The sequence below is a fragment of the Lepus europaeus genome, chromosome 3, assembly GCF_033115175.1.
Source record: "Lepus europaeus isolate LE1 chromosome 3, mLepTim1.pri, whole genome shotgun sequence".
Classification (NCBI taxonomy): domain Eukaryota; kingdom Metazoa; phylum Chordata; class Mammalia; order Lagomorpha; family Leporidae; genus Lepus; species Lepus europaeus.
Genome location: NC_084829.1, coordinates 133,211,471 through 133,283,559, shown reverse-complemented (window position 1 = coordinate 133,283,559; position 72,089 = coordinate 133,211,471). Strand labels below are relative to the sequence as shown.

The window sequence follows — 72,089 nt, the reverse complement described above, 5'->3', positions numbered from 1 at the left end:
TATTGATACTCATTTTTGAAATTAAAATTCCTTATTGACATTGTTGTAATTCAAGGAAAAATGTTATAACAACCATATTTTATCCAATACACATATTTTAAGGTACATTTGAATGCATACTAACCAAATCAGTAGCACTGTTTTTCAGGTTAGTGGGCATATTATGTTTATTCAGCAGCAAAAAAATCACTTGCAATATTATTCAGGAGAGTCACCAGAAATGTTTTAGGGCAATAGAGAATTGTCAGAGGATCAGTTCTAGCACACACATGAACTTTCTTTTGTCCCAGTTTCAACCTCATTATATTAATTATATGATAATTAACTCATACTTTCTCTTGGTCAAATGTCACCCACATATACCCAACCTCCCACACAGCTATTTTCACATATATATACTTGCATATTGACCCCAACCTATCATTTCGTACCAGGACAGTCCTTCTGTGCAGCCCCTCAGTCCCCACTTCCTACAATCCTATTGCTCTTTTGTCCATTTATCATTGTTTCTTTTTTTATTTTGTCTTCAATTCTCTCTGTGGTTCCAGTGTTTTCCTGTTCCAACAGTAAGCCCCACTTCTCAAAGCCAAGAGAGGAAGGATAAAGCAGTTGGACTTTGAAAGATGTAAATGGGACTCTTGGTTTAAAGTCTTAACGAAGATCTGTTGTTTTTACTCAAAGCAAAACCATCCCAGATTTATAAAAATGAAAGAGTTACATGCAGATCAAGAGATATTTAACTTTGTCTCTATCTCAACTTGATTACTAGGTAATTTTGAATAGAGAAAAAATAATATCGAACTGAAAAGATCATTATGAGGATTAAACAAGATTTTATTTGTCAATGTGATTATACTCTAATCAAGGTGATGTATTATTTTGATTTAACTGAGCTTTTCCATAACAATCAACCTCTTGTCTAGGGATGAAATGGCATAAGTTTAAAATCATTTACAGAATTCTTGTCCAACATTTGTAAGTACTTACATGTAATCAGAATGCAGTTTCCATATAAAAGAGTCATCCATTGGTTTAGTGACTGGCTTCATGCCATGTTCAGAAAAAAAATTAATTATAATTATAAACATAGAAATTACTGTTTTAATGTAATATATCTCACTAGGATAGCAACTAATGGATCAAATTCACAATCTCCAAAGAGAAAGGCAAATTAAATATTTGGAGTAGTGCTCTTCTTATGCACAAACTTCTTGCAATAAAATTAACTCTCTGGGAGAGTTAGTTAGTTATCTTTTTTTTTTTTTTGTACGGCTGTTAAGGCACTGCTTGAAATGCCTACATTCCATGTCAGAGTACCTGGGTTCAAGTCCCAGATCTTCTTCTTTTTTTTTTTTTTTTTTTTTTGGCAGGCAGAGTGGACAGTGAGAGAGAGAGACAGAGAGAAAGGTCTTCCTTTTTGCCATTGGTTCATCCTGCAATGGCCGCCGTGGCTGGCGCGCTGCGGCTGGCGCCCCACGCTGATCCGAAGCCAGGAGCCAGGTGCTTCTCCTGGTCTCCCAGGGGTGCAGAGCCCAAGCACTTGGGTCATCCTCCACTGCGCTCCTGGGCCACAGCAAAGAGCTGGCCTGGAAGAAGGGCAGCCAGGACAGAATCCGGCGCCCCAACCGGGACTAGAACCCGGGGTGCCAGCGCTGCCTAATGAGCTGCAGTGCCAGCGAGTTAGTTATCTTTATTTGAATTTGATACTATTTTCCAAATAGAAAGTTCAAAAGTAAGAACTTAAAAACAAGTAAACTATTTATGACAGCTCTGTTAGTAAAATTATGAAAATTAGATCAATGGTTTTTGTAAATATTTCATAGCAATGGTTTCATTTGGAAAAACTGTTTACAAAAAGATTCCACTCAAAATGTCAGCCTTGAAATTTAAAAGCAGTGCAACAAAAACTTTGAAGCTGAATCGACAACAAAAACTAAGAGAGTGTAGAAAGGGAAACAATGTGAAAAGGAGGAGGAGAACTAGAAAGAAGTAGAAGGAAGATGCATAGAGCTAATGTTTTAAGGGCTTAAACTTCAATTTTATCTTGCACAGTGATTAGGAAAAAATTTACAAAAAGAGAAAATAATTTTACTGGCTATCAGAGTACCCTGTAAGACTATGTTAACTAAAATTCTGTTAATGATACAGGGACAGAGAAATAACAGGATAAAACAAAAGCAGCAGTCAACTCTCTGCTTATACAAGAGTTTAGTATATTTAAACAATGATATTTCAAATCCCAGGAGGAAATAGATCAGGTACTAAATTATATTATTAAAGTAACCTTCCATTTAGGGAAAAAAGAAAATGCCCCCACTCATACTATAAGCAAGGAATACTTTCCAGATAGATTAAACATCCTAGCATGAATATGAAAATACGTAACAGAAGATAACATAGTAAAATTACACGGCAACTTCAACAAGTTCATAGGAAAACAAAATCAGAAACAAGTTTATATGGGTTAAAAATGTTTGAAATCCAAGCATAATTTTTCATAATGTGTATTTTCTGTGTACATTTTGAAGACTCTTGCTATTTCTACCATCTCCCTAATCAAGACAAAAATCCTAAATCATAGTATAAAAGAATGAGAGGATTTTTTTAAACTTTGTTTTTAAGCAAGAGACTGATGTGTCAGACACAAGTGTGGGTAGATCCTAAACATATATGTTGCATTATTAATTCTAGCAGGTGAAAAGTACAGAAAATGTAAAATTCATGCATCAGTACTATAAAATATCCTCTGGCATTAAAAGAGTAAAGTACAGGTTCATGTATCTCATAAACTAATATATCTCATAAACCAATATAATATGCTGTTAAATAAGAATAGAAAATTACTAATTATGTCTCAAAATAATTCCATGTTTGGCACAGCAGTTAAGATGCCACTTGGACCTCGTCTAAATAAGATCGGAGTTGGCGAACTCAAAAGGCTTCCATAGCCTTGGCAACTCATGACAAGAGCCTCGGGTGATTACTGACGTCATAAATAAGAGTGTCAATTGTTAAATCAACAACAGGAGTCACTGTGCACCTACTCTCCATGGAGGATCTCTGTCCTTAATGTGTTGTACTATGTGAATGAACGGTATAACTAGGACTCAAACAGTATTCTATACTTTGTGTTTCTGTGTGGGTGAAAACTGTTGAAATCTTTACTTAGTATATACTAAATAGATCTTCTGTATATGAAGATAATTGAAAAGGAATCTTGATGTGAATGGGATGGGAGAGGGAGCAGGAGATGGGATGGTTGTGGGTGGGAGGGAGGTTATGGGGGGAAAAAGCCTCTCTAATCCAAAAGTTGTACTTTGGAAATTTATATTTATTAAATAAAAGTTTAAAAAAATGCCACTTGGGATTCCCACATCCTATTTTAGAATGCCTGGAAAAAGCTCTAGCTCCTTCACTTCCTATCCAGCTTCCTGCTAATGTGTACCCTGCAAAGTAGTAGTGCTAACTCAAGAAGTAATTTTCCTCACACCCACATGGGTGACCCAGATTGGGTTCCTGTCACTTGGCACCCGTGTCTGAGCAGTTGCAGGCATTTGGATAGTGAATCAGTGGATGTAAGATCTCTGTCTGTCTCTCCACCTTCCAAATAAAAATGAAAACAAGTAAAAAAAAATTAAGTTCTATTCTGAAAACATCCTATTTCTGCAAGAAAGGAAACACACACAGAGATACTCTTGTAAGTTCCCAGAAACTTTTTAGAAAAGTATATAGGACAAAGTAACTAAATTTTTATCATTGCTATTACTAGCAATGAAAGCTGGAAGAGAGGGAGGGTAGGGTGGAAAGAATCACTATGTTCCTAAATTTGTATGTATGAAATGCATGAAGTTTACATACCTTAAGTAAAATTGAAAAAAAAAAAAGTAAAAAAGAGAGAGAGAGAAGCTGAGGAGCCTTTGTTTTATACTTTCAGGCTTCTCATGTACATGAGCTTATTTTTTCATAGAAGCATAAGCTCTACATGTAGTTTTCTTTTAACAGACTGTTTTTTTGGAATGGTTTTAGATTTACAGAAAAAAATGTAAAATAGTAACATTCTTATAACTCCATAGCCAGTATCCCTTTACATAGATAGTGTTGTACATTTGCAGTTTTTAATAAATCATTATTAATAGATTGTTATTAGGTAAAGTATATAGTTTATCAAAATTTCATTTTCTTTTTGTTATGGTTTGAATGCTTGTTCTCTCCAAAGGCCATGAGATGTTTTTGCCATTGTAAAAAATATTAAAGAAGTAGGTTTTTTGAGAGATAATTAGGACACAAGAGCCTTTTCCTCATGAGTGGGATTATTATCTTGATGAAGGGGCCTTTAGGAGTGGCCTCTCTCTCTCTCAGCCCTTCCACTTTCTCAAGGGAGCAGGATGGCTTTTCTGAGATTCTGTCACCCTGATGTTGGACGGACAAACCTCTGGAACTGTAAGACAGGATTTGAAGTTCTTCTTACAGATTTGCCTATTCTTCCACATTTATTAATGTAGTAAACCATTTATTTATGTAAGTGTGGATTCATGAACGTTTCTTTCATACTTTGGATCATAACACAATACTCCTTTATTGCTCAAATTTCAGCAGCTTTGGCCCTTAGAAGCTCTTTCCATTGGCTCCTGCACTTCTTTGACATACCTTCATTAAGGTTATTTAGTTTTGTTTTTGAATAATTCCCTATTTTCTGGCATTGAAAGGTGTTCCAGGCTCACTTTGTGAATTTCTTTCCCCACTCCTAGAATCAACCATTTCTCCTAGGAGTCCTAATACCTTGTACTGGAGGGTAGTATTAGAAACCAAGATGTGGGGCCGGCGCCGTGGCTTAATAGGCTAATCCTCCGCCTTGTGGCGCCAGCACACCGGGTTCTAGTCCCAGTTGGGGCGCCGGATTCTATCCTGGTTGCCCCTCTTCCAGGCCAGCTCTCTGCTATGGCCCGGGAAGGCAGTGGAGGATGGCCCAAGTGCTTGGGCCCTGCACCCGCATGGGAGACCAGGAGAAGCACCTGGCTCCTGGCTTCGGATCAGCGTGGCGTGCTGGGCACGGCGGCCATTGGAGGGTGAACCAACGGCAAAAAGGAAGACCTTTCTCTCTGTCTCTCTCTCTCTCACTATCCACTCTGCCTGTCAAAAAAAAAAAAAAGAAAAAAAGAAAAAAAAAAAAAGAAACCAAGATGTGGGAATTCGGTATGTTCTTGATCCTTGGGATATTTTTGTTTCTGAGTGCTCTGGGTTGGCAGAGCAAATAAATGTGTGCATATTTACTAATCTATGTATTCTATATATGACCACTTGTATATATATTAAGCTAATCATGAGTTTATGCCGACTATTTCCAATTCTAAGACATGGCCACCTCATTCTGACATCCTCTTTCTATGAATCTGCAGTTTCAATCCCGGAGTGAGAAATCTGGCTCCCATCATCTACTATTTGTGTACTCAAGTTTTCAATTCCATTTTACATGTATATCAGTATCAGTTATTTACTTCTACCTCCATGAGAACCAACTTATCAACTAGAGTATGGTGCTTATATGCAATTCATTTCACCTTAGTCTTACAGACTCTACCCATTCAAAATTGCTTAGGTCATAACCTTTTCTGCTTGTCCCTGCAGTGATAGTTTGATACATCTGTAATACAGTGATATTATCTGGTAGTGATCAACATTCCCTCCTGGAATCCCTCAAGCTTCTAAAATAAATTTCAAAATTTTACATGTATTAAAATCCACTGAAAATATTTTTCAGCCTTTAAAGTTCACTATCCAGAAGAGTTCTACTATTCTTAAAATTTCCTTTACTGCACCAATCCATTCCTTTCCTCCAAAACTCCTGAAACCACTGTTGAGCATGCTATCTGCATAGTTTTACCTTTCCCAAAATGACATACAACTGTACTCACACAATAGGTGGCCTTTTCAGATTAGTTTTTCCGACTTAGAAAAAAATCTGAAGCACATAATTATAATATAATTGATTTAACTGATTTAAAATTTAGAAAATGGGATGTAAGTACTTAGTGTGAGTTGAAATTTGTAAGCACTAAATTTAAAATACCTAGTCTTATTAGAACTCAGAAGGCACTAGGATGTGATGCTAAATATTCAACAAACATCCTTCCAGTAAAAGCCCTACACTCAAAATCTTCAAATCAAAGGAGGAACTGTCAGCAAGAATGCACTGAGTATTCATTACTGAGGATGGCTAATCTCATGAGTAGAGGTAACCGTAAAAGGAACCAGAATTTATCCTCACTAGCATTCAAACCATTTTTGGTATATGGTTAAGAGAGTAATTTCATTCTAAATTTGTTTTCCCAACACCAGACCTTTTGAGACATCATATTATGTTTAAAAACCAAATACCCATAGGTATGATACAGTCAAAAATATGCTCCACATGTCTTAATAGTGTACTATTTAAAGTGCAAAAATTATACCACACAGAGGCATGAAAAAGAAATGTAATGATAAAGCGGTTAAAAAGTATGTCTTCTACTTAAGGATAAACAATTGTTTAGACAAAGTGCAAGTAAAAGCATATTTAAGACTTTGTGAATTTGTATTGTTAAATTAAAATCATTAAGTAGTAAAATGTTATTTAAATATTACACTGGCCTATATGCAGATAAAAATAAGTCATCATGAATTATTCAAATAGAAGATGCTAACAGTATTTTGATTTTAGGCTTTAAGGTACTTTTCATAGTCCAATTCTGAGTCAACTACTTGTAGTATTGTGGTGTCCTTGTTTCATGCCAAAGCCAGGAAGTTCTGAACCAGAAATCTTCCAAGAAAGCCTATTCTTATGTGTTATTTAATCTGATCTTTTTTGGCAAGTAAAACTAAGAATAATTTTGGATTGGGCTTCTGAACTTTTTGGCTGCTTATCTAAACTAAATTGAACAAAACTACTCAAGGCTTTTGTGCTTTTTAAAAACCATTTTCTGCAGGAAAATAAGATCATTAAATCAGTGCTTTAAAAAACTAACTTAAAGAGTTTTATAGGTTTGATTTATGCCTTTTAGATTTTTGCCAGAAAACTCAATTTTTTCTCCATAACCCAAGTATAATGAGAAATAAATATCAATTGGCTCCAATCAGAACAAGCATAGCTTTTCCAAATTCTTCAAGATGCTGACTGAAACTGTATCACTTTAATAACGACACTCCCAAGAATTATTTAAGCTTTAGAAAACTTAAAATGGAAGAACACAGGAAAGATTGTCAAATTATGCAAGATTTTGTTTATTTGAGAATTTTAGAAATGATTTAGCCAATGGAATAGGGGATGCTTCTTCAGAAATTCACATTTTCCACCTTCAGGTTACAAATATTTTTAAAAACTGTAATTCAATAAATGTAAGAATATAAACAATTGACACCAATACATTATTGGTAGGAAAAGAAATACTTCTCAGAATCTTTAATAGAGAAATAAAAACCATTGGTCTGGATTCAAGATGGTTGAATAGAGATGGCTTGAACTCACCTGTACCACAGAGAAAAACCATGGCAACAAAGGAAAGAATGTAGTTAAAGAAAAGTGACTTAACAAGAACTCTGGAACTCAACAAGAGGATGACAGGAACACTAGAAATCACCAAGATTTAGAATTGCAAGAGAGAGTGAAGTACAATACACTGCAGCTACGACTCTAGCTTGCTACCCAAGGGAACCACATTGCTGGGAAGAGGTAAGCAGGAAAGCCCTAGTGACCCCCATTGTTGTTGTGGACTGGCAATTTTAACTACACAAGAATTCCATAGTCCTCAAAGGCTTTAAATCCAGTTTGGGGAGCTGCCAAGTTTCCGTGTAACTACTTAGCTACAGAGAAAAAACTCACATTGAGCCTCCTTCCAAATCCCCAAACCCAAGCTACTGCAGCACAGTACCACTGACAGAATGGAGTCATTGCTAGCCTCATTCCTGTCGTGTGGGTAGTGGTTGATGCTAACATCTTGCTGTGGGGCTAGCATATGTTTCATTGAATGGAGGACACAAGTCCTTGTGCCATCAGTGATCAACTCAGCAGGAATTGAGGATAAATACTTTTGGAAGCCTTTGTCCAGTGCAAAGTTTTATCAAGGCATCCATGAACTGCTGTCATTGAGACTATTTTGGTAAATAGCAGTGACAATCATTACAGCTGAGGAAATCTCATGGGCTTTGTTTCTCTGGCTAAAGCACCTACCCAACCAACGGGCTATATCTCATTTAATTTTTTTTAAAGATTTATTTATTTTACTTGAAAGTCAGAGTTACACAGAGAGAGAAGGAGAGGCAGAGAGAGAGAGAAAGAGAGAGGTCTTCCATCTGCTGGTTCATTCCCCAGATGGCCACAAAGACTGGGGCTGTGCCGATCTGAAACTAGGAGCCAGGAGCTTCTCCTGGGTCTCCCAGGTGGGTGTAGGGGCCCAAAGACCTGTGCCATCTTCTACTGCTTTCCCAGGCCATAGCAGAGAGCTGAATTGGAAGTGGAGCAGCCAGGTCTTGAACCAGCACCCATATGGGATACCGGCACTGCAGGCAGCATAGCTTTACCCACTAGGCCACAGTGCTGGCCTCCAGGCCGCATCTCATTTAAATGAAAAGGTATTTTCCAATAAAAACTAATCTAAAAAAATGGAAGTGATAGCTGTTGCACCAGATATGCAGACAGCAATATAGGGATGCAAGAAATATCAAGAAGCAAGGAAGAGTAACAGCTCCAAAGGATCAGAATAATTCCACAGAAAGAGATTCCAATGTGAAGAGAATTTGAAATACTTGAAAAAGAATTCAAAATAATGATAAGGAAACTCAAATGCAAGAGAATATAAATAAAAAATTCAACAAAATGAAAAAAGTTGTGAGAAATTTAACAAGATAGGAATCGTTTTTAAAAAACCAGGAATCTTGGAGTTGAAAACCACAGGCAATGAAATAAAACATACAGTTGAGAACTAGACCAAGCAGAGGAATATCCGAACTTGAAGGCATTTTTTTAATAAAGCAATCAGAACAACAACAAAAAAAAGGGAACTAAAAAAATGAAAAAGGCCTATGAAATATATAAGACATCATTACGTGAAAAAAAAATTGCTCTATGGGAATACTAGAAGAAAAAGAGAAGACATCCCTCACTGAAGATCTATTTAGTGAAATGATAGCTGAAAATTCCAAAATTCTTCAAAGTGATATGAATAATCAGACTCAGGGAACTACATGGACCCCAAGTGGCACAACCAAAAAAGATCTTTAAAACATATTGTAGACAAACTCAAAAGTCAAAATAAAGAAATAATTCTAGGAACAGTGAAAGAAAATTATCAGATCACATATAATGGAATCTCCATCAGAATAATAGCAGGTTTTCCAGCAGAAACCATACAGGCCAGAAAAGAATGGAATGATTTCTGAAAGAAAAGCTAACTACCAACCCAAATACTACATCCAGCAAAGCAATCCTTCAGAAATGAAGGAAAAATAAAGTCTTTCCAGACAAACCAAAACTAAGGAAATTTACCACTTTATACTAGCCTTACAAGAAATCCTTAAGGAATTTCTAAAACTGGGAGCAAATGGACAATAAAAACGATCATAAAAGTAAATGAAAGAATAAAATTCATTGGTAATGCAGATACACAAATGAAAAAGGAAACAGAATCAAACTTATGATGACAGAAATCTGTCAAAACACAAACACAAACAATAAAAGAGGTTAAAAGCAAAGAATAAATGAAAACAATCAGGAGACAAAATTGCAGGATTAAGTTCTTACATACTAATGTTAACTTTGAGTGTAAATGAATTAAATTGTATTTATGAATAAAAAATAAGATTCAGCTACATGCTATCTACAAGAAACTTACTTCACACATAGACTGAAAGTGAGTTTTCATGAAGATCTCCCATACAAATCAAAAGTGAGCAGGGGTAGCTATGTTTATACAAATAATAAAACAGATTTTAAGTCAAAAACTGCAAAGAAAAATAAGGTGATTGGGTTTTCATAGAAGTTTTAATTCAGTATGAAATTATAAGAATTGTAAATATATATGCACTCAACACTGGATGACCTACATATGTAAATGAAACATTGTTAGATTTAAAAGGATTGATAGACTTCAATACTGTAATAGTTGAGGACTTCAACCATTTTCTCAATAGACAGATCATCCAAACAAAATGTCAGCAAAAACATGTCATAGTTGAACTGAACTATAGAGTAAATGGACCTAGCAAACATTTATAGAAAATGTTTTCAAAGGTTACAAAATACACATTATTCTCATAAGCATATAGAATATTTTCCAGGCTATACCATATGTTAGGCCAAAAATCAAGTCTCAATAAAGTTTTGAAAATTGAAATTATAACACAAATCTCTGACCACATGGAAAAAATACAAATACCTGGAAATGGAGCAACACCCTCTTGAGCAATCAGTAAATTGAAATAATTAAAAAAATTTAAAAAAATTTAAAACGAATGAAAATGAAAACACAACGTATCAAAAATCTGTAGGATACACTAAATGCATTACTAACCAGGATGTTTGTAGCAGTAAATGCATATATTTTAAGCACAAAGTTTTCAAGGAAAAAATCTAACAATGCATCTGAAGAACTTAGTAAAGCAAGTATAAACCAAATCCAGATGAAAAGAAGAAAGAAAATAGATAAATGAAAAAGAAGAAAATAGATAATATAAGAAATAAAGAAAGCTCAAGAAAATAGTTTTTTTAAAAGATAAACAAAATGGAGATTAGTCAAACTAAAAAAGAAAAAATGAGAAAACATAAATAAAATTAAAGCTAAAAAGGAGACATTATAATGTATATAACAGAATGTAAGGGGCTACAGCTGTGGCATAGAGGGTAAAGCCGCTGCCTGCAGTGCTGGCATCCCATTTGGGTGCCAGCTCCAGACCAGGCTGCTCCACTTCTGATCCAGCTCTCTGCTATGGCCTGGGAAATCCGTGGAAGATGGCCCAAGTGCTTGGGCCCCAGAACTTGTGTGGGAGACCCGGAGGAAGCTCCTGGCTCCTGGCTTCAGATCAGCAAGGCTCCGGCTGTTGCGGCCATCTGGGGAGTGAACCAGTGAATGGAAGACCTCTCTCTCTCTCTTTCTCTCTCTGCCTCTGCCTCTCTGTAACTCTGCCTTTCAAATAAATAAATCAAAAAAAAAAAAAACCAATATATGGTATAATAAAAATCCCCATAAACAATGATATACCAATAAATTGGAAAACCAAGAAGAAATGGATAGATTCCTGAACACATACAATGCACCAAGATAGAGGCAAAAAGAAATACAGAAATCTTAATGGACCAATAACAAGTAATGAGATTTAAGTAGTAATTAAAATCTTCCATCAAAGAAAAGTCTAGGATCTGATTACTTTACAGCTGAATTCTACGAAACATTTAAGAAACTAATGCCAGTTATCCTCAAGCCGTCCTTAAAAAGTTGAAAAGTAGCCTTGCCAAACTCCTGCAACAAGGCTAGCATTACTCTGAAACCAAAACCAGACAAGACACAACAAAAAAGAAAACTACAGACCAATATCACTTAAGAAGACAGATGCAAAACTTTCTAAACAAATACCAGCAAACTGTATCCAACAGCACATCAAAAAGATCACACACCATGACTGAGTGAGATTTAACCCAGGGATGCAATGATAATTCAACCACATTTGTAGATCAATAAATGTAACACATCATATCAATAGAATGAAGACTAAAAGCCTTATGATCATCTCCGTAGATGCAGAGAAAGCATTTGCTAAGATTTAACATTCTTGCTCCATAAAAGTATGGATCACCACATGTTAATCAAAATTTTCAAAAGATAAAAAATAAAAGAATCTCAAAAAGTATATACCAGCCCTTCATGATAAAAACTACTAATAGACTAGGTATGAATGAAGGAATATATGTCAACACAATAAAGTCTGCATATGACAAACCCTCAGCCAATATCATACTGAACAAGAGAAAATTGAACGTGTTTCTTCTAAAATCTAGAGCAAGATAAGAAAATCCATTTCTACCACTCACATTTGAGTGAAGTCTTAACAAGAGTAAATATGTAAAAGAAAAAATAAAAGACATCCAAATTGGAAAAGAGGAAGTCAAATTCTTTCTGCTCTCTGTTGACCTGATTTTTTACTTAGAAACACCAAAAGACCCCATCAAAAATTGTTAGAATTGATAAGTGAGTTAAATAGTTGCAGGATACAAAATCAATATACAAAATATTGTAGCATTTTATGCACCAATAGCAAACTTTCTGATATGTAAATTTTAAAAAAACAATTAATAATAGTGATAAATAAGTGATAGATAATGAATGATAGATGTGAGAGAGAGAAAGAAATGATAGCTAAAGGGATAAACTTGACCAAGGAAATGAAGATTCTCTATAATTAAAAAAATTTAAAAATTGATCAAGGAAATTCAAGGGGATATAAGAAATGGAAAGATACTTAATGTTCATTGATTGCTGTTAAAATGACCACATTACCCAAAGAAATCTACAAATCCAACTGGAGGGGAGATTTGTATAGACTTAAGTGCCCTTCTTGATTAATTTCAAAGTCATTTCCTTGAACAGACGTTTTCTGTAGACTCTGTTTTAAAGCAGTGGCCTTCTTCGGGTTTCACTGAAGATTAGAGCAAAGGGCCTTAATTTTTATTCGTATCATTATGTTTCAGCTAGGCAAATGGAATGAATTGCTTTATATTCTGTGCTTTGCTAGTTACAATCTGAATATCACCTTATTTAAATAGGAAAATTAATTTTGAAAAGCTTTGTCTTCTTTTTAAAGATAATGTACCTGCAAGAAGTAAAGACCTTCTTTAAGTCAGTAAACGAAACTCCTTCCCAGGGTGGGGTGCATAATACATTCATGTGACCATTAGTCATGCCTGCAATTGCTTATAGGATTGCATTCAATAATTTACTATTGTGCTTTTTGGCCCAACTAGTTCTCTTCATCTTTGAGCTTTAATTCTCCTCAAGAAATAGGGAGTTTTGTTCTGTTTTTTACCTCTGGAAAAAGATTATACAGTGGAATAAAACAAAAGATAAATCTTCCCCTCTTATATTTTATTTCGAGTCTCATTCCAGCTCACTGAATCACATCAGTTTGGTTCTTATTATAAGTGTTAAATTGTTGTAATTTATGGCAGCGACAAGTGCAAAAATAAAAACCAAAAAACATTGCAATTCAAACCATTTTGAAAATCAAAAAGGAAGGCCTTGAATGACTTGGTAATAAAGTGAACATTTAGAGTATTCTTAGAATAAAACTGGGAGAATGAGAGTTGAAGAGGAAGTAAAAAGTTGGCTTTAACCAGTGACCTTGAATAGGAATTGTGTGTTGCCCTCAACCCAGAGCGAGGGAGGGCATGAGAAGGAGGGGTGACGGGCTCTTGAGTTGGAATCAAACGCCTCATACAGATAGTGTGTGTTTTAGAGGATAAGAAGATGCTCACATACTTTAGCATACATGGGGGTCACCTAGAGGGCTTACTGAGCTTCAAATTTTTGGATGCACAGCGGTGATTCTGACTAGATAGGTCTAGGATTTGGCATGACAACTTGCATTTCTAATGAGTCCCAGTGACTTGATGCTTCTGGTTAGCGAACACATTTTGAAATCACTGATAGAGACGACTTCTCTCTTATTTCTTGGGTGTAACCTGGTATGGTGAATACTGTCCATGTAGTACACCTATGCCCCGACATTGCAGATTATTTCTGTAAAGACAGAAACTGGTGCTGTGATGTCACAAGCCCTGCACCCCCTCCTCCACGCCACCGCCACCAACCTCCTGTATTGTTCTCTTGCCTGTGTCTAAGACCTAGAGCTGGTAATAGCTTACACTGCCTTTAGTCCCAGATTCTTGCATATCCCTTATTGCTTTCCCCAAATTTTCCCACATCATTATAAATATCCTCTGCATTTGTAGCACGAAATGAATATTTTTAGTATCTCAAATATTTCCTGCCAGTATCCTAAGTAATAGAGCATGAAAAGCAGTCAGCCTTAAGTTGTTTTCCCTCATATGCAACTTGTAGAAGGTGAGAAAGCCAGTAATAGTCATACTAAGTTTTTACAACCCTGAACTTGAAGGCTTTATGTATCTTTCAAAAGAATGTGGGGAGAACACTTTTAGAAGCTGAAGGAAAGGGGTCCTTATTATATGGAAACAGAAAGTTCAGCAACTCTGCTACCTGTAATAATGTGAAAATGTACAATTAATTAAGTACATTACTTGGAACCTCAGATATAAGCTTTTATCTCAGATACAACTTTTATTTAATGAGATGAACTTCAACCAATCAACACATTTGAGAGTAACATTGTCAGCAATAGATTGTAGTGTGGTATAATCTACATATTGTGGCTATAATATTAGTGATGGTGTTATGACCTACTCAGACTCTCACAGAGCTAACACTACGTGTCTCTAAGTAGCATGCTTCAACTAGACCTGGGCCTTTGCCCAATACAAGATCACAGGTCAGCTCTCATAAACCTTAAAACAAAGCTCATTGTTACAAGAGCTTAAACTTTCATTGTTAAAGAAATCTTCCTACTGACGCTGGTATAAGAAAGCAAATACCCCCCAAATGCCAAGGAAGCCCCTAGTCAGGCAATCTTTAGACCTGTGACTGCATCCATCCCATGCCACTGTTTGGTTTCTACTGTCTCATGAGAGTCTTACCAGACAAAGTGGTTGAACATCAGACCTTGTCTAAGTCTTGTCTTTGATGAGAATTGAACAGATGGGGAAAAATTGCCCCGGGGAAGCTGATTAACAAGGACCACCCAAGAGCCCCACACACAACACTACTATGTTATATGGTAGAAATTGGGTTATTTTTGTTGTTGTTTTGCACATCTAAACTTGAGGTCTGATAATTCACATCTGCAACGTTAACAGTCCCCCAAAAAGACACAAATCCAACTGAATTCAAACTATAGTCTCATTGTCTCAATGAATGGAGTCACTATCCATTGTCCTTGGTCACCACTTAGTCCCTTCTCCAGCCTTCCTCTCAGTGCCCTCTTTCTCTCTCTCTCTCTCTCTCTCTCTCTCTCTCTCTCTCACACACACACACACACACACACACACACATACACACACATACACACAATTAGCTACATGGTATCATAGATTGTGCACTCTTAATGTCACTCTACTTCCATTCATTATCTCAGTGAAATGCTTCTTCCCTAGATTATTTCGAATCTATTACTGACAGGACATTCTTCATGTTAGTATAAAAGTGATAACCCTAAAATGAAAATCAAGATAAAACTCTGTCTTTGTGAAGAACTTCATTGGTTTTTAGGAGAAAACTTAGCACAGCGGTCTTACCTTGCCATACTTTGATTCCAGACTTTATAACCTTCTCAAGTTTATCCTTTCCTCTGATCACATCAGATGACAAGACACACAATATTTTTTACTATATTTTTGTACATATGACATATAAAGTGTATAATTGTTTTTTTTCTTTCTAACCGGGTAATTCCTTCTCATATTTTGAAGCAATAAAACCTGTAGTAATCTCCCTAACTATGAGTGTGTGATGTTTGTCCAATTACTTTAAATCTCTGAGCCTCTGTTTTCTTGTATGTAATTGGAAATCATAGAAATGTGTATGTCCTAGGCTTGAAGTGAGGAATCAATAAATTAGGCTATGAAAAAATTGATCATTATATTCATGGCATCGTTTTTATGTTTTCACAGAACACTGCAACCTTGCTTGAAGAGAAGCAACATGCTAATGTTCGAAGACGTCACTCAAGGCCGCAAATACAAATGCAGGATGCAGAATCATTCTCATGACTGGTCACTGTGAGCTTGATTCTCAAGTGTTATGAGTTATGAGTTAAGTGTTATGAGTTAAGTGTTATGAGTTCCATCTTCTTGTCCTCTATTAATTCTTGTCCTCTATTAATCTCCATCATATTTTTTTCAATATGTCCTTTGAAAATATTCTCCCATTAAAACAAATTCCACATTTCTATACTCCAGAAAACACTCATGCTACAATCATGTCATGCACTGAAATCTTGCTCGTGCCCTGAAGCCTTTTGAAATGAAGGCTGTGCATTTTCCCATGGCCTGTTTATCAAAACATCACAAAGACAATGTTTGCCCTCAAACCTCCCCCCTTTCCTGTGGCTACATGTAGATCAAGGCTTGACTACATTGATGAAAAGCAAACAAGAAAACAACAACAACAACAAAAACTCTTTCAAGTTTCTGACATTGTCTCACAACAGTCTTTTTAAATAGAGTCTGATCTTTCTGCAATTTTTAGATCATATCTTTTTTTCTTTCAAAAATCTATGTAGTCTTAGTGTAAGATTTAACTGGCATAATCCTGACATTTGTTGTAACCTCCTTATTTGTATTCATACTGGGTTGTTTCCTTGCACATGTTTGTGAACTGGATTGCAACCTCATTCTCAGAGAATACTCAGAATATGCCTTTCTCCGAAATGAACTTTGTATACATGTGTACCTGAGTACTTGAAGAAGTTCATAAAAAATTAAAAGCAAAGTATATTTTGTGCAGCAATTTTTTAAAACCCATGCACAACATTTACATAATAAAAGTAATACATGTTGGATCATGGTTTCATTGTTGTAAAGTTATCATAAGATTATTAGAAAAAGTGGCTATTTTAATTTTTTAAATATTGTTTCACTGATGTTGGCTTCCCATTCCTTCAGAGACAATGTATTCAAATCTCAAAATCACAAAACAGAAAGATCCTAGATACAAATAATCAGGGATAACAGCCCTTGCCTTGACTGTTGAGGAATAGTTTTTTTTTTTTTTTTCATACAATTTGTTGAACTCTTTGCTTAGTATAAAGTTAATCTTCTGTGTATAAAGTTAATTGAAAATAGATCTTAGTAAAATATAAAACTTGAAATAAGAGAGAGAGGAGGAAGAGAGGTTGTAGTGTGGGTGGGTACAGTGGGAGGAATCACTGTATTCCCAAACTTGTATTTATGAAATGCATGGAGTTTGTATTCCTTAAATAAAAGGTTTCTTTGGAAAACAAGCAAACAAACAAATGAAAACAAGTAATCAGGGAGATTCTTTTCCCATCAAGACCCCTGGGTGAGATAGGCAACCCCTATCATCTCCTTGCCTGCCAAGCCGTTGCTTTCTGGTCCATTATTTCATTGAAGTTGCAGCTTTGGCCTTAAGCAGAAAACTTAAAACTTATATCTCATGTTCTCTCAGAGCTTAGTATCCTATTTCTAAAGCCAGATTCTTGACTACTACGATTGAAAAATAACCCAGGCAATGCCTACCTACACTTGCTGTTATTGCTCTTTTATTTTCCTCCTGGGTTCTAGCTTCCAAAGATTTCTTTTATGTACATGAAGTTCATGAAGTACCTCGGTACTTGAAGAAGTTCATGAAAAATTTAACAAAAGAGAAGTTTATTTTGTGCAGAAATTTTTTTAAAATCCATGCACAACTTTTACATAATACATGTCATACATGTTTTCTGTGAACTTTCCAAGGACCCCTCACGTACTCAACATGCTAGCATTTACACATGTATGTGTGTGTATGTATAAATACTTGAAACCTCAGGCATCTCAAAAGATATCTGTAGAATTGTAGACAGCATTTCCAGGCAATACAGACAAGTTTTTAGATTGCTAATCTACCATGGTGCTAGGATGAGAAGTCTTCATTACCTTTTTTTTACTTTATAGATTCTCTGTACTTCTAATTTCAGCTTGTTCAAAGCTTTGAGTTTTTGTTGTCCTGCTAACAACAACATCCTTTTTACAACCTGAATATCATGCTCCACAGACTGTATTATGTCTCCAAGAGAAACGAGGGTTCTCAGCAGGCTCTACCAGTGAGGCTATTTGTACAGTGACATTGTGCAACTATGAAAATACAGCAGACCCTCTGTCTCTATGAGAGCTGTATCCATGAATGCAACCAAGGATAAATAAAAAATGTCCCGGAAAAAATTCTGTCTGCATTAAACATGTACAGACATGTTTTCCTTGTCATTGTTTTCTAAATAACACACCTATTTAATATAACAATTATTTATATAGTATTTATATTGTATTAGGTACTGTAAGTGGGTCTAAAGATGATTTAAAGTATATGACGAATAGGTGTAAGTTATATGCAAATGTTACATCATTTATATAAAGGATATAAGCATCCACAGATATTGATAACCACAGGGGGAGCAGAAGCTGTGGGGCTCAGTCCCCTGTAGACACCAAGGGTCAACCATAATTGTGAATGACCTATATGGCACCAGAAAAGCAAAGTTTGACCTACGCGCTGAAGAAGACCCAAAACCAGTTAGGTAAAGATGTTTGTCCTGTTTCAACCTACCCTAAACTGCTCCCTGAGGTTCTACCTGACTTTCCCTCACACTCCTTAGTCTCCCTCTCTCATTCACATTTGAACTTGGCCAAGGCCTTCCCCTGAATAGAATTTTCTACAAGTTCAGTAGGTTCTTATAAATGGCATGATGATGTTGTCAGAGATTCTCAGATCCCCAGAGCTGGAAACATATTAGAGAATAATTCTATGTGAAATTCGAATCAGGTTGCTCTTTGGTGTAGCTATCATTCTAAGGTCAGATACCAGCATTTTTTGCCACACTGTTTTGACATGTTTATTTCAACCATTGTGAAATAATTATAAATACTTTGCTCATTGTAACAAATGCAGAGTATTTATGAGTGATTTGCATCTAATTTCATATAACTTGGTTTGTGATAATTTGCATGCTGAGTGCAATTTTTAAAATGGTTATTATAAGCAATATATCAGCTAAATATCTTTGGTTAGAAGCTATAATTTGTGGAGACTGGGTGGGGGATGAAGAACAAAGTTTCAGAATACATAGAAAGAAAGCTCACAAAGGTGGGAAGCAGGAACCCCCATGGCAGTCACATGGGTGGAAAAACCAGTGAACAGGGAAGAAATCTGACCATTAATGGTCTGTTTGTTTTTTTACTCAAGATTAAAATTCAAAACCAGAGCATCTGATTGGTCTAGATTTGTCCTTGGTTAGAAAAACAGCAGGCTTTTGATTATAGCAATAAGGATTCTGTTTAAAAAAGGAAAATGAATGCTGGGCAGTGAAATAAAATAAAACACTACTGCATATATAACAGTTTTCAGTAAGCAATGCTTGTCTGCCCTACGTTTTCTTTCTCACTGGGAAAACAGACGGAGAATTATAAACCACTGGAATCAAGGATTTGTATAAAACCCTACGCATCAAATTTCTTAGAAAATGTCAATGCTTTAAAAATGATTATGTGCGGAATGTGGACAAACCCCAATCCAAATTCAGAAGCACAATTAATAAGAATAATTTATATGCCTCATAAACATTCTTAGATCAACAAATGCACACCTACCAGTTGTCATAAAACTGAACAGAAAATAAGTTCTTTACTTCCACGGCAATAGCTTCCTTTGTTGAGCCCTGATTCCACGGGAGGATTTTAGGCCCTCCTCTCAATTTGTTCATTCTCTGTACTCGGTGTGGGTGACAGTCATTCTAAGACTCTGAAGAAGCAGTGTTGCCAGAGTGTGGCTGGCAAAAAGCAATCATTCTTGAAGTGCCACTGGGCATGATCTGCAGACCATTCCAGACTCTTACTTGCCTTCACAACTCTGTGTAACAGGTGCAGCACATGAACTTCTGCCACTGTCTTCCTTAAATGCACACAAATAAAGCGTTACCATGTCCTGGATATGAAGTGATGCCTACTTCCATGAATCATATTTTGTGTTCATGACGCGGCAACTGGGAGTTAGTCATTTAGACTGAATCAGTTTCTTCAAAATAGGAAATTCTTGTGCCAATGATTTAGTATCCAGATATAATTTGTGTAGTCAGACAACATCTAGAAAACTACCAATTTAGATTCTTTGCCACAACAAATATGTATGTCTTTGTACTCAGCCATCAAAACCCCAAATGAACCCCGTGAATCATGTGTTGAAACTGGATGCTCTCTTATATTTGTGGAGGACACATGGAGCCAAGGGCAGACTTACAGCAATGCTGAACCCGAACATGGGCTTGACGAGTCCCCATTCAAAGAAAAGGAAAATGGAAATGAATCATTTTTAAAATATACTTTTAAAAATTATGTGTGATTTTGAAAATTTTATCCAGTTTAGCAAAAACGACAAAATTACATGAAGTCCTGCATTTAGGTGTCCAGATCACAGCTACTGAGGAAATAAGCAAGCTACCAGAATCTTTAAATCTAGTGTTTGGTTTTTCTAAAACAAACACCTGTAATGTTTGCTATACATTTAATATTTGTGGAGACAAACTAGAAGAAAATTTCATGTATATATTGCTGCTAAGATATTTATAAAGCTATTTGCAATACCCACAAGAGAAAAATAATCTATTTTACTAAGGATGAACAAAGCACATTTGAACTTTTAAGGAAACTGGTAATACTGTTGCATTTCTATTTTGGTTTGTTTGTAATATCTTCACAGGTGACTGGAAAATATTTTCTATAAACAAGTATTTGGTGTTAATCAAATAAAAATTTGTCTAATATTCACTAGTTTGGTTGTAATGTCTAAGCAAAATAAGCCTTGTTATGACTTTTTAAGTAGGGAGTGTTGGCTTACCTGTTTTGTGTACTAGCATCTTGAATAACTACTGATACTACTGATGAATACTTGATCCAAACATCAACAAATAATGATAAAATTGAAAAATTCTTTAATTGGCTGCCCTCCGGGAGTGCTAATCCACCTATGTAAAGAAAAAATATGTTGTGTCTGTGAAAGTTACCCTTGGAAATTTGAATTGAGGATATAGGCTGAGTGAGGCAGTACATGGTAGAGCCAAAATAGAAAATTCAAGATAGAAGTCGACAGGGAAACCATAGTGCATGAAGTACAAGGAAGCCAGAGCAGGAAAAAAATGTTAAAGAAATGAGATAAAGTAACCAGTTCCTAGATATTCTTGGTCCCTGCTCTAATTTTGTACATATCCTTTCTTAAAGTCCTCTTTATTCTATTAGATTGTTTGGCAGATGGCTTCAGGTTTTTTTTTCCCTAATAATAACAATGAAGATTCCAACTAAGACATAGTGTATGACTGTTGCTCTTGAGCGTAGTTACTTAACTCAGTATCTGTCTCCCCAAGAATACTGGGCCTGCAGTTTCTCTGATAATTAGGTGTTCTCTGCATGGTCAGCCACGTCCTGCTCTAATGATTGAAGGGAAAAATTAAAGTCCTATTGGCACTAAAAGTCTCTTTCTTTTTCGGTGCCCTAGTGGAAAAACAGACAGCCCAATTGAGAAAATATGGACTCTACAGTACTTCTGGTGTGACACTTGACACTACTCTTCCTGGCCAAAGGAGCTAGAGAGCAGTTAAGATGAATTCTGTTAATTTCTCTAGGCACTATACTGTGTACCTAAAATATAAAGACGAATTAAACATAGCACTTGCTTTTGAGTAATGAACAATGTAATGGGAAAATTCAAGTGCAAATAATTGCAAAACAAAATAATAAATCTGGGTGCCACGTTGTGCTGCAGCAGGTAAAGCCACCATTCTAAGATGCCAGTATCCAGTATGGGCATCGGTTTGAGTACTGGCTGCTCCACTTCCAATTCAGCTCCCTGTTAATGGCCTTGGAAAGCAGCAGAAAACGATCCCAGTATTGGGGCCCTGCACCCACATAGGAGACTCAGATGAAGTTCCTGGCTCCTGGTTTTGTCCTGGCCAAGCCCCAACCAATGCAGCCATTTGGAGAGTGAACTAGTGAGTGGAAGCTCTCTCCCTCTCTCTCTCTCTCCCTCCCTCCTTCCCTCTCTGTAACTCCGCCTCTCAAATAAATCATTTAAAAAATAAATAGTAAATCTTAATAGAAACATAAATTATGTGCTAACAGAGGAAGTTTTCTGCTTAGGAATATCAGAAAAGAATTCACCAATTCAACCGAACATCAAAATGCATATTGGATTTCATCACACAGAAAATGGTAAGGGAATAGTAAAATGGGACAGTTCATAAACTTGAATGATGATATGGAATTGAAAATGTGCAAAGCTTATAAAATTGGGACACAAGACACAGGCATTGAGTGAAACACAATGAACTTGAGAAATAAAAATAATTAAAGCAAAAATAATCACGGGCATTCGCTGTGTGCAAAAAAAGGAGGAAACCGGTGGGGATTCTCGTAAACAATTTTGTGTGAGAATACTCTGATCTTCAGTGTACAGCCCACACATTTAATATACAACCAACATTGCAATCAAGAGAAAATATTTGAAGTACCCTATAATGTTCTCTAAAGCCCTTTCCAAGTGAGGCTCTCTCCACTTCAAAAGATAACCAACAATTAGTTTTGCTTATTCTTAACCTTTGCATAAATGGCATCACACAGTATGTATTCTTTCCACTCTAGCTTCTTTCCATCAAGTATATCTTTTTTACCCACCACTGTAGTGTGAATCAAGGATTTATTCATTTTATTGCCATATGGTGTGTGGTTTGTAGAATATATCACTATGTATTTGTCATTTGTCTTAGTCACTGTAGGTTGCCATGGCAAAATACCATGAACAATCGCTTAAATAACAGAAATTTATTTTCTCACAGTTACAGAGTCTGTAAAGTCCAAAATCCAGGTGCCAACAGTGTTGTGTCTGGTGTCTGGTGGGGATGTTTTCCTGGGTTGCTTGTGACCAAGTTCTCACTGTGTCTTCATATGACCTCTCCATACCTATCTCTTTTCCTTTTTTTTTTTAAGAAGGACCTTATTTTTTAAAGATTTATTTATTTATTTGAAAGTCAGAGTTACACAGAAAGAGAAGGAGAGGCAGAGAGAGAGGTCTTCTAACTGCTGGTTTACTTCCCAATCAGCTGCACTGGCCGGAGCTGCGCTGATCCAAAGCCAAGAACCAGGAGGCCCTTCCAGATCTCCCATGTGGATGCAGGAGCTCAAGGAATTGGGCCATCTTCTACTGCTTTCCCAGGCCACAACACAGAGCTGGATCGGAAGTGGAGCAGTCTAGACTCGAACCGACACCCACATGGGATGCCGGCACTGCAGGTGCCGGCTTTACCTGCTATGCCACAGTGCTGGCCCCATCTCTGATTTTTCTTGTAAGAACACGCTAATCCCATCATGAAGGCTGCACCCTAATGAGCTTATTTAAAAGTAATTATCTCCAAATAGCACATTGGGGTTAAAGATTTCAACATAATTTTTGAGAGAATACGGTTCAGTCCATAGTACCAAGTTCCTGTTTTTAAACACTTCATTTCCAGTTTTCAGCTAGGGTGGACAACTGTTATAAATCTCCTATATGAATCATTGTATGGAACAGGCCATTATGTCTTATATGTGTACATTCAAAAGTGAAATTCTCTGGTCACTGTGTCTAGTTTGAAAAGATACTATGAACATCGTTTCCTTTTTTTTTTTAAATTTTATTTAAGTTATTCAAGTTTCATGTATTTCATATGTACAGATTCTTTATATACAGAATATAGAACTGCTTCTCACCTTACCATCCCTCCTGCCTACACTGCAACCTTTCTTTTCCCCTCCCTCTCCCATCCCCACTCTTAATATTTACAAAGATCTACTTTTAATTTATTTAATTATTGTAAGGTTAACCCAACACTAAATAACAAATATTAAATAGCATGAAGAAAAAAATGTTCTTCAACAGAATGGACAAGGTTTATAAACAATCATAAAATCTCAAAATGATCATTTCACTCCAATACATTACATTTTAGGTACTCTACTAGTTACTCCTGATCATGGAAAACCTGATATCTGTCTTTTTGGGACTGTCTTATTTCACTAAATATATGGTTTCCAGTTGCATCCATTTTATTGCAATGGACAGGATTTCTTTTTTTTTTACCATTGAGTAATACTCCACAGTGTACCTATACCACAATTTCTTTATTCAGTGTTCAGTTGATGGACATCTGGATTGATTCCATATCTTAGCTATTGTGAATTGAACTACAGTGAACATAGGAGTACAGATAACTCTTTGATATGCTGATTTCATTTCATTTGGGTAAGTATCAAGGAGTAGGATGGCTGGATCATATTACAGATCTAAATTCAGATTTCTGAGGTATCTCCATACTGTGTTCCACAGTGGCTGCACCAGTTTACATTCCCATCAGCAGTGCACCAGGGTACCCTTTTAATCGAACACTGAGTAAAAAAATTTGGCAAATAATATGAAGAAAAAACACTGTTCCTCAACAGAAGAGATGAGGGCTTTAAACAATCATTGAATCTCAAAATGTCCATTTAATTCCAATACATTAACTTTCAGGTATTATATTAGTTACCTCAGATCAAGGAAAACATGTGATATCTGTCTTATCTCATATGGGACTGGCTTATCTCATTAAGTATAATGGTTTCCAGTTGAATTCATTTTGTTGCAAAAGACAGGATTTCATTTTTTTTCTTTAACTACTCTTCAGTTGATGGACATTTGGGTTGATTCCATATCTTAGCTAATGTGAATTGTTCCACAATGAATATTGGGGTACAGATAACTCTTTCACATGCTGATTTTTTTTTCGTTTGGGTAAGTTCCCAGAGTGGAATATCTGGATCATATGGTAGATTTATATTCAAATTTCTAAGGTATCTCCATGCTATCTTCCACAGTGGTTGCACCAGTTTACACTCCTACCAGAGTGTACCAAGGTACATTATTCCCCACATCCTTGCCAGCATTTATTGTTTGTTGATTTCTATATGAGAACCATTGTAACTGGAGTGAGGTGAAATCTCATTATGGTTTGTATTTGTATTTCCCTGATGGCTAGTGATCCAGAACATTTTTTCAAGAGTCTTTTGGCCATTTGAATTTCCTCTCTTGAAAAATGTCAGTTCAAGTCCTTTGCCCATTTCTTAACTGGATTGTTTATTTTGATGTTGTTGGATTTCTTGAGCTCTTTATAGATTCTGGATGTTAACCCTTTTTCAGGTATGTACTTTGCAAATATTTTCTCCCATTCTGTCAGTTGCCTCCTTACTTTGTTGAGTGTTGCTTTTGCAGTGCAGAAGCTTCTCAGCTTGACATAATCCCGTTTGGAAATTTGGGATTTGATTGCCTGTGCTTCTGGGATCTTTTCCAAGAAATCTTTGCCTATACCAATGTCTTGCAGAATTTCCTTAATGTTCTCTAGTAATTTCATGGTTTCAGGTCATAGATTTAGATCTTTACCTATTTTGAGTTGATTTTTATGTGAGGTCTATAAAGTTTTCTAAAGTGATTGTAATAATCTAAATTGCCACAAAAATGTGTAACATTGTCAGCTGATCTGCATTTGTTCTACCATTTGGTATTGACAGCCTTTTAAAGTTTAGTCAAAATTTATTATTGTGGTAATTTAGATTATCATAACTTTAATCAAACTGGTGGGTGTAAAATGATATTTCTTGTGATTCTAATTTATGTCTTCCTGATAGGCAATAACATCAAATACCTTTGCAAATACTGATTGGCCATTTGGATATCCTTTTGTGGCAATCTGCTCAAGTCTATGCCTATTTTTCAATATGTTTTCTGCCTTTTCCTTACTAATTAATGAGTTAGTTTATTTATTCTAGTATGAGTCTTTTGATGACTATAAGCATCACAAACACCTTCTTATAGTCTGTGACTTATCTTTCCATTATCCTAATAGTGTATGTTAGTTAAGATAAGTTATTACGAAGTCAGATATATCCATTTTCCATTTTTGTTTGTCTGCTAATGCTTTGCATGTTCTGTGTAAGCAATTATTCCTCTATCCAAAGAACATGAACAATTTATTTTCCTATAAAATTTATTTTATAAACTTAGTTGTTCTGCCTTTCATATATTTATATTTATAATCCATATTTAGGTCTATAACTCATCTCAAGTTAGTTTTTGTGTATTGTATGGGATTGGGATCAAGAGACACTTATCTTTTTCTAAGATCTTATTTATTTATTTGAGAGGTAGAGTTACAGGCAGTCAGAGGGAGAGACAGAGAGAAAGGTCTTCCATCTACTGGTTTACTCCCCAGATGGCCTCAATAGCCAGAGCTGGGCAGATTTGAAGACAGGAGCCAGGAGCTTCCTCTGGGTGTCCCGTGTGGGTGCAGGGGTCCAAGGACTTGGACCATCTTCCACTGCTTTCCTAGGCCATAGAGGAGAGCTGAATAGGAAGAGAAGTAGTCAGGATTAGAACCAATGTCCAAATGGGAAGCCAGCGCTACAGGCAGAGGATTAGCCTACTGTGCCATAACGCCAGTCCCAAGAGTCATTTATTCTGATATATATTAGGCTGTTCTAGCATCATCTACTGGAAAGAACATCCTTTTTTATGGTGATGATGGGTATCTTTCTCTAAACTGATCATATATATATATGGACCCACTTCTAGATCTTTCATTCTCTTTTATTAGATCTTCAGTTAATTAGTTTATTGCTAAGTTAATACACAGTATTTTAATGAGTGATAATGAATATTGAAATACTGTGTTTTTTAAAGATTTATTTATTTGAAAAGCAGAGTTACAGAGGTGGGGGAGATTTCAGAAAAAGAAAGATCTTCCATCCACTGGTTCACACCCCAAATGGCCAAGTCTGGGGCTGGGCCAAGCCAAAGCCAGGAGCCAGGAACTTCTTCCAAGTGTCCCATGTTGGTTCAGGGGCCTATGCACTGGGGGCTATCTTCAGCTGCTTTCCCAGACACATTAGCTGGATTTGAAGTGAAACAACTGGGACATGAACCAGTGCTCATATGGGATGCTGGTGTCATAGGCAGCAGACTAACATGTTGTGGCACAGGCCAGCCCCAAATATGGTGGTATTTTAAGCCAACTATGTTTGTCTTTTTAAACATTGTCTTATATTTTCTTTTTCTTTTTGTTTTAAGGATTTATTTATTTTATTTGAAAGGTTGAGTTACAGAGAGAGAGAGAGACAGAGACAGAGAGAGATTGTTTCTTCATCCACTGGTTTACCTCCAAATGGCCATAGTGGCTAAGTCTGGGCCAGGCTGAAGCCAGGATCCAGGAGCCAGGAACCAAGAGCTTCATCTGAGTTTCCCACATGGGTGCAAGGGCCTGCCTGGCCTTTTTTTTTAGGATTTTCGCACTTCTGTAAAAATCTAGAGTCCAACTCTGAATTTCCACATACACACAACACATACTCACATAATTCAGATTTCCTTGTATATTGCATTAAATATATAAAGCAGTTTGGAGAGAATTTAATTATTCATGGTAATAATTCATAATACTTGAAAATAGTATATCTAATAATTTTATTTAGGACTCCTTTCATCACTCAGAAATGTTTTATAGTTTTCAATGTAGAAGTCACATACAGTGGCTGGTGCTGTGGCATAGTGGGTAAAGCTGCTGCCTGCAGTACCAGCATCCCATATAAGCACCAGTTCAAGTCCTGGCTGCTCCACTTCCGATCCAGTTCTCTGCTATGGCCTGGGGAAGTGGTAGAAGATGGACCAAGCCCTTGGGTCCCTGAACCCGTGTAGTAGACCTAGAAGACCTTCTCAGCTCCTGGCTTTGGCCCAGCTCCAGCCATTGCAACCATTTGGATAGTGAATCAGTGGATGGAAGACCTCTCTCTCTCTCTCTCTCTCTCTTTCTCTCTTTTTGCCTCTGCCTCTCTGAAACTTTGCCTTTAAAGTACATAAATCTTAAAAAAAAAAAAAAAAGATGGATCGGTCTCCAGAGAGTTGTCTTTAAAATAAAAAAGGCACCTACAACTTTCACTAAATCTGTTCTTTTTTTAAATTTGATTTTGTGATGCTAGTATTAATGCAATTTATTAATTTTATAATTTTTTCATTTTTATTAATATAATAATTGATTTCATATATTTATAATATATCTAACACCGTTATTAAACTTATTAGGTCATTTGCAACTGCTTTTGGATTCTACTTCATAATCACGTGAACTATGTTTTCTTTTCCTAAGTATTTGAATAATTTATTTCTTTTTCTTTCTTTTTTTTTTTTAATTTTTGACAGGCAGAGTGGACAGTGAGAGAGAGAGACAGAGAGAAAGGTCTTCCTTTTGCCGTTGGTTCACCCTCCAATGGCCGCCACGGTAGGCGTGCTGCGGCCGGCGCACCGCGCTGATCCGATGGCAGGAGCCAGGTGTTTATCCTGGTCTCCCATGGGGTGCAGGGCCCAAGGACTTGGGCCATCCTCCACTGCACTCCCTGGCCACAGCAGATAGCTGGCCTGGAAGAGGGGCAACCGGGACAGGATCGGTGCCCTGACCGGGACTAGAACCCGGTGTGCCGGCGCCGCAAGGCGGAGGATTAGCCTAGAGAGCCGCGGCGCCGGCTATTTCTTTTTCTTGTCTTACTGAATATTAGCTAGGATTAGAGAGGATTTTTAAGATAAAAATGAGCTAATTACACTGGTATTTTAAAAAGATTCTTGTTAAGGCATGTAATATTTATTGATGTGAGAATTTAACCTAGGGAAATAAAAGTAAGGATATATATGTGGGAATGAAGAATAAGACATATTTAAGGAGACTTTTCAGAAATAGAATAGACAAGTAATGGCAACCATTGACAGAGACTGAGGTCTTTGGTCAGTGTGGCTGGCCTTACATGAGATAGGAGATGTTTAGAAAGAAATAGAATTAATTAGAAATAGTTTGAGAGACAGTAATGAAGATGAGCACATCTTTGGAAACCTTTGATAGTCTACTGAGATCAAATCCCTAGATCTTAAAAAAGCTACACCAACCAATACTTTTAAGATCTAGATAAAATATCTCCCTCACTGAAGAAGGGAGAGAAGGTGACAGAGAGTACTGGGTAACCATGGCTTGAATCCTCAGCCATAGCTGAGGACACTAAGGGTAGAATCCAGAGAAAGCTGATTTAGAGGCTGATTGGGGCCTGGTGTATTTAAAAAAGGGGGGGGGGACAAACAGGAATGATTTTGGACAGTCTGTTTTAGTCATTAAAACTGTGAAGTGTGAAGAGATTTTTAGTTGTAGGAAGAAGCTGTAACATCATACAGAAAAGTGGACGCCATGAAGAAGCTGTAGTGTTGAATTAACAAGTGTCAAGGTAACAGAAAACTAAAGGGGGGGGGGGTGGCTCTGTGACGCAGCAGGTTAACACCCTGGCCTGAAGCACTGGCAGCCCATATGGGTGCCCGTTCGAGACCCGGCTGCTTCATTCTGATCCAGCTTTCTGCTATGGCCTGGGAAATCAGTGGAAGATGGCCCAAGTCCTTGGGCCCCTGAACCCGCATGGGAGACCTGGAAGAAGATCCTGGCTCCTGGCTTCGGATCGGCACAGCTCTGACTGTTGTGGCCATCTGGGGAGTGAACCATGGGATGAAAGACCTCTCTCTCTTTCTGTGCCTCTCCTCTCTCTGTGTAACTCTAACTTTCAAATAAATAAATAAATAAATCTTAAAAAAAAAAAAAAAACTAAAGGGGAAGAAATTATCTAGAGATAAAGAAAGATGGGTAGCCAGGAATATTTAAGTGAAGGTTCAGCAATCTGAGAACTATTGTTCCACATCCTTTTTCTAGATTCTAGGAAGTATCTGCCTTCATGGACGAATTATAATCTGATGTGAAATAATACAGCACAATAAGCTTATCACTCTATTATGAGCAGGTGATAAATGTTCTGGAGAAAAGTAAAGCAGAAAAGAAAACTGCTGGATGCTAAAGGGAGAGTACAATTTTAAAATAGGGTGGTCAAGAGAAACATCACTGAAATGACAGCACGTCTGAAGACCGGAAGGAGGCAACAGAACCAACAGTACATGTATAGGACAGAAGAATGTGCTAGACGATAAAAAAGAGGCCCAGGGAAGCCATAGAGGGTATACCCTAAGAATGACTAAGTTCCCCAGTTCAGGCAAAGTTTAATGGTGATCCTGGGGATAGCCAGTGTCAAAGCTCTAAGTTAGGAACACATTTGGCATGTCCAGGGAACACTAAGGACTATCAGGCTAGGAAGGATTAAGCTAAGGAGAGTGTAGGAGGAAGAGAAGTCAGCCGGAAGGGAGGCCATGAAAATGCACCCCTCGGTTCTCTATCTTTGGGGAGGTAAATGACTGATGCCTCCAGTTGCTACACCCTGAAATCCATCACTGTGTTCATCCCAAGGTCACCTTTTCCACAGACTGCTCCCAGCAAACAACTGAGGGCAGCAGAAATACGGGAGGCTCATTCCGGAGCAATGTGAGGCTCCTCTGATGGGTGACTCTGGGTGAAGGACCCCCAGATGGCCCTGCACTACAGCTGAGATGCTCTTACCCAACCCTTTTTCTGTTCCTCTCTCCTTCACCTGAGAACAGACATACAGCTCAGTCTTGACAGCTCTCCCACCTTCATCGGGCTCCTTCCTGTTTTCCCCTGAAGGCACATTGAGGGTACACCACAAATGGATTAATAACTCCCAGATATATGGTGTCATGTTTCTATAATTAAGTCCATCACACATTCCCTTGACCTAAGACATTAGTGTCTGCCAGAGTGAGGTCCAAGCTCAATCCCCTTTTCCATATGATGTATCTGAAAGTGCCTGTGACTCACCTTCAGAATTCAGTCCCTCTAGCCAAGTCAGTTTCCCAGATCCCTTCTTGTACCTGCCCCTGAAGTCTCAATTCTTCTTCCATTCATCCCTGCCAGAATCTATGGTGGGGGTTCTGGCATGAAACAATAATATAGCAGACTTTCTTATTCTAGTGGTCCTAAGTTTCATAGAAATCCCTATGGCAGAGGGAAGATTTTCTTTTTCAGGGGCAGACCTTGTGACCCAGTGGGTTAAAATGCCACTTGCAATACCATCATCCTGTATGGACACTGGTTCAAGTCCCATCTGCTCCACTTCCAATCCAGCTCCCTGTTACAAGTGATCTGCAAAGATGGCCCAAACACTTGGGCCCCTATAGGAGACTATGCCTGGAGTTCTAGGCTCCTGGCTTCAGCCTGGCTCATCCACTACCACTGATGCCATTTGGAGAGTTAATCAATAGATAGAAGTTCTTCACTCTCTTCTCTCTCTGTAACTCTACCTTTCAAATAAATAAATAATTTTTAAAATAATTGCTTTTTCAAATAATGTTTCAGAGGAGAAACTAACTTCCACTGGAAAAGCTCACAAGAGACTGATATTTCCCGGGGTCCCTCTTGTCCTGTGAACTCACTTCTGGAAGTCCATCAGCTCACCTTCCATCAGGACCACCATGGGTTTGGCAGCATGATAATGACATTGGGGATCTAAGTGAATTAGACATAAAGAAACTACTTAATCCCAGTTCTAATAACTTCTGTCTTCATTCCCTTGTACTCTGCTCCTACAGCATCAACTGTGCCTCTCCAATCAGGCTGTTCCTCTCAGGTGAATGGTGAAATAGACAGAGAACAGCATGTATTGGGAATCTTATGCTGTGGTCTTGTTCCTTGGCATTATTTCACTTTAGTTCCTTTGCATACATAGAAGGAAATGAAGAACTGGTATGCCCGTGAGATCTCAGAAGTCCCAGGCCAAGGAGGAGACTTGGAATAAAATATGCTGATATAAACATTTTTAAACAATTTGAGCCAACTCTGTTCTTCTGCCTAATATAATTGATGTGACAGCAGAGACATAGCTTGAAAACAAATGTCCCAATATAAACCAAGTTTATAAGACAATGAGAGAGTGGAATACTCAAGTTAGTTTGCCTTCAGTAAGCACCAAACTATAATTTTGGGAAGGGTACAATGTCTCAGAAAAATCATTTTAAAAATTGAAATGAGCCTTCTTTAGATATACTAGCAAATTCATGATTACCTAAGTGCAGGCAAGTTCAAAACTTATGGATAAGTTTCTGCCAGCTTACAATAAATCTTTTAAGTTCAGAACTGAATTACCAGTTCACACAGAATTGACCAAAACAAAAATATATAATAATATCTGGAGAGAGAAAGAATGTCAGTTTTACCAATCTGCACAATTACAGCCCAAAATTGTTGTTTGAGCTGTTACTGATATTATATTGCTGAGTGGGCAGGGGGGTAGAGAACCAAGACTACTGTTGATTCTTAGCATCATTTCACACACAATGGGTGAAAATTGTGTGAGGAAAAACAATTAGACTTGCCAAATTAGGATAAATCACTAGAGGTGACCAGGAAACGAATTTCACACAGGTGACAGAAATTGTGAGATGTACGAAGTTTCCAAAAATAGAGCAAGCACTCTAGTACAGTAGTGAATTTTTCATCTCCCAACTTGTCAACATGATTGTAAAGTATTTCTCAAGATTCATCCACTTAAAACTTGCAAAATGACTTACTCATATCGGTGTGGCACATCTTAATTTTTTTTACCTTAAATTAGTATATTTTTTTGCTTAGATAGATTAACAAAGTTGACAATACCACTCATATTTAAGGTTTGATGTCTTTGCTTTCAAATTCTTTAAGATAAACACATAACTGAACACTTATGTACCATCTAAAGTCACCTAATATATTGCCAGGGGCATACATTCAGCTTCAAGAAACCTGTTTCTTATAAAAGATATTGACCCTAAAAAGATGTCTTTAATATTCCTATTCCTCAGGGCCCTGTGATCCCAAATAGTCGCTGGTTGTTGAGGTTCCACTTCTTTCTTTTTTACTGATCAGCACAGAGGAGTCCATACAGTAATACTGAAGCTTCTCTCTGAAGACTTTCCTCATTCAAAGTGTCTTCCCTTTGATTATCTTATTTTACTCATGGAACTCTGCATAGAAATGGTAGGGATAAGGAGGTTGCCTTAAACCCACACCACAAGGCTAGTTCATGATGAAATACGTCTAGGAGTCTCTGGCCTGATATGCTTTCCGTTAAATTTTTCTATACCTTTGAGTGAGACACTTATTTCAGAATTCGTTCATTTATAAGAGGATTGATTATTTGTACTCTTCAATTTATGATATTCTAATATCTGTATCCAAACTAGAGAGAATTAAATTTTAAAAAACCACATAGAGATCTTTAACGTCCTTGGTTAAGTTTATTCCAAGGTATTTGATTGTTTTTGTAGCTATTGTGAATGGGATTGATCTTAGAAGTTCTTCCTCAGCCGTGGCATTGCCTGTGTATACAAAGGCTGTTGATTTTTATGCATTGATTTTATATCCTGCTACTTTGCCAAACTCTTCTATGAGTTCCAATAATCTCTTAGTAGAGTTCTTTGGGTCCCCTAAATAAAGAATCACATCATCTGCAAAGAGGGATAGTTTGAGTTCTTCATTCCAATTTGTATCCCTTTAATTTCTTTTTCTTGTTTAATAGCTGGGGCTAAAACTTCCAGAACTATATTGAATAGCAGCGGTGAGAGTGGGCATCCCTGTCTGGTACCAGATTTCAGTGGAAATGCTTCCAACTTTTCCCCATTCAATAGGATGTTGGCCGTGGGTTTTTCATATATTGCTTTGATTGTATTGAGGAATGTTCCTTCCACACCCAGTTTGCTTGGAGTTTTCATCATGAAAGGGTGTTGTATTTTATCAAATGCTTTCTCTGCATCTATTGAGAGAATCATATGGTTTTTCTTCTGCAGTCTGTTAATGTAGTGTATTACGTTGATTGTTTTGCGGACATTGAACCATCCTTGCATACCAGGGATAAATCCCACTTGGTCTGGGTGGATGATCTTTCTGATGTGTTGTTGCATTCTATTGGCCAGAATTTTATTGAGGATTTTTGCATCTATGTTCATCAGTGATATTGGTCTGTAATTCTCTTTCAATGCTGCATCTTTTTCCGGCTTAGGAATTAAGGTGATGCTGGCTTCATAGAAAGAATTTGGGAGGATTCCCTCTTTTTCGATTGTTCTGAATAGTTTGAGAAGAATTGGAGTTAGTTCTTCTCTAAATGTCTGGTAGAATTCAGCAGTGAATCCATTTGGTCCTGGGCTTTTCTTTGTTGGGAGGGCCTTTATTACTGTTTCAATTTCTGTCTCAGTTATGGGTCTGGTTAGGTTTTCTATGTCTTCCTGGTTCAATTTAGGTAGGTTGCATGTGTCCAGGAATCTATCCATTTCTGATAGATTTCCCTGTTTGTTGGCATACAAATCCTTGTAGTAATTTCTGATGATTCTTTTTATTTCTGTGGTGTCTGTTGTTATGTTTCCTTTTTCATCTCTGATCCTATTGATTTGGGTCTTTTCTCTTCTTTTTTTAGTTAGTTGGGCCAATGGGGTGTCAATTTTGTTTATTTTTTCAAAAAACCAGCTCCTCGCTTGGCTGATTTTTTGTAATGTTTTTTTGGATTCAATCCTGTTGATTTCTTCTCTGATTTTAATTATTTATCTTCTCCTACTAGCTTTGGGTCTGGTTTGCTGCTGATTTTCTAGATCCTTGAGGTGAATTGAAAGCTCATCTATTTGGTGCCTTTCCAATTTCTTGATGTAGGCACCTATTGATATAAACTTTCCTCTTAACACTGCTTTTGTTGTATCCCATAGGTTTTTGGTATGTTGTGCTGTTATCCTCATTTACTTCCAGAAAATTTTTGATTTCTCTTTTACTTTCTTTTATGACCCATTGTTCATTCAGGAGCATGTTGTTCAGTCTCCATGTGTTTGCATATGCTCTAGGGATTCCTGAGTTGCTAATTTCCAACTTCATTCCTTTATGGTCTGAAAAGCTGCATGGTATGATTCTAATTCTTTTGAATTTGCTGAGACTTGCTTTATGGCCTAGTATGTGGTCAATCCTAGAGAAGGTTCCATGTACTGCTGAGAAGAATGTAAAGTCTTTAGATGTAGGATGAAATATTCTGTAGATATCTGTTAGATCCATTTGGGCTATAGTGTCATTTAAATCTACTGTCTCCTTGTTGATCTTCTGTCCTGTTGATCTATTTCTGAGAGTGGAGTATTGAAGTCCCCCAGTACTATTGTATTGGGGTCTAAGTCTCCCTTTAAGTCCCTTAACAAATCTTTTAAATAAACTGGTGCCCTGTAATTAGGTGCATATACATTGTTAATCGTTATATCTTCCTGTTGAAGATTGATCCCTTAATCATTATATAGTGCCCCTCTTTGTCTCTCTTAATAGATTTTGTGTTAAAGTTTATGTTGTCCGATATTAAGATGGCTACGCCCGCTCTTTTTTCATTTCTGTTGGCATGGTATATCTTTTTCCAGTCTTTCACTTTCAGTCTGTATGCATCTTTGTTGGAAAGATGTGTTTCTTGTAAGCAGCAAATAGATGGGTTTTGTTCCTTAACACAATCAGCCAATCTGTGTCTTTTAACTGGACAGTTCAGGCCATTAACGTTCAATGTGACTATTGATAAGGAGTAACTTTGCCCTGCCATTTGCCAAAGATATTTTCTAATATATGTTTTGAACTTCTTGATATCTTTTGCTGTGAGGTTTCCTTCCTTTACCTTCTTTCATATTGATGACCGTGTTTCTGTGTTTCTGTGTGTAACACATCTTTAAGCATCTTTTGCAGGGCTGGACAAGTGGCAACAAATTCTTTCAATTTCTGTTTGCTGTGAAAGGTCTTTCTTTCACCTTCATTCACAAATGAGAGCTTTGCAGGATATAATATTCTGGGCTGGCAGTTCTTCTCTCTTAGTACCTGGGCTATGTCTCGCCATTCTCTCCTAGCTTGTAGGGTTTCTGATGAGAAGTCAGCTGTGAGTCTAATTGGAGATCCTCTGAGAGTTATCTGACGTTTCCCTCTTGCACATTTTAGGATCTTTTCTTTATGTTTTGCTGTGGTGAGTTTAATTACAACGTGTCGTGGTGAGGATCTCTTTTGGTCATGTTTATTAGGGGTTCTATGAGCTTCCTGTACTAGGATGTCTCTATCCTTCTCTAAACCTAGGAAATTTTCTGCTAGTATCTCACTAAAAAGGCCTTCTAATCCTTTCTCCCTCTCCATGCCTTCAGGAACTTCTAGAACCCGAATGTTGGGTTTTTGCAAGATCAGTCTCATTCACAATAGATACCAAAAAATGTAAATGCCTTGGAATAAATTTAACCAATGAAAAGAGAGATCTCTATGATGAAAGTTATAAAATATTAAAGAAAGAAATAGAAGATAGGAAAAATGCTCATGAATTGGAATAATTAATATTTTCAAAATGTCCATACTGCTGAAAGCAATTTACAGATTCAATGAGATACCCAGTCCAAAGACCAATGGCATTCTTCTCAGATCTAGAAAAAACAGGGCTAAAATTCACATGGAAACACAGAGACCCCAAATAGAAAAAAACTATCTTAAACAACAAAAACAAAGCCAGAGGCATCACAATATCAGATTTCAAGACATATTACAAGGCAGTTATAATCAAACCAGACCGATACTGGCATAAAAAGAAACATGAATATCAAGGGACCACAATAAAATCCCAAGAAATCAATCACTCATCTACAACGAACTAATCTTTAAATCAGTCCCTGGAGCAAGGACGGTCTCTTCAACAAACGGTGCTCGGAAGTTGGATTTCCACATGCAGAACTATGAAACAAGACCACTACTTTATACCTCACACAAAAATCAACTTGAGGGGCATTGTGGCATAGAAGGTTAAGTCACCATCTGCAGTGCCAGTATCCCATATAAGCTTAGGTTCAAATCCTGGCTGTTCCACTTTCAATCCAGCTCCCTGCTAATGCACCTGGGGAAGAAGTGGAAGATGGCCCAAGTACTTGGGCCCCTGCATTCAGGGACTCCTGGCTCCTGTCTTTGTATCAGCCCAGCTCCAGCTGTTGTGGCCCCTTGGGGAATGAACCAGAGCATGGAAGATTTCCCCCTCTGTCTACTTCTCTCTTTCTTTCTCTGTAGCTCTGCCTCTCAAATAAATAAGTACATCTTTAAAAAAAAAAAAAAAAGAATCAACCCAAAATGGATCAAGGATTTAAATCTATGACCTGATACTATCAAATTACTAGAGGAGAACATTGGAGAAAAGTGTGCAAAACATTGGCACAGGCAAAGACTTCCTGGAGAAAACTCCAGAAGCATAGGCAATCAAAGCCAAATTGATAAATGGGATTACATCAGGCTAAGAAATTTCTACACTCAAAAGAAACTTAACAAAGTGAAGAGGCAAATGACAGAATGGGAGAAATTATTTGCAAGCTGTAAAACTGATTAGGGGTTAACTTCCAGAATCTATAAAGAGCTCAAGAAATTCAACAATAACAAAACAGCTCCAGTTAAGAAATGGGCAAAGCGGCGAACTCAAAAGGCCTCCATAGCCTTGGCAACTCATGACAAGAGCCTAGGGTGATTACTGATGCCATAAACAAGAGTGTCAATTTGTTAAGTCAACAACAGGAGTCACTGTGCACTTACTCCTCATGTAGGATCTCTGTCCTTAATATGCTGTACATCATGATTTAATGCTATAACTAGTACTCAAACAGTATTTTTCACTTTGTGTTTCTGTGTGGGTGCAAACTATTGAAAGCTTTACTTAATATATGCTAAATTGATCTTCTGTATATAAAGATAATTGAAAATGAATCTTGATGGGAATAGAAAAGGAGAGGGAGAGGGGAGGATTGCTGGTGGGAGGGAAGTTATTGGGGAGGAGCCATTGTAATCCATAAGCTGTATTTTGGAAATTTATATTTATTAAATAAAAGTTAAAAAAAGAAATGGGCAAAGGACTTGAACAAGCATTTTCTAAAAAATGAAATTCAAATAGCCAACAGACACATTAAAAAATTATCAGGATCACTAACCTTCATAAAAATGTAAATAAAAACCACAGAGAAGTTTCACCTCACTCCAGTTAGAATAGCTTTCATACAGAAATCAAAAAACAATAAATGCTGGTGAGGATGTGGGGGAAAAAGTTTTCTAATTCACTGTTCATGGGAATGCAATCTAGTATAGCTATTGTGGAAGATGGTATGGCGATTCCTCAGAAAGCTGAAAATAGATCTACCATATGATCCAGCCATCCCACTTCTGGGAATTTATCCAAACAAAATGTAATCAATATATGAAAGCATTATCTGTACCCCCTTGTTTATTGCAGCTCAACTCACAATAGCTAAGATATGGAATTAACCCAGATGTCCTTCAACTGATGACTGAATAAAGAAAATGTGGCATATATACAGTATGGAATATTATTCAAAGGTAAAAAAGAATGAAACCCTGCAATTGAAAACCATTATACTTAGTGAAATAAGCTAATCACAAAAAGACAAATGCCATATGTTTTCCCTGATCTGTGATAATTAATCGAGTACAAAAAATGCAGTATATAATTATTTGCATTGCAATCTGCAAAAAATTATTCCTGTGTATAAACTATTCAGAGGAAATGGCTTAATGTTTAAATGAACTTAATTATTATCTTGTAACCACACAGGAAATACTTAGATGTTACAATGTCATTGGTTCTATTTCATTGAAAGAAACTATGAATGAATAATTGAAAAAAAAAGTGTATGTGGATGAAATCATCACTTCCCCATTCAATTATTGTTTGTAGCCATTGTCTGTATTCCCACTAAACTAGGTTGTCTTTGCTTTTAACTTGCTAAACTTCTTATTCAGTGAAGTATAAAGCCTTTTTACTACAATGTAATTTCAAATTGTGTTATTTCAAAAAGAAAAAAAAAAGAAAACAAGGTAGAAGGAAGCAGGATGGGAGGGAAGGAAGAAAAGAGAGAGAAAGAGAATATCATTATGTTCTTGGACTTGTATCTACAAATCATATTGAATCTGTTAAAAATTAACTAAAATGAAAATAAAAATTAAATCTCAAAAACTAAAAAAAAAAAGAAGAAGTTTTAGAACTATTCACCAAAAACCACAGCACTATCAATGCTTTCTGAGTTCTCCTTGAAGTTCCTTTATCAAGGGTAAATCTATCTGTACATTGACTTTTTCTGCCCATAGGCTTCTAATGCCTCCTTTTTGATACCCTGCTTATTAGAAACTAAAATTGCTCTGTGTCATTCTTTCACACCAAATAAGCTACAAGATGATCATCCATATCCTTTGGTCTGCCAAGCTCCAGGAAAGAAAATCTCAATGACTCTACCTCACCTTGGCTCCACAAGCAATGAATCAATCCCATCCATCCCTGTCCTGTCAGACTTTTTCAAAGCAGGATCCAGAAATTGAGCAAAGGCAGTATCCAGAGTGGTCTCTTTGAAGCCTTTTTACCTTGGTTTAGGGAGAAGGAGGACTCATAGTATTCCAACACCTCTCTCCAAATCTCTTCTCCCTGTTATTTTTTCCATTTTTATTCTGAAATTTTTGTTTATTTGAAAGACAGAGAGACAGAGACAGAGAAAGAAATTGGTCTTCTATCTGCTGGGTCATTTCTTAAATAACTGCAATAGCTGAGGCTGGGCTAGGTTGAAGGAAAGAAGCCTGGGACGCAATCCAGGGTTTCCCACATGGGTGGTATGGACCCAAGTATTTGCACCATCATGTGCTGCCTTCTAGGGTGCACATAAGCAGGAAGCTAGAACCAGATACAGAGCCAGGACTAAAACCCAGGCACTCCAATATGAAATGTGGCTGTCTCAAGCAGTATTTTTTTTAATTTAGTATTCCAAAATGTATTCAATCCTGAAACCCTACAAGTAAATCTTATTTTTTCATTTTATTTATTTTTTCATTTTATTTAAGTTATACAAGTTTCATACTCTTCATATATATAAATTTAGGTCAAGGAGCATCTTAACCACTTTCCCAAATACTTCCCCCCCCTCTATCTACCCTCTATATGGATGAAGAGGTAAAATGATCTCATTCTTTACCATATTCTTTCAAATGTGGCTTTATTCAAGCTTCTAAATCATGTTGTATATTGGAAATAATATCAATATATTGGAAAACATGGAGGAACATATTGAACAAGGATGTGACCAATGAAATATAGAATAGAGGAAACTACAGTACAAACCCAGTTTCTTCAGCAAATAAATTGTAAGGGAGAACAATGAGGATCGGTAAAAAGTCTACAAAGGAGACTAAAGAGACATACCAACCAAACTTAATTTGCATCCTAATTTAGCATGCTATCTATATTTTTAAAATTATCAGACAGGAAAGTGCAAACTCTGGCTGGATATTTGATGATATTAAGGAAATTATGGAGGCAATTGAAATATTTCGAGGGATAATAATATTGTGGCCATATTAAACATTGACAGTTCCTGGTTTGTTAATGATACATCCTTAGATATCTGTTGATGAAGTGATAGGATGTCTGAAAGTCATTTTATAAGACTGCACTAGTGCATGGGTGGCAGGCAGAGTAGGGTGGGAAATATCACTATGCCTCTAAGTCTGTATATATGAAATACATGAAATTTGTTCACCTTATGTAAATTGAAAAAAAGAATGTAGTAGTGGAAGGAGAAGAGATAGAAATGAAGCAAGACTGGTCTTGTATTAGCAAAGTGAGGAGTACATGGGGATTCATGATACAATATAATTATAATTCTTCTGTACCTTCTGCTGCTAACCTAAACTTCTATAAGTACTTGGAAGTAGCCCCAAAATAAATTGTGTCCAAAAATAAAGAATGAAATGCTGCTTCCTTGACTCATAGCTTCCTCTGAATTGGAGCATCAATTCTCTTGATGCTTCAATTGGAACATTTATTTAATATTTTTAAAACAACGTGTCCCAGGTGCCTACATGGCCAATTTATGGGCTATTTAAAACCCTGTTCACTTCTTTTCCTTGGACATTCAATTTCTGCAACTGGTCCAATCTTTCCCCACCCCTTCAGAATGGTGGTAGTCATACTACACGGGAGCTACATGATATGGAAAGCAACTCCCTGTTTTTTACTCTAGAAGTCACTTTCTGCTGCCATGACAATTCTGAAGTTAAACAAGTTCTATCACAAAGTTTTGTGCAGGAGACAGCTGTGCTTATCAGTCTCAAGGGAGCAATTTGGTTTTGAGGCCAAGAGCTTTAATCACATGCATTGATGCCTCCATTTTTATAACCCCTTAACATACTATTTTAATGTATATGATTTATGAAATATCAGTTGCATTTCTGGAGTATGCTGGAATTAAATGCCATTTAGAGTCTTTTCCTAGGATGACATTATGCCATTCTAGATTCTTTCCCTGTAAAAGTGCTTCTCTTTTTTTAGTATCTGCTGTAAATTTTTTGATTGATTGCAGATATTTGTCTGCAGGCCCAAAGCCCTTACACTTCTTTCTTGTGTTGCATTCTTTATTAGGTCACCCAAAAGTAACAGTGCCAAAAGCCATTATGAAGACAGACATTTAGAAGAATTTTAGGGGTAAAGCTCATGGAAAGCAAATAAAATGAAGGAGCCACATAATATTCCCTGCAGAGTGTTTCACTTTTTCTAAACTCAAATATTCTTCTTTTTAGAATGTGGGTAAAAGAGAGGGCAAATTAAACTTTCTCACCACTAGTAAACATTACAAGTAACAGATATATTTGAAATAGGAATTGTTAGTATGTCATAAATTGCCTAAGCCTCACTTCTTACGAATGGCAAGGAAACACACACATACACACAAACACACACACAGAGACCTAGAATGACACTGAATTCGTATCCTTAAGGTAGATTTTCCCAATATCCTCATTTCTTTTCTTTGTACTCTAAAATAATGTGTTTGTAGACCTGTAAGAATAGACAAGGAGATACAATCTTGTTGATCAGAATATTTGGATAGTTACAGCTTAATCTCTTATTAGCACTTAGGGAAAACACTAAAGGTTGGCACTGATATATTTTCCAGTATCAAGAGGACAGACACAGAACAGAGCATGGCCATCAAAATTATAGACAAAAGGTTGGAAACATATTAAAACTCACCACCCAAAATCCATTTATGAGGAGAAAGTTCATTGGTTTATATAACATTTTATTGTGATGTGTGAGAACAATAAACCAAGTTAGCCTGGTAGTATTTTTCATAGAATTGCAAATTTTACAAATTAGAAGCAGAAAATAGATATGATCAGCAGACTCTGAAAAAGCAAGTATCTGAGTATGTCCTATAAATACATGGAACTCACTGAAATTTTATAGTTTTGCAAATTATGAAGAAGCAAGCAACCACAGATAAGGGTGCCAGAGCAAGGAATAACTGCTTATGCAGGAATAACAGCCAGAAGAGAACAAAAGCACATGTACAAATGCAATTGACCAAAGCATAAGAAATTGTCTTCAATGAATTTTGTATTTTTATGGATTGGTTGGACTTCTGAATGACATCATTATAACATTAAATGAATGTCTAGCTCTTGATAATTACTATATTTGTAGTGCTCCTTATATGTTAGAAATTGTTCTGAGCACTATACTATTCTTGTAATCTCTACAACAAATCATGAGAAGGCACTGTTACCATGCATGGTATTATTTGTAATAAACTGAGGCATGGAGAGTTTATACAACTTTTCCCTCTTCATTGCCACATGCCTTTGCAAATACTTAGATTAAATAACTAGAGAGTGCTCGCTTCGGCAGCACATATACTAAAATCGGAACGATACAGAGAAGATTAGCATGGCCCCTGCACAAGGATAACACGCAAATTCGTGAAGCGTTCCATATTTTTTTGGATATTGAGTTTATGAAACATTTGCACAAAAAGTGAATATCATTCTACTTATTGCCAAAGCAGACACACTCACACCAGAGGAATGCCAACAGTTTAAAAAACAGATAATGAAAAAAATCCAAGAACATAAAATTAAAATATATGAATTTCCTGAAACGGATGATGAAGAAGAAAATAAACTTGTTAAAAAGATAAAGGACCGTTTGCCACTTGCTGTGGTAGGTAGTAATGCTATCATTGAAGTTAACGGCAAGAGGGTCAGAGGAAGGCAGTATCCTTGGGGTGTTGCTGAAGTTGAAAATGGTGAACATTGTGATTTTACTATTCTAAGAAATATGTTGATAAGAACGCACATGCAGGACTTGAAAGATGTTACTAATAATGTTCACTATGAGAACTACAGAAGCAGAAAACTGGCAGCTGTAACTTACAATGGAGTTGATAACAACAAGAATAAAGGGCAGCTTACTAAGAGCCCTCTGGCACAAATGGAAGAGAAATGAAGGGAGCATGTAGCTAAGATGAAGAAGATGGAGATGGAGATGGAGCAGGTGTTTGAAATGAAGGTCAAAGAAAAAGTTCAGAAACTGAAGGACTCTGAAGCTGAGCTCCAGCAGCGCCATGAGCAAATGAAAAAGAATTTGGAAGCACAGCACAAAGAATTAGAGGAAAAATGTCGTCAGTTTGAGGAGGAGAAAGCAAACTGGGAAGCTCAGCAACATATATTAGAACAACAGAACTCTTCAAGAACCTTGGAAAAGAACAAGAAAAAAGGGAAGATCTTTTAAATTCTCTATTGACCACCAGCTACATATTAGTTGCCAATATGCCAGCTTGGACATCAGTGTTTGTTAGATCTGTTTGACCAATTTGCACCAATTTTATCCATAATGATGGATTTAACAACATGACAAAAATTATTTTTCTGTTGTTCTTGATGGAGATTAAGACACCTTGAATTGACTAGGGTGTTACGTACTTGGAAAGTAACAGCTCTAAGTACCTTTCTTTTGTTTTTTCTTTCTTTTTTTTTAATTAAACAGATGTCTTCAATTTAATGCAAGAGAACATTTTACTGTTGTACAATCATGTTCTGGTGGTTTGATTGTTTACAGGATATTCCAAAATAAAAGGACTCTGGAAAGTTTTCATTGAGGATAAATTGCCATAATATGATGCAAACTTTGCTTCTCTATGATAATTATAGTACAGAGGTTCCATTTAGTGCAGCATATACAAAAATGTAATTTAGTCTAACACAGTTGACCCTATTTTTTGACACTTCCATTGTTTAAAATACACATGGAAAAAAGTAAACCTATATGCTTTCAGTGCACCTAGAGCTTTTTTATAACAACCTTTTTTTGTTTGTTTTGGATTCTTTAAATATATATTATTCTCATTTAGTGCCCTCTTTAGCCAGAATCTCATTACTGCTTCATTTCTGAAATAACATTTAATTTAGATATTTTCCATTTATTGGCCCTGCTAAAATAGAAAGTAGCATCTTTCATAAGGTAGGAACCAACAGGGAAACTTTCCTTTTACTCCCTTCTTACAATTTATGGTAAGTAGCAGGGGAAAAATGCATTTATAGATCATTTCTAAGCCAAATTGTGAAGTTAACGACCAACCTGTTTCTACCTATATGCAGCCTCTTTATTTGACTAGAAATGGGGGAAAAATGGCCTCTTGAAGAGAAAAAAAAAAGCCACCATTCTGCATTTAGCTGTATTCATATATTGCATTTCTGTATTTTTTGTTTGTATTGTAAAAAATTCACATAATAAACAATGTTGTGATGTAAAAAAATAAATAAGTAACTAGAGAAAAATTATTAGTGGATTATAAAAGCTGTATGTGGTCACCAGGAAAATGCCAAGAATGGATATGACCGCATTAGAGAAGCTGCTTGGTCAATGGGTGAGAAAGCTTCACAATATTTAATTGGATACATTGAAAAAATAAAACACTTTCACATCTATCATGTGATTCCAGAAAGAAATAAAAACAATCTGAACAAAGATGATACAGAGAGAGATATTAAAGATCATGCCCTCACCCTGAGTAAGCAAAATGAAATAAAATAAATCCAAAATTCATAAATGGGATCCCAAGAGGTAAGAACCCTGAAGCCACCCTATTAACATGCCTGGTCAGATTAGTTTTTGCTTCCCTGTGCTCTCTGGATGCAGTTTCTGAAGCTCAAAATGTTGGTCGAAAGAATCCAAATAATCACTGACTTTCTATTTTCTATACCCCTAGTACTGTTTTGTTAGTAGCATTATTTTTATTTTTCCTTTAAAAGATCAATTCCCCCCTAGTGTAATCCAAAATAAGTATTAAAATAGATAAAAGCAAGCCATACAGGAATGGATCATGTAGTCAAGACAGTGTTGGCAAAGGTTCCAATTCCTCCAAGTGCGGAAGTCTGCAGAGACAATGATACTCTGAGTGAATCAGAGAGTATCAGAGCTGGCACCTGCTCCCTAGAGGAGTGCTCTTCAATGTGGTACCCATGGGGAAAGGATATAGCAATATTTTGTGCTGATAGCAAAGACATAATTATTTGAATTTAAGTGAAAGGCAGATTGAGATGTTGCTTTAAAAAGAGTAGAATTTGGTTTAGATTTAAGAGAAATGTCTAGCTTTAAAGCTTTCTATCTCTAAAATAGCATTGTGACTTCAAGTATAGACTCATCTCTTAGCATTCTTACTGCTGAAGAAGAAAACAAAATTACTTGCCTGCCTGGAAATAGGGGCATGGACTAAATGACTTCAAAGATTCTTTGTGCTAGGTGGTTTGGGGGTAACTTCAGGAAAGGACAAACATCGTCTACTACTGGGTCTTTCTCTTATTACCAAGCAACTGAGAAGATTATAAAAGATCTGAATACAAATATTTGACTCCACAAACTCATGGTGATCTCTTAAATACCCCGACATCGAAATCCTGGAGGATGTGAAAATACGTTTCTACTGCCCTTCTTGTATCTGGTGTCTGACAGGCAAATTTAGCCCTGGTGTATCCCTGGTACTGAGGCAGGGGTTTCAAATTACTGATGAGGTCTTCTGCCTCTTTAAAGGCGGTATTAAGAGTACCTCAGAGTTCTGAGCAATATCGTCCCTTTTTAGATCTGTCCATTCATCATGATCCCGTGCCAGAATTTGTTAGGTAAACATGATTGACAGATAGCCATCTTTATCCTTTCTTGGGCTGGAGGTCAGCCTTGGTGGAAAGTAATGCTTTTTTAATTAGCTGTTAGAGGATCAAATTTCCTTTGTGTGGATTGCATGCTGCTCTCACTCTGCACCAGTATCCAAAGTGGATATCTCTTATGCCTTGCATGCTCGGTATAACTCAGATGACTGAAGAACAGTCATAAAAGATTCATATTGAAGCTGTTTTACAAAAATTTGCACAGCTGGCAGAAAAACAGAGAGAGCAAACATACCTGAAATAACAGAGTTCTCAGAAAGGAAAATGAGAGACATTTTTAAAGGTTGTCTTGGCAAATAGTGGCTGCAACGAGAAAATTGTTTTGTCACAATTCTTCTGTTGCAAAAATAAAATAAAGTAAACATAATTTTTAACTGTAATGCGCAAAATGTAATTTCCCTCCTAGGAATTGGTCCTTCCATTTAGAGGTAAAATAAACCCCTGAAAGAGTTTTGGTTTGGCAAAGCTTGCAAAAATAACAAAGTAAGCATTCGTGACTAATTCAATGGCACTGTACTTCTTCATCTTTGTAAGGCAGGATGTTCACTTCAGAAAATTCTGATGGTTTTCATGCCTAAAACAATTAATTCAGCAATACGCGAAACCACTGTGAAATGAAGACGGGTATGCACAAAATATTAATACAAATTTAAAGCACATGCATTTCATTTAAATGTTACATTTTTGGGCTACAAAAGTAGCACTGTCAAGCTTATCCTATGAACTTCTAAATAATTTATAAAACAGTGACTAGATATAATGATCTAGTATATGGCCAAATATCTTACTAAGCTTGGAAGCACAAATTGTCTACCATATGAATCTAAATTAAAATTAATTGTCTGTATGCAATGCATAAGTAGACGAAAACACTCTCATATGTCTAAACTAGGCTATGGATTTTCTCTATTTGTCTTCAATTTCATTTATTTCTGCTATTTTCTTTATTATTTTCTTCTTTAAGGAATTATTATATCGAAAATGTAGTTTCTTATGGTGAAGGTAAGATAGTTAATCTGATACCTTTTCTTCTTTTGAATCTTCTTTCCATTATGAGTTATGAGTTTTTCTCTCTCCCTCCCTCCCTCCCTCTCCACATCTCCCTCTATCTCTCTCTCTCTCTGTCTCTCTCTCTCTCTCAGAGATAGTAAGGTATTTAGGAGCACATAACTTGGAGCCAAATTGCCTGAATTTGTTTTGCACCTCAGCAACCTATACCTATGTGATCTTGCAACAGTTATTTAACCTGTTTGGGCCTCAGTTTCTTAATCTATTGAGTGGAGCTTAAAATCCTTTTGGCTATTAAATTGCCTGAAAGAATAAATGAATAAATACATGTAAAGAACTTAGAAGTTCTTTGCAAAATGTGTGTACTGCAAGCAGCACATGCTCATAAAATTAGAATGCTCATTAATTATAAGCTATTATCAGATCAGCTAGATTCATTTAAATAACACACCAGCATTCAGAAATAATTTTTGGTTTTTTCTTCCTTTGTGCCTCATTTATTGGTGTAAAACCAAGTATTGGATTTTATTTTCAAAAGAGTAAGGAAATTCATTTAAGATGTTGATCATATCTATCCCTCAATGGAGGTCTCCAAGCCAATCATATGAAATTTCAACCCAGAGGAACTTGAAGACATGTCTTGTTTGTGACAAGAATTGATTGAAGAATCTTTATAAGTTAATGAAACTCCAGAAATCAGTTCACTCTTATGAGTGACCTAGAACATATATTGTTTAAACCAACAACAATTTACAAAACCAAATAGTTCATTAAGAGCAGTGACTGTAAGACCAGAGAAATGTATAATTTTTTAAAAATCAAGAATAAAATGGTTTTAGGTGTCTCAAGATGTGGCTTTGCTAGTTTCATGCTTGACATTAAACAGGCAAATATTTTCTCCCTACATTTTACAACTTCAGACAGAAAAATTGGACTGTACAGTCTGAAACACTGACCACATTTGGTGTCATTTGAATTTTTAACTCCCTAATATTGGATTTTTCCCACAAAAGACTCATAATGGCTGTCAAAAGAATCCACATATAAATCTCATTTACTGCAGCTTTAACAAGCCATTTAATCTGCGACTGGTCTGGCTTCATTTGAGGATGTTGAGTGAAGCTCTAGCAGGACTTCAAGTTCACAGCAGAGATTCATGTATTTTCTGAATTTTTGCCAACACATGGCATCTTTGCTCTCTGTGCCTGTGTGTAGGAATTGTGACGAGGAATTGTGAGAGAAGACACAATGAAGAGAGTACTTTTTTTAAGAGAACACTTACTATGTGCCAGCTACTGTGCTAAGTTCCCTACAGATGATCTCATTCTACCAACTGGATGAAAGCAAAATTAGAAAAGCTTTTCAAAACAAAAAATTGCTGATAGTAAAGGTAAGCTGTTTTGGTCTGTTTGACAGGTATAACCAAATAAGAATTCAGAACGCGCGCTTGGGGAGGGTTTTGCATGTCTCCCCTTTTTTCCTGTATCATGAGGTTATTTCAATGAGTTTGCAAAGATGGAATTAAAAGGTCAGTTTATTTTGGTGCAAAAATGATGAAATCTCTGCATACAAGGGGGCTTCACAATGTTCGTGGAGAATATTTGGAAAAAAAAAATACATGGACTGCAAAATATTTTTGCACCAAAGGAAATTCATCCTTTGGAAGCTTTTCTTTTTCTTTTTGAAAAGATTTTAATGGACATAAAAATTGCATGTACTTACAGGGTAGGTTCTACATGATGTTTCATTACATGTATACATTGTTTCATGTTCAATCAGGACAAACATATGTATCTCTTCAAATATTTAAGACTTCTTTATTGTGAAAACAGCCAAAATACTATATCCTAATTTGTTAGGTTTTTTAAAGACCAGTTTATAGTGCATTAAATTTAGCTTTGCATTGCATCTTCCACAAACTTCTTGAAGTTTGCTCCTATGTGATAGTATCCTGCTGCTTGAAGCAGCAAGGATTCGCATTGCTTACAGCTAGATTCAGATCCAAATATTGAATATATGAAGTCTAAAGTGTATTTCTTCAATTCAAAGGAACCTGTCACAGGGACAGGCTTTGGCTGTGCATTTGTATTAATCTTAATTCCCTTTGCTGCAATTGAGTTTTAAAGGAAAAGGGCTGCTGCCTTGGTTTTTCATCTCACTAGAGCACTCCTTGGAAAGGGCTTGTGGGAAATGTATAAACAAATGCAGCTTTATGGGTCTAATTAGCTGGAAGAATACCTGTATAAATGGAATCTGTCGGTCACAATAAGCCACCCTGCCCCCACTTACTTATATAATAATCCTGGCTTTCAGAGGAGTAATCGCTGCACACCATCTACACAGCATCTAATTTCCTCATCAAATTTCTCTGCTGGGTTTAGCCATGCTTGTCAACTTCCCAGCTCCCTCTTCAATAACTGGGTTTATTCTTAGTGTCTCGCCAATAAACATTCCTACGAGCAAACCCATGAAAGAATGAAGTCCAAATTTCTTTATTGCTCCCTGGTCCAAGAGGAGCTCACACTCCTGGGAAAGGTCACAGGTAATTTTGGCTGGTCACTTTTGGGTGGCAGGACCGCTGCAAGCACATTGGGCTCTTTTGTTGAATTGTCCCAGAGACCACCAAAGAGGACCCCAAGCTGCGGTGAGATCCTTTGGAAAAGTGAATGGGCAGTACTGTAAGCAAGTCTGCCCACTTCAGTCCTCCTGTGAAGCACAAACTCTCTTCTAAAATATTCTGTTTCAGAGCAAATGAAGCTTTTCTGCAAGCAAGACTATCTTCTTTCTTGCTTGCCTCTTATGCTTTGCTGAACGTTTATAGAGAGTTTGAAGGCCACATTTTGTGATAGAGAATTGTGCCATGAAATGACTTAAAACTCGTTCTTTTTTGTATCATAATTTTGTATCATTTCAATCTTTCCCACTGAATCTCCTTGAAATGCTTGCCTTTCTAGGTACTTTCAGGGGAAGGACATCCCCAGTAAGTTGAGAAACTGAGTAATCCTTATCCTTTCAAACTGGTCTTGGCCTCTGGTGCTGCACGAGTTGAACTGTATCCCCTCAAAGAGATATGCTGGATTCCTAACCCCTACCTCAGAATGTGACCTTTTTGGAGACAGAGTTTTTATAGAGGTAATCGAGTTAAAGTGAGGTCATCAGGGTGGGCTCTAATCCAACATGACGGGTGTCATGATTAAAAAGGAGAAATTGGACACAGAGACACATGCATAGAGAGAATGCCAGGTGACGATGAAGACAAAACTGGGGTGATGCAGCAGAGATTGCCAACAAATCACCAGGTACTAGGAGACGGCCTTGACACATTTTCTCACAGCCCTCAGGAGGAATGAACCTTGTCCATGCCTTGACCCTGCACATGTAGCCCCAAGAAATGTGAGATAAAAAACTCCTGTTTTTTAGGCAACTACTGTGTAGTATTGTTGTGGTAGCCCTAAGAAACCAGCATAAATGTTAGTGATAAGTTCCAAGCTATTAGCACAGTGGGTTAAAGTGGCACTTGCAAAGCCACCATCTGATATCAGATTGCTTGTTGGAGTCCTTAACTGCTCTTCTTCTGATTCAGTTTTATGCTAAAGCACCTGGGAAAGCAGCAGAAGATGGCCCAAGTGTTTGGGCCCTGGATGGAGTTCTGGGAGCCTGGCTTTGACCTGGCCCAGCCCCAGCCATTGCAGCCATTCGTGGAGTGAACCAGCAAATGGAAGGTCTCTCTCTCTCCCCCTCCCTCCCTCTCTCTCTCTCTCTCTCTCTCTCTGCCTTTCTGTGTGTGTCACTCTGCTTTTCAAGTAAATAAGTAAATAAATCTTTGAAAATGTATAAATACGCCTGAAAATTCATTCTTTGATGACAAATAAGTAATGGGTTAGATTCTATCATTTCATAAGCAGTTTCTTAAGCTAATTAGATGTGCTCACTCCTACTCACACAACCATCTACCCCAGGTAAGTACCCCTGTGGCCCCCCTGAAAATCACTAAAGCCTATAAGATAGAATCTCGACTTCCACACTGCTCACACTTTCTGTCCAGTGTGTTGCAGGGTGCTTAGCAGTATTGACCTCTAAGTCACTTGATACCAGCATCACTCTCCTCTTGACCATGATAGTATCTGTAGATACTTTCAACTGTCCCCTGAAAAGCAAGATTGCATCCATGCAAGAATTACTGCTGAGATATTTTCAAGGAACAATTATAATCCTTTAATGAAGAAATGAATTATAATTGATATTTCTTAATCTTAACCTTTCATGGCTGTCAAAGACTTTTGACAAGTCTTAATAACATAAGTTGCCATACAGTTCTATTCAATTCTACTATGTCAATCCTCATTGACATCTTTAGGTTGGGATACAGACTCCTTGACACACAAATCTTATAAAAGCCTTCTCAGACAGGCATCTCCCTTTATAACTAACAGTTCTGGCCTAAAAAAAGTTCATCATCTTGGTGAGCTCCACCTTCCTCTTGATCTGAGGGTGAATAGAAAACCTTATTGCATTAGAAGAGAGTCTTTATGGCGCCAAGATGCCTGGACACAGAAAACAGTCAGTAAACCTATGTTGATCAATACATGCCTCTTGTTCCTCAAAGACAGGAACTAAAAATAAGAACTTTCAGTCACAGCATAATGAAAACTTCCCATATTGCTGAGAGCAGGTCTCCTGCATGGAATATACCCTTCTTTCTATTGGATACCATTTTTGTACTACACATTTTTGATATTAAAATACACAACTGTTTTCTTCTATTTTGGTTACTTTGTGCAGAAAGTACCAGTGTTTATCATCCTGATACACGGCTCTAATGTGGTATTTACAGTGCAGGCTATGGGTTCAAACGTGAATTCATGGATTTGAATCCCAGATATAACAGGGAGCAGTCTTTTTCCAGTTATTGTCCTAACTCATCTTCAGCTGTCTTTTAAAATATTTATTTATTTGAAATGAAGAGAGAAAGAGATAGAGAGAGAGAACAGAGAACTTCTGTTCTTTGGTTCACTCTTCAAATGCTTGCAACAACTAGGACAGGACTGGGCTAATGTAAGGAGCCAAGAACTCCATCCAGGTCTCCTCCATGGTGGCAGGGACTAAGCACTTGAGGTATCTCCATTGCCTTGCAGATGCATTAGCAGGAAGATGGATTAAGAGCAGAATATCCAGAACTCAAGCCAGACACTCTGAAAAGGGATGCAGGTGTTCCAGAAAGTCGCTCATTCTGTTGTGCCACAGTGCCCGACCAGCTTCAGCTTGTTTTTTATCTACAAAAGGAGAATATGTGATAGTTATTATGGAGATTGAATAAGGCAATATTTGTAAAGCACTCACCTTAGTAAGGACATAGTAATAGTTATTTGTTTTTGGTACTAGTCATTTCCTAAATAGATTCATATAAATGTTCTTTAAAGATTTATTTATTTGAAAGTCAAAATTACAGAGAGAGAGAGAGAGAGAGATGGGGAGAGAGGTCTTCACCCCCCAGTTGGCTGCAATGGCGGGAGCTGCACCCATCAGAAGCCAGGAGCCAGGAACTTCTTCCAGGTCCCCCATGTGGGTTCGGGGCCCAAGCACTTGGGCCATCTTCTACTGCATTCCTAGACCATAGCAGAGACCTGGATTGGAAGCAGGGCAGCTGGTTCTCAAACCGGCACCCAAATGCGATGCCGGCACTGCAGGTGGCGGCCTTACCCACTGTGCCATAGCGCCAACCCAATGTTTTCTTTAAAAAAAATTTACTTACTTATTTGAAAGAAGTATAGAGAAAGGAAGAGAGAGAGAGAGAGATTTTTCACCTGCTGGTTCACTCTCCAGATGGTTGCAATGGACAGGCTAAAGCTAGGAGCCAGGAGCTTCATCCAGGTCTTCCACGTGGGCCATCTTCTGCTGCTTTTCCCAGGCCATTAGCAGGAAGCTAGATCAGAAGTGTAGTAGCTGGGACACAAACCAGTGCCCATATTGGATGTTGGCATCGGAAGCAGTAGTTTTAATGGTTAAGCCATAACACTGACCCTTAAATGTTTTCTTACCCTAAATATTCTTAAATGACCAAGCTCTTCTTTTGCAGAAATTTGTTTTCATGACTGTCTGTAATAACAAATAGAGGTGATATTTTTAAAACATAAATCAGCAACATTTTTCTATAAAGAACAGCTAGTTTTATGCTTTATAGACTAATCTCTGTTGCAGTCACTCTCTTCTGCCATTGTATAAGAAGTTATAAACACTAGCTTATCAAGTGAACCTGACTGTTCCAAGAAAACTTTATTCATAAAACAGAAGCACCACTGGGTTTTGTCCAACAGACTCTAATGTGCTAACTAACTTCTAAAAGGAACGAGCAGCTCTCCCTTTCTGCAGGTCACTGTCCAGCTTTGCGTGTTTGGACTTGATTGTAAAGTCTCTTTCAGACACAGACTAGGCTTACCCTTTTTTCATTAAATCTTTACATTCCTGTATGCAACTGAAATAGTAATAATAAGATTTGTAAATCTTGGACAAAATCAAGGCTGAGGGTAAGAATTCATGAAGTCAAGAGAAAGCTGTTGGGTCTTTAGGTTTCTCTCTGCTCAGTGGAATAAGCTGGGCACGCCTGGGCTGCAGGCCTGCTGTACCATCTGACCCACAGAGGGCTGCAGGACCCCCTCTGCTGCAGCCCAGGACGTGTGATTGGCTCTTCTTCTGCTGACCTCACTCACAATACGTGAAGACTGATTTCCCAGCCCGCCTTCCCCGCAGTGTCCGAGGCTCTCAGTGCCAGGCCTGCATCATGTTTATCACTGTTTCTCTAGGGCAGGAATGTCACAACAACTCAAGAAATTGTGCTCAATCCATGTTAACAAACATTTGATCCTCATGGTCAGACTTTGAGTTGTATCACAAATGTGATTCCAAAACAACATCAAAGAATGGGGCCCAGGACACAAAAATAATTTCAAAATAACCTGTTATTTATTTCAATGGTCAACTCCATAAGGAAGATTTGCATGTCCCAGAAAGCCACTTTAGATGTCCTCTTTGCTGCCATCCATATCTTCACTCGATTTAATTTGTTTGAAAAATATTTATGAACACCAATTCCATGCTAAGCAACATTCCTTTCTCTCTTTTTATAAAGGTTTATTTATTTGAAAGGCAGAGTTTCAGAGAGAGAGAGGGAGAGACAGAGAGAAAAAGAGAGAGTGCTTCCATCTGCTGTTTCACTCCCAGAATGGCCACAATGACCAGAATTGGGTCAGACCAGGAGCTTCTTCTGCATCTCACACATGGGTTTAGGGGCCCAAGGATTTGGGCCATCCTCTGCTGCTTTCCCAGTGCATTAGCAGGGACTGGATTGGAAGTGGAGCAGCTGGGACTTGAACCAGCTTCCCTGTGGTATGCTGGTGCTGTAGGTGGCATTTTACCCTCTATACCACAGCACCAGCTCTGCAACATTCCTAACACCTGGGATATGAAACTCTGTCAGAAGTTCTTTGAGGTAGGTTAAGCCTATGCCAATGGCACTGGCATCCCATATGTGGGGTGGTTCCTGTCCTGGCTGCTCCATTTCTAATCCAGCACCCTAATAATGCAACTGGAAAAATCAGTGAAAGATGTTCCAAGTGCTTGGAACCCTGCACCCATGTGGGAGACCTGAAAGAAGATCCTGGCTCCTGGTTCCTAGTTTCGTCCTGGCTGGGGATATGAATCAGCAGATGGAAGATTCTCTCTCTCTCTCTCTCTCTCTCTCTCTCTCTGTAAATTTTTCAAAATAAATAATAAATAAATAAATCTTTTAAAAAATGAGGGACAGACATTGTGGCATAGCAGGTAAAGCAATTGCTTGCAATGCCAGCATTTCATGTGGACACCAGTTTGAGACTTGGCTGCTCCACTTCCAATCCAGCTCCCTGTTAATGCTCCTGGGAAGGCAGTGGTGGATGGCCCAAATCTTTGGGCCCCTGTACCCACATAGGAGACCCAGATGAGGTCCCTGGCTCTTGGCTTTGGCCTGGCCCAGTCCTGGCTGTTGAGGCACTTAGGGGAGTGAAACTTGAACCAGCAATGGAGGAGATATATACTCTCTCTCTCTCTCTCTATCTCTATCTCTATCTCTATCTCTTTCTCTTTCAGATAAATAAAATAAATCTTTAAAACAATTAAAAAACTTAAAAATGAAAATTATAAAAGAAGGAAAGTCTTTGCTTCTCCCACGACTGACTCAAAATCTCCAACCCTCACACTTGCACCTCTGTTCTTTCCCTTCCTTTTCCTTCTAAATCTTCATTATAAATCCAAAAAATTAGTCTGGTGATCAGCCAGCCTCCTCTTCAGGGGACAGTGCAGACAAATGATGGGAGCCCTTACGAATAATTACTTAATCCCACACAAACACATGCAGCATCTTGATGTGTGAGATTGTGTTTTGAAGCCTTAAATCAGAATCCAAACAAACTTCTATTCCTTCTGAGAAATGAAAGAGTAGCTACTAACCCTAAGGCAGAGAAGAAAATGAGATGTTTGACAAGAACAAGAATGTAACAACCACTGCCACCATTTATAATTTGATGTTCTTTATAACAGGTAATTTGTGGCATGCACAATGTGGGCACACTTTTTCCTTTCTTGAGAATGCCAGTCCTGGTGATGTTTAAAACCTAGATACCACCTAGACAGCATTTGTACTGAGCGAGGGTGTATGAGTTTTCTGTTGCTGCATAAAAAATTATCACACACACACACACAGCAGCTTCAAACAACACCCAGTTATTGTCTCACAACTTAGCTAAGTTTCTGCTTATGGTCTTAACAACCTGAAATCAAGGTGCATGGCTATCATTCAATACAGAGCTTCCCAATCCTCTTCCAAGCTCATGAGATCGTTCCTTGCTACAATAAGACTGAGGTCCTCACTTTCTTTCTGGGATAGAAGGGTCTCTCTCAGGTCCCTGGAGCAGCTACAACTTTTGCCATCTGGTTCTCTCATGGGCTTTCTCATATACAGCAACTGATTTCTTCAATGCCAGCAGGGAAATCCCTTTGGCCTCAGGGAAAGCCCCGCTTTTCTTTTTTAGGGCTCCCTTAATTAGAATAATCTCCCTTTCGATGAACTCAAAACCAACTGATTAAGGACCTTGATTCTATCCTCAATGTGCTTTCTTCACCTTTGCCATATAACAACATAATCCTGGGGATGTTCTTCTATTATATATTCACAAGTTGCACCCACACTTAAGAAGAAGAGAGTGTATAGGATGTGTGCACCACAAGGAGAATTTCTAGGATCTTTCTTATAATTCTGCCTACTAGAGTGGAAGAGTCTACTGATGACATGGCAACAATTTCTCCTAAACTAGTACTACTACTACTACTACTACTACTACTACACACAATCACACACACATACGCACACACACACACACACTTAGGAATGCACTTCAGAAGATGCATTTCCCCAAAATTTTAAAGCCAAGGACTTAAGATCCACAACTGTCACATAGAATATTTACAATTTATTTATCTAGAATACTCCACTGCATGGCACATACATAAAATGCTTTCACTTTGTGAAATAAAGTGAAATCCTGAGATAATGCTGATGATGTGGACAGGAACCCCAATGTGCCTTTCAGGCAATGACTTTCTCTTGCCTGGAAAACTACAAAGTGAATTTGAAACCACGAGCAACACAGTGGCAGTCACATGGATAAGGTTTAAAAAAAAAGAGGAAGAACAGAAACATCAGGAGCCTTTAAACTGTTTTCTAAATTCAGAATCGACAGAATATTTATGTTGGCAGCCTCCCTTCACTCACAGCAGGAGATCTGACAGAGCGTACTCTATACATAACCCATGCAAGCCCCAGATCAGGAGGAGAATATTTGCATAAACAGAATCCTAGAGACCATGTCATCACTATCTTTCTCTTCCTCCTTCTTCCCTCTCTACCCTACAAGCCAGTCATATCGAGTTTCTTGGGCTACCTTCCATGAACAAGGAATGCAACAGAGATGGATGTTACATCGACACCAACAGTGCCGCCACAAGAGAAAACTGTTTGTACACTCTTTTCATTTCTCAGTACAAGCAAGCATCTAAAGACTTTGCACCTGTTCTAGTTAGCCCTGGCAAGTGCAGTCTGTATTTATATTAATAGAATGATGTTTTCATAACAAAATGGATGTGCAGCAAGCATGGCCCTCACTTTGGATGCTCTCGTAAGTGCTCAGATCAGGGGGAGGAGTAGCTCTTACATAAAGACTCGTGGCAAGGGTGAAAGATCCACAAATCCCAAGCTGAATCATCAGGAAGGTTTGAGAACTTCTCAATGACCAGACTCAGTATTGGAAATTAAATTAGATACTTAATGCAGAGGAAAATACATTGGAAATAAGCAAACTTTACATGGGTATTTTGAAGCTATAAACTCCTTTGTATTCCATCTCCTGTTCCTGTAATTTATGTCTTATCTCCCTGGAGTAGAATTGAGGCATGGTGAGATCATACTTGGCTCAATTCCTGAAAGTTTGTTTTGAGTCACCAGTGTAAATATTGCCCACCCAATCTGCACGTTTGTACAAATTAACTGAAACCAGCTACCCAACTCCTTGTTCATATTTGGATCTGTTGATTAACCCTGACAGCTGTAACCTCATTAGTCCAAGCTCTGGCCATAGCAGAACAGCTGTCAAATCAGGAGGAAGTAGAGTCACTGAAGTTGCCTCTATGGGCCAGGCATGTTAGAATCAATAGGCATTCTGAAACATTTCAGTTATGAGTCTAATTCTAATTTATGTTGTGTTATGGGCTTTTCACCTAGATCCATGATATGGGCCTGTGATCAGTTGTCCATGGAGAAAGCATGGGCTCTATCACCAAACGGGAAGAGGTGTTTTACCTGAAAGACATTGGATCAGCATCAGTTGGAAAAGGGTTCTTAGCATGCATTAGAACATAGACATTTTAATATATTTTAAAATATTAGCTCTTAATGTATTTTTTGGCATGAGAGATTTTGTTAGTTTTGAAAAGGGGCCAACAGTGTCCTGACTATATAGAAAGGAGAAAGATCCTGCAGCTGGTGCACACTGAAAAGGAAAAGCAGAGATAAAAAGTGAGGAAAGTGTTAGAAAATACTCCAATAGGAATGTAGTTTCCTAAATAGAACAAAAACTCCTTGGAGTGAATCTTGTTCTTTTCTATAAGAATCTGGAAGGAGAAAGTGTAGAGGGAAAATTCTCAATATCTACTCAATAAAACCTGGAGTTTCACAGAAGATGGTTTTCTATCCAGCACTGTGATGAAAAGGACAAGCGGACTGAACCATATGCAACATGTGAACTTCCCCTCTGCATTTTCACTGCGAGGGAAGTCTGTGGGGCAGAAGCTGTTCTGACCTTAAAATCTAGGGAGCTCAGTGCTGACCCCTGTTCTATCACAGCCCACCAGTGGGTGCTTAGGACAAGTTCTTCACCCCTCAGAATTTTAGCACTGTCATTTATGAATAAGGAAGTTTATTAGGTGATTACAATGGTCCTGTCCATTTATGGTGATGGAAGAAGCTACACAATTCCATTACCATAAGAAGTGCTTGACCATGGCATCAGGTGGATCTACCTACTGATTTTCTAGCTTTGGGGTAGTTATCTTCTACCCTTTCAGTGTGCCCTGTAGCCTATTATGCATACAGGTGCTGTCCTCTGGCACCCCCTGGTGGTGTCTACAGCTGTTACAACTGCCTTTACCATGATGCTGACTATGGGAATTGGTGGGGCGTGGGGTCCAGCCTGCAATATATAAGTGAGGGAAACAATCCAAAATTTCACTGTCATTGGATTATATTTTTTTTTTGACAGGCAGAGTGGACAGTGAGAGAGAGAGAGACAGAGAGAAAGGTCTTCCTTTTTGCCGTTGGTTCACCCTCCAATGGCTGCCGTGCCCAGCACGCCACGCTGATCCGAAGCCAGGAGCCAGGTGCTTCTCCTGGTCTCCCATGCGGGTGCAGGGCCCAAGCACTTGGGCCATCCTCCACTGCCTTCCCGGGCCATAGCAGAGAGCTGGCCTGGAAGAGGGGCAACCGGGACAGAATCCGGCGCCCCGACCAGGACTAGAACCCGGTGTGCCGGTGCCGCAAGGCGGAGGATTAGCCTGTTGAGCCACGGCGCCGGCTGCACTATCGTTTTTAATTCATTGCTTCTTAGAGTCTTAAGTGAGCATGGTGATTTTAAAAAGAAACTATTCATCAGATGCTTTATTCACACTAATGGGATAAAAACCTAGACTGCTTCAATTTGAAGGATTTTCTAAACGAGGGCTTTGAGTTTCACTGTATTAAGACAATTTGTCTCTGCAAAAATTAAAAAAGGGAAGGGAGGAAGGAGGGGTATTGAGGGAAGGGGAGGAAGAGGAAGGGAAGTATGCTTATCATCTTAGAATTGTATCTATTTTTTTTTGACAGGCAGAGTTAGACAGTGAGAGAGAGAGAGACAGAGAGAAAGGTCTTCCTTCCATTGGTTCACCCCCCAAATGGCCGCTATGGCCAGCGCGCTGCACTGATCCAAAGCCCGGAGCCAGGTGCTTCCTCCTGGTCTCCCATGCAGGTGCAGGTACCCAAGCACTTGGGCCATCCTCCACTGCCTTCCTAGGCCACAGCAGAGAACTGGACTATGAAATACATGAAATCTGTTCTCTTTACATTAATAAATTTCTTTTAAAACAAAGTAGAAAGTCTTTAGGTTTTTACCATAAGCCAAATGCTTCCTTTACATGTAACTAATTAAAAATTCTCAGAAATACAGAACAACATGTAGCCTGACATTTCCTAAGAATACATTGAGGAGATAAGAAAGAATTAAAAGTTTATTGAGCATTTTCTGACACCTTTTGTTCAATTTAAAGTCGGGAGTTAAATAGGGAAGTATTTTTGTTATGAAATTACAGATAAATATATTTTAAGTATTGAATAATTATAAATGAAATTTACTTTCATTAAATTTTCATGGAAGTTATTAATTAGATTATATTTGTTCTAATCACATCAGTCGTTCTTTTGTTTATAATAACATTCTGTTCCTTTCACTTTGAATCATGCTAACACTTAGTAAAAATAAATTGTCTTTGACTTAGTGTAGAAGGAGATACAGCATTTTTAATTCAAATGATTTCAAGTGCCAAGAGCTATGACTATGCAAAGAAACTAAGCAAACACAGAACAAAGGAAAGGGGAAAGGCCCACAATACTGATTATTCTAAGATACACTGACTTACAGAGACTGTGCCATGTGCTGATGCTAAGTACTTTCAAGACCAATTCATTTCCATGCATTTACTTTGATATGGTTATAACAACTATAACTGTTTCCAGGTAGCATATGAAAAAAAAAATCACAGGAAAGAGAAACGTCAATATTCCCTAAAGGAGAAAAAGATTTCTTTGACTCCTTCCGGCAAAAGGCTGTTAACAGTTGTACCACACAGTTTAACCACAGATTGTCTCCTGAAAAAAAAAAAAAAAAAAAAAAGTTATGTGTGTGTTCGTGTGTGTGTGTGTGTGTAATTGCATCTCAGCTATTTGATTTGGAAAATCTGCTTTTGTGTTCCAATGCCTTGTCTCTTTTCAACCACGTTTCTAAGCATTTTCCAAGCTGTTTATGAGCGCTAGGCCTGCCTCTCCACACCCCTAAGGATCCCCCTCTGCTCCTTATGGCCAGCCGTGCTTTCAGATTTGGCCAAGGAATAAAATATTGATTCCCCTCAAAGGCAGCCATTAAATTTACCTCATTTATTGGCCAGCAGGAGGTGCACCCACCCCACGGAGGTCAGCCCAAACTACAACGCTGTGGAGCTCCTTGGCGTCCCAGACTGCTACCCTGTTTAATGGCTGGTGGGCCCCCTGGGTCAGGTAAATCCTACTGTTGACATATTGGTGGCAATGGCCTTGGAACACCTTTGATCCATTAGTATGCTCTCTCCATTCATGGGTGCATTTTACTGTGTGTTGAATAAAAGTAACCAGGTTTGGAGAAGTGATGGAAACTAGTGAACTCCTACTGGAAGAATAAGCCATTTATACCTGTAGTATACTACTCTGTAGTAGATACCAGGCCTGTTAGCACATCACTTTAAAGCAGTAGGCCTTGAGAATTCCCTCTGGAGAGAAGCACCATTGTCCCTCTGCTTCTCTTGCTGTGAACTGCCAGTGACCTTTGCAACTCTCTGCGGAGTGACCCTTTGTCATGGGCTCCTCGGCTTTTCTCCCTCCTCACTTTATCTTTCTGTATAAATGAGAGTTCTCTCAGCATAGTAATTGTTTTAAATACTTTGAGAGACTATTACATAGCAATGGTACCTGTGGTATCTGCTTACATATTTTAATAGGCCGGTAAAAGATCATATTCAACATAAAGGAGAGGTTTTCCTTTTCTTTAGAAATTAAGCACACAAAAATGTGTCCAGTGGGAAGCCCTAGGTATGTGAATAGTCATCTTATTCAAACATGCCTCTCTCAGCCCTGACCTGGAGTGACCAGGTTCCATGTTCATAACACACAAATCTAAATGCTGATTCAGGCCTTCTCTGTTTGCTGCCAATAATAGTTCATCCAGGTGCCAAATTTAGTGGTGGTTTCTTATGCTGTGGATACCTGTCCAGCAGGGATTGGACTGTAACCACAGGCCATTTTCCCTAAGCCGCAGAATAACTGTTGATGGGAAGTGCTCATGGTTGCTACTCGCCAGGCTCGGCAACCTCCCAGTGAAAGACTTTCCCATCCCATATTAATTCCCCCAATGAAGCAAATTTCATCAGTATATCAAAATTCCCAGGGTGGGGGGAGGGTTCCATATTTAGTTTCAAGGCTTTGAAAAATTAAAGCAAACCCAACAGCAACAAAAAACTGTGCTCTTTTTTTTTTCCAAATGGCTTCATTCTTTCCTTATGTTGAAGATTCTGTTTTATTGTACTTGATGTGTTTTATTGTATGCCACCTTGCACTCTTTTGGTCATCAGCGGGGAATAAATGTTTTAATTATGAGTTCTATTTACATATTTCTTGCCTCAGAGCTAAGAGTTCTTTGGATGCGCTTTTCTTTTTTTTTAAAGCTTTTATTTAATGAATATAAATTTCCAAAGTACAGCTTATAGATTACAATGGCTCCCCCCCTCCATAACTTCCCTCCCACCCGCAACCCTCCCCTTTCCCGCTCTCTCTCCCCTTCCATTCATGGGTGTGCTTTTCTAAGAGCCTCTTGTGAGGCCAGCAGCCCCATTTGCTTCTCTTTTTATAGAAGAGAAAACTGAATGCCTGTCCTGGAGTAGCACAATGCTAAGCAGACGGTCACACCAGTTGTAAAGGATAGAAACAAGCAAGCAAACAAAACAAAACAGAATTCACAGCTACTCGGCCTCTCACGGCTCGGGGAGGCCGCTGTTTTTGAGTTGAGTCCAGTAGTCTTGGACAGTGTGTTTCAGGCTAAGTGTTAACATGAACAGACAGAAGTTTACTCTAGGTAATGCTCATTTTCTGGACCAAATTTCCTAGAAAGCCCAGATTGTACCAATTTCTGTTTCAGTTCCTATAAATGAGTAACATCGTCATGTATGCTAGTACCTGAAAAACATTATTTGTTAAAACAAACTGGCTTAATCTCTTAGTAGTGGAAATGTTTTAAATAATGAACCAATATGACAAAAAATTTAAGAAAAAGGAAGGAAAGAAAAGGGGGGATAGAGGAAAATTATAATCTTATAATCATATCAATGAAATACTTGAAATCTGTTCTCCTTACAATAAACTAAAAATGCAAAAAGGAATCAAATATAATAAAAGGATATCTGAAATTTTGGGAAAATGGAATTTAAAAATAACTATTTTGGTGAAAAAATTGAAATCCATGTATAGTTTTTTATAATATGCATTTTCCTTTAATTTTTTGAAGTGCTCTTATTTACAATATAATTACATGTATGTGTGAAGAAAAACAGTCAAGTACACACACATACATACATGGGTATTTTAGAAGATTTGTAGAAATTGCGCAATATTACAAAACCATGCATAGGTTTCAAAACTATTTTACATCCAGATAAATTGATCTTTTAATTTCATTTTCTTACTGAATTTTTTGAGGTACCCTTGAGTGTGTGTGTATGTATGCATGTGTGTGTATGTGTGTGTGTGTATACAATCATTACACAGTATTTGCAGGGGAGTATTTTCAGGACCTCCTCAGACACCAAAATCTACAGATGCTCAAGTGCCTTGTATAAAAAATGGTGTATGATTTGCATAAAACCTACACACAATTTTCCACATACTTTAAATCATTTCTAGATTATTTATAATATTTAGTGCAGTGTAAATGCTATATAAATAGCTAATAGACTGTAATTGTTGAGGGAACAATGTCAAGAAAAAAGCTTGTATATGTACAGTACAGATGGTTTTTTCCAAATGCAAAGGCCACTTCAAAAGTTCATGGAAAATGGAATTAAAAGATACTTATTTCAAACATAATAAAGTAGCAAAATCTTCCACATTCTTGGATTGAAAGAGCAATTTACAGATTCAATACAATCCCAATCAAAATACCAAGTATGCTCTTCTCAGATCAGGAAAAAATGACACTAAAACTCATATGGGATCACAAGAGCCCCTGAACAGCTAAAGCAATCCTAAACAATAAAAATAAAACTGGAGGCATCACAATACCAGATTTTAAGATGTTTTATAGGGCAGCTATAATCAAAACAGCCTGATACTGGCACAAGAATAGATAAATGAAACAATTCAACAGATTAGAGACCCAAAAATAAATCCATGCCTCTACAACCAACTGATCCTTGGCAAATCACCCTGCAAAAAGGACAGTCTCTTCTACAAATGGTGTTGGGAATATTAGATCTTTGCATGCAGAAGTATGAAACAAGACCCTTACCTTACACCCTATATAAATATCAATGCACAATAGATCAGGGAACTAGATCAAAGACCTGAAACCATTAAGTTAGTATGGGAAAACACTGCAAGACATTAACATAAGCAAAGACTTCTTGGATAAAACCCCAGAATCACAAACAATAAAGGCAAAAATAGACAAATGGGATTATATCAAGCTAAGAAGTTTCTGCATAGCAAAGGAAGTACTCAAAGAGGCAACTGACAGAATGGAAAAAAAAATATTTGTGAACTGTACATCTGATAAGAGATTGATAAGAGATTAATATCTAGGATATATAAGGAGCTCAAGAAACTCAACAACAAAATAAGAAGTCCCGTTAAAAAATGAATTAGGAGGGCCGATGCTGTGATGTAGCAGGTAAAGCCATGGGTGCCCTGTCTGTTTCATTTCCAATCCAGCTCCCTGCTAAGGAGCCGAGGAAAGCAGTGAAAGATGGCCCAAGTACTACTGCCCCTGCACCCACATGAGAGACCCAGAGGAAGCTCCTGGCTCCGGGCTTTGGATCGGCCCAGCTCCAGCCACTTCAGCCATTTGGGGAGTAAACCCGTGGATGGAAGATCGCTCTCTCTCTTTCTCTCCCTCCCTCCTTCCCTCCCTTTCAAATAAATAAATAAATCTTAAGAAGAAGAAGAGGAAGAGGAGGAGGAAGAAATGAAGTGAGTTAGGTGCCAGTGCTGTGACATAGCAAACGAAGCCTCCACCTGCAGCTCTGGCATCCCATATGGTCACCAGCTTGAGTGATGGCTGCTTCACTTCCTACCCAGCTCCCTGCTAATGCATTGGGAAAGTAGCAGAAGACGGCCTAAGTGCTTGGGTCCCTGCACCCACATGGGAGGCCTGGAAGAAGATTCTGGCTCCTGGTTTTGGATTGGTCCAGCTCTGACTGTTGCAGTCATCTTGGGAGTGAACCAGCAAATGGAAGATCTCTCTCTCTGTCTCTGCCTTTCTCTCTATATATAACTCTTCCAAATAAAATAAGTAAATATTTAAAAGCAAAAAAAAAAAAGAGAGAGAGAGAGAGAAGCCACCAGTTTAAAAAAATAGTGAACTCTAGGTATGAAGAGAATACAAAGTTTCAAGCTGTTTGTCAGTTAGAAGAAAAAAAAAAAAGAAATTAGTTAAGGATATGAACAGACATTTTTCAAAGGATAAAATACAAATAGTCAACAGACATGTGAAAAGATGCTCAGGATCACTAGCCATCAGGGAAATGCAAATAAAAACCACAATAATGTTTCTCCTCACCTCAGTGATAATGATTTACATACAAAAATCAAAAAATAAAAATACTGGCAAGGATGTGAGGAAAAAGGTACCCCAGTACACTGTTGGTGGGAAGGTAAACTAGTACAACCATTATGGAAAACACTATGGAGATTCCTCAGATGTCTAAAAATATATCTATCATATGACCCAGCTATTCCACTCCCGGGAATTTATCCAAATGAAATGAAACCAGCTTATGAAAGAGTTATCTGTACCCCCATGCTTATAGCAGCTCAACTCACTACAGCTAAACTATGGAATCAACCCAGAGGTCCATCAACTGATGACTGAATAAAGAGATTGTGGTATATATATGGTCTCTAAGATCTAAACCACACTCAATAGAGAAAGTAACATATAAATGATTTGGAAATATTGTACCTCTTTTTATGTTATTTATTTATTTCCACTTTAGTTGAAAGAGAGAGGCTGGAGGGATAGAGGGAGAGAGATCTTCCATCTTCTGGTTCACTGTCCAAATACCCTTAACAGCCAGGGCTGGCCCAGGCTAAAGAAAGGCTACCTGAACTTCATCTGGGTCTCCTAGATGGGTGGCAGGAATGCAATTACTTTGCTATTATCCACTGATTCCCAGGTTGTAGGAAACTGCATCAGAAGAGGAGTAGCTGGGGCTTGAAGCAGCACCCCATTATGGGATGTGGACATCCCAAGTTGGAGTTAAAGCTGCTGTGCCACAATGTCCACTGCCTTTAAATACAATTGACAATCTATCCTGAAATTAAAAAACAAACATGAAATTTTGTATAAGAACAGATTTGAATATCTGATATTTTAGCTCAGAAGCAAACATGTAATTGTAAATTCTGTATGGAAAGCAACCTGTCTTCCTGAGTTTTAGAACTTTAGAGTGGAGGAGTCCTGGGATTCAGATGGTCTGATTCTTCTTAGAGAAAAGGACAGGGAAGCCCCAAAAGACCAAGAGCCCTCTCCTAAGTGATGACACTAGAGCCAAGACCCTATAGGTAATGGTGAATTTCATCCTTTTGACTCTTGCCCCAGCAGCTCACTGTTTCAACAGCATCATGAACACTAAGTGAATTGGATTTGTCTGCCCCTGTGTAATTCCTATGTGGCCTCTTCTCTTACATCTTCCTTGTAGAAAATCCAATTCAAGACAATTATGATCGAGTCCACTCTTTGTATGGACTCCCAATTTAATTCCCCAAACTGCAGGCTACAATTAATTCTACTCAATCTAAAATTATCTTTTTCAAGGTTCTAAACCTTATAATGTACATTTTACCTGTAAACATTGGAAGAATAAAACAGAAAAACAGCTCAAGTTGCCACAAACCAAACAAGAAAATATATCACAAGTTTCCTGTATGTTTGGGGACTCAGAGTATACTCCAACTGTTCTCTCTTCTCCTTCTTCTAGCTAAAATAATTTTCTTGAAAGTAAGTGTGATTTAGAATGAAACACAACCAGTTTCTGTCAATCACTTCAAGTGCTTTGTTTCCTGGGACACATTTTCAAAGTACTTGAATGAAGTTCCACAGCAAATTATCTTCCATGAAAAGAAAGAGGCCTTCGCTGGCAAGTTGACTGTTGAGTTTTTGTGGCAATGGCATAGAGACATAATGTATTTTTAACATCCTTGTTTTGTTCATGTCTTAACTGACACTAGCAATTTGAGAAATTTTGAGGGTGTTACTGAATATAAATTTGAAGAAAAATAGCTCTTCAAACTATATTGTTAGAAGTAGGATGAACATTTAATCAAAGATGGATCCAAAAGTTTAGACCCTGTATGCCCCAGGTTCCTTCCTGAAAACAGATCCTTTTCAGGATTTGTTCATGACCCAGCATCCACAGGAATCAAAGTACAGTGTGCGGCCAACTGTGCTCTGGATGATAGGAATCTGCCCCCACACTCATTTGAAAGCCCCTTTTATAGAATTATTGAATGTCAAAGCTAGAGATGATTATGCAAATATCTCATTTTGTAGGAGAAGAAACCTAGGTTCTGAGAACAATGTTATTTTCCTGAAGTTATAGCATAAATTAATGCTTTACTTAAAGATCTAGACTCCAAACCATGTTGAGAATACACATCTCCAAGCATTCAAAATGGTAAACACTAGCCATCTCTCAAACTCAAATTATTTTCAGTGTTCATATTCAATTGTTCATTTTTAAGTTGCTGTTGCTTCTCTCCCTCTCTCTCTCTCTCTCTCTCTCTCTCTCTCTCTTCCTCCCTCCCTCCATTCTGCCCAAGCTCCCTCCTTCCTTTCTTCCATCTCTTTAATTTCATCCTTGAATAAATTGTCATTTGCCATGAGTGAATCACTGTGATTAGCTCTGGAATACAAAGAATATAATATGGTTCATGTCTGAAATAATTACTCATTTTTATGGAAAGCTGCCACAGGAACCAACAGATCTCAACTCTAATAGGGCTTGCAGATCCTCAGCCTGCCTCTCTATCTACTCTCATTCTTACTGTCTCTGCTCCAACCTTATGAGGTTTTCTGTATCCACTGAAGGGCTTCTTCCCAGCTGAGTCATCGTTTTCCCCACTTCCTGAAACACTGCCTCTCCTCTATCCTCCTTATTTACCTGGCACCATGTATTCATTCAGTTTTCAATCTCAATGCCTATCTCAGGGAGTTCCTTGAACCACAAGACCAGGTTAATTCTCTGCTAATTTGCACATCTTTGATAACACCTCTTTTCTTTTTTTTCAACTTTTATTTAATAAATATAAATTTCCAAAGTACAACTTTTGGATTATAGCAGCTTTTCCCTCCCATAACCTCCCTCCCACCCTCAACCATCCCATCTTCCACTCCCTCTCCCATCCCATTCTTCATCAAGACTCATTTATATACTGAAGATCAACTTAGTATATACTAAGTAAAGATTTCAACAGTTTGCACCCATACAGATACACAAAGTATAAAGTACTGTTTGAGTAGTAGTTTTACCATTAATTTGCATAGTACAACGCATTAAGGACAGAGATCCTACATGGGGAGTAGGTGCACAGTGACTCCTGTTGTTGATTTAACAATTTGACACTCTTGTTTATGGCGTCAGTAATCACCTGAGGCTTTTGTAATGAGCTGCCAAGGCTATGGAAGCTTCTTGAATTCACAAACTCCAATCTTATTTAGACAAGGCCATAATCAAAGTAGAAGTTCTCTCCTCCCTTCAGAGAAAGGTACCTCCTTCTTTGATGGCCTGTTCTTTCTGCTGGGATCTCACTCACAGAGATCTCACTCACAGAGATCTTTTGTTTTGTTTTATTTAGTAAATATAAATTTCCAAAGTACAGCTTATGGATTACAATGGCTTCCCCCCCATAATTTCCCTCCCACTCGCACCCCCCTGTCTCCCACTCCCTCTCCCATTCCATTCACATCAAGATTCATTTTCAATTCTCTTTATATACAGAAGATCAATTTAGCATATATTAAGTAAAGATTGCATCAGTTTGTACCCACACAGAAACACAAAGTGTAAAATACTCTTTCAGTACTAGTTATAGCATTACTTCACATTGGATAACACATTAAGGACAGATCCCACATGAGGAGTAAGTACACAGTGACTCCTGTTGTTGACTTAACAATTTGACACTCTTGTTTATGGTGTCAGTAATCTCCCTAGGCTCTAGTCATGAGTTGCCAAGGCTATAGAAGCCTTTTGAGTTTGCCGACTTCGATCCTATTCTGACAGGGTCATAGTCAAAGTGGAAGTTCTTTCCTCCCTTCAGAGAAAGGTACCTCCTTCTTTGATGGCCCAGTTCTTTCCACTGGGATCTCACTCACAGAGACCTTTCATTTAGGTCTTTTTCTTCTTCTTTTTTTTTTTCCAGAGTGTCTTGGCTTTCCATTCCTAAAATACTCTCATGGGCTCTTCAGCCATATCCAAATGCCTTAAGGGCTGATTCTGAGGCCAGAGTGCTCTTTAGGACATCTGCCATTCTATGAGTCTGCTGTGTATCCCGCTTCCCATGATGGATCATTCTCTCCCTTTTTTATTCTATCAGTTAGTATTAGCAGACACTAGTCTTGTTTATGTGATCCCTTTGACTCTTAGACCTATCAGTGTAATCAATTGTGAACTCACAGAGATCTTTAATTTAGGCCATTTTGTTTTTTGCCACAGTGTCTTGGCTTTCCATGCCTTAGAAACTCTCATGGGCTTTTTAGCTGGATATGAATTCCTTAAGGGCTGATTCTGAGGCCAGAGTGCTGTAAAGGACATCTGCCATTCTATGAGTCTGCTGTGTATCCCGCTTCCCATGTTGGATTGTTCTCTCCTTTTTAATTCTATTATTATTATTATTATTATTATTATTATTGTTAGCAGACAATAGTCTTCTTTATGTGATCCCTTTGACATTGAATCCTATCATTATGATCAATTATGAACTGTTCACTTTGACTAGTAAGATGGCATTGGTACATGCCACCTTGATGGGCTACCTAGCTCTACCATTGGGGGTAAGTCCATGATAACACCTTTTCATTTCTTTGCTGGTGAGTTCAACAAGGATGGTGATCAGTAACTAATTTGTTCCCTCCTCTATTCCCATTTACCTGGTTCAGGATGTGGCATTTAGTAGGAATTAAATAAACATTTAATGAACGAAAGAATTTGTCCAGGATATAACAGGAGCACAAATGAAAGAGAAATCAATTTTACTTGGGGAGTATGACTTAAGTGTCACCTGGGTATAATTAATTTGAAGGTTTGGGTTGAATTTCATAAAATCAAGTGGCTACATGCTATGACCAGTTTCCTATTTTGCTGTTCTGATAAAAATACTAGTGTGGACCTCCACTGTCTAGGTTCCACTTAATGTTAACTCACAAGCCTTTATCCACAATTCTAAAATCCATAAGGGAACCTGAAAAGAGACAGTTTACCATAATTATAGGTAAGAAACCATATCTTAAGTGCCATGATGTTATAATCTTCATACCACTTTATATGAATATTCATGTTTGCTACATAAATATATTGTCTTTATTGATCTCATTCTGTGTGAATGTTGGCTCACTACAGAAATGTTTGTTTGTGAAGCTCCCCTGGGATGTCATACAATTTACAATTCTAAACTTAAAACATGCCTGGCCTCCAAAATTTCTGAAAAGGTAATGTGAACATATATTAATTTGTTATCTATGTTGCATTCAAATTTAGTTCATCAGTAGTCTCTTTTTTCCAATTTTCTCCTTGATCATATTTTTTCTCTGCTAAATCTATTGGAGGCAAAGCTTTCAGAGTCTTAGAAACTTAAGGTTCCAATAACAAGACAGCTATTAGAAGTATTGCTAGTGCCAAAATGGCCCAGGTTCCTAAAGGAAAGGTTCTAGAATCAAAGCATCTTCTGCAAGCTGATTGAGCTTGTCCAGTTGCCTCATTTTTAATGGAAAAAAATGGAATCCCAGGAAGACCAAGTGTTTATCCTAGGTTATACTGCTGGATTATGGTTGAACTATGTCCATAACACAAGTGCTTGACTCCTTGTTTGAGATTTTTTTTCCCCTTCAAGCACACCATTTAAAGACAAGTTGGAAATATAAAGAGTGGAACATAAGTTACTGAAAAGAAAATAAAGTACTTCACAGTTTGTATATTTCAGGAGCACAATTTAAATTGTGAGCCTGATCCCCCAGCTCTCAGATGACAGCAACAGCCAGGAGCAGCAACCCTCAGTACCCAACAGGAGTGACCAACAGGTAAAGTGGCAATAATAGACCTAGACACTATAAAAACCTGGAGTAGCTGCATCTAGAGGCAATTCAGAAAGAAAGACTTTAAACTGCTCAGGAATTAGATCGTCATCATCCTAACATGAGTCTCCAGAAGTTACAGTTAAGAATATGTGTTTAAGAAGAATCCAAATCAGGGAGTTTTCCCACAAATTCCCCATAATTATGAACACACACACATGCACAGACACAGACAATAGCAGTGGCAAACAATAATCTTGCAAAACCTTACTTTGAAGACTTGTGAAGACTCATATTAAAAATCTCCATACTTCAAGAGTAATTTCATTATTGTCAGAAAAAAATATCAAAGAAATCCATTTCTCTGTTTAAGATCATCGTTGAATATTAATGAAAGACTTCAGAGTGGAACTCTTGTCATTCTGAGAACAAGAATGATCTTAGAGTTGAGAGAGGGAATGGAAAAATCCAAAAAAGAACTGAAGTCCAACATGACAGAAACACCATCAAGTGGTCCCGCATGAGCTTGAGATCCTGGTGATGCATGATGAAGACAAGCAAAGGATTTTGCATACCAGTCAATGGGAATAGTTGAGCAGCAATGAGCATATGAATTCTTTGCAGGAGTAATGCCCAGAAAGCAGAATATGTTTACTGGGACCAAATCACAGCTGCTAGGTCCATTTTTACTTAAGGAGGTAACTTATGGACAAAGGAAATTAGTTATAAACAAGATGGATGAAACTGACTGGAATTCTTCACACTTAGGTGGATGAGTAATCAGATGAAAAATCACTGGTAACCAATAGCTTCATGGAGGAAGGCCCAGGAAAACTTCATAGATCTCTGTGTTCAGGTTGTCATTTATCACATTTTGATCAAAGGATGAGGGCATGAAAATAACAAAGTTTCAATTGCCACAAAGCAGTCAAGCTGTATAGAATAAGGTATTCTTGGCAGAGAAGAAATATGGTTTACAGAAAAACCATAACTCAATTAAAACTCTCTAGGGTTTTAATTGAGTTAAGCAGTTGATGAGCTCAGTGCTCTCCAAAAGGAGTGCCTGACCATTCACAGAATTAGAGCTGCTGAATGAGGGAGATGCAATTTTTTGTTGCTCTGCTCTGAATCCAACCACACTTTCCTCCAGTGGACACATTTCTGGGAGCCATGCTGTCAGAGATTGACATGAGGAGGAGGAGGAGTGCAATTAAGAATAGGAAAAGTGTTTAAATTAAGTTTTCTGGAAAACTTAAAAACAATTGAAGATTTTTTGAG

At 37.7% G+C, this 72,089-nt stretch overlaps 1 non-coding gene and 1 pseudogene across 1 annotated transcript; both read left to right on the top strand.

The window, feature by feature from the left end:
- Positions 1-31,310: 31,310 nt before the first annotated feature.
- LOC133756665 (septin-7-like) lies at positions 31,311-43,813 on the top strand (annotated as a pseudogene).
- LOC133757208 (U6 spliceosomal RNA) lies at positions 42,553-42,659 on the top strand. Its single transcript, XR_009865585.1, has one exon. It is a non-coding gene; the product is annotated as a U6 spliceosomal RNA (small nuclear RNA).
- Positions 43,814-72,089: the final 28,276 nt, after the last annotated feature.